The sequence below is a fragment of the Pyxicephalus adspersus genome, chromosome 3, assembly GCF_032062135.1.
Source record: "Pyxicephalus adspersus chromosome 3, UCB_Pads_2.0, whole genome shotgun sequence".
In the NCBI taxonomy this organism is placed as follows: domain Eukaryota; kingdom Metazoa; phylum Chordata; class Amphibia; order Anura; family Pyxicephalidae; genus Pyxicephalus; species Pyxicephalus adspersus.
The window spans coordinates 90,311,926-90,377,146 of NC_092860.1; the positions used below are offsets into that span (position 1 = coordinate 90,311,926).

At 38.2% G+C, this 65,221-nt stretch overlaps 5 protein-coding genes and 1 long non-coding RNA gene across 7 annotated transcripts in view; 2 read left to right on the forward strand and 4 right to left on the reverse strand.

Annotated features, from left to right (window-relative positions):
• UBE2D3 (ubiquitin conjugating enzyme E2 D3) overlaps positions 1-371 on the reverse strand; it is a 19,671-nt gene extending 19,300 nt beyond the window's left edge. The window contains exon 1 of the mRNA XM_072405644.1: positions 1-371. This exon is cut by the window's left edge and continues 116 nt beyond it. The gene's annotated coding sequence lies outside the window, so the exon portion shown is untranslated.
• Positions 1-2,399, forward strand: part of LOC140326763 (uncharacterized) — a 3,005-nt gene extending 606 nt beyond the window's left edge. Inside the window, exon 2 of the long non-coding RNA XR_011919924.1 lies at positions 2,091-2,399. This is a non-coding gene — a long non-coding RNA (uncharacterized lncRNA). The remainder of the gene's footprint in view (positions 1-2,090) is intronic.
• A 10,453-nt stretch (positions 2,400-12,852) lies between these two features.
• On the forward strand, positions 12,853-23,045 carry CISD2 (CDGSH iron sulfur domain 2). Its single transcript, XM_072405647.1, has 3 exons — positions 12,853-13,028; positions 17,870-18,084; positions 20,460-23,045. Exons 1-3 carry the CDS (start codon positions 12,926-12,928, stop codon positions 20,547-20,549), a joined length of 408 nt encoding a protein of 135 aa, XP_072261748.1. The 5' UTR covers positions 12,853-12,925; the 3' UTR covers positions 20,550-23,045.
• A 1,235-nt stretch (positions 23,046-24,280) lies between these two features.
• SLC9B2 (solute carrier family 9 member B2) lies at positions 24,281-42,436 on the reverse strand. Of its 2 annotated transcripts, XM_072405645.1 has the most exons (13): positions 42,289-42,436; positions 40,591-40,650; positions 36,024-36,128; positions 35,237-35,414; positions 34,976-35,146; positions 33,219-33,361; positions 32,485-32,612; positions 31,478-31,653; positions 29,876-29,982; positions 28,463-28,612; positions 27,268-27,376; positions 26,291-26,427; positions 24,281-24,691 (listed from the first exon to the last, which is right to left on the reverse strand). In XM_072405645.1, the coding sequence occupies exons 3-13, from the start codon at positions 36,117-36,119 to the stop codon at positions 24,452-24,454; spliced, it is 1,635 nt and encodes a 544-aa protein (XP_072261746.1). In that variant the 5' UTR covers positions 36,120-36,128; positions 40,591-40,650; positions 42,289-42,436; the 3' UTR covers positions 24,281-24,451. The 2 variants fall into 2 exon arrangements, with proteins under 2 accessions (XP_072261746.1, XP_072261747.1); XM_072405646.1 differs by lacking the exon at positions 40,591-40,650.
• A 3,843-nt stretch (positions 42,437-46,279) lies between these two features.
• On the reverse strand, positions 46,280-58,621 carry BDH2 (3-hydroxybutyrate dehydrogenase 2). Its single transcript, XM_072405648.1, has 10 exons — positions 58,547-58,621; positions 57,603-57,679; positions 53,784-53,862; positions 53,001-53,097; positions 51,009-51,117; positions 50,309-50,369; positions 49,223-49,336; positions 47,578-47,636; positions 47,406-47,498; positions 46,280-46,583 (listed from the first exon to the last, which is right to left on the reverse strand). The coding sequence occupies exons 2-10, from the start codon at positions 57,672-57,674 to the stop codon at positions 46,530-46,532; spliced, it is 738 nt and encodes a 245-aa protein (XP_072261749.1). The 5' UTR covers positions 57,675-57,679; positions 58,547-58,621; the 3' UTR covers positions 46,280-46,529.
• A 4,766-nt stretch (positions 58,622-63,387) lies between these two features.
• The window catches only part of CENPE (centromere protein E), a gene marked incomplete in the record, with an annotated part of 37,070 nt that continues 35,236 nt past the window's right edge, over positions 63,388-65,221 (reverse strand). The window contains 4 exon segments of the mRNA XM_072406816.1: positions 63,388-63,412; positions 63,699-63,852; positions 63,965-64,067; positions 64,212-64,313. Of these exon segments, the coding sequence (XP_072262917.1) occupies positions 63,388-63,412; positions 63,699-63,852; positions 63,965-64,067; positions 64,212-64,313 (384 nt within the window).

The window sequence follows — 65,221 nt, forward strand, 5'->3', positions numbered from 1 at the left end:
GTGGTAATCCCCCCTCCTCTCTACAATATCCGGGACACGCTACAAACAGGAGCCGCCCACACACGTCGCGGCGGGAGGTGACTTAAGGCGGGTGTTGTGACAGTAACTCAGTGACCCGCCGGGTATCTAGCACCGCTCGCTCCTCCCTTCTCTATCGGGTTTTATCTGTACTTCCCAAAGGATGCCGGTGGGCTTAGACCCTGTCACGCGCCACCTTACGTCACCCGCTCGATAAGCCGCGGTTCTATGGAGAGTGCGTATCGCTCGCTCTAGCCTCTTCCTTTTTACGTAAGCCCTGCCTATCATGTCCTCACGTGGTCTGCGCAGACGCACGGCGTGCGCTGAGGGAAAGATAGCGAACGTGCTGGTGCCCGAGGTCTATCGGGGATGACAGCTAATTCTGTGCAGTGGGTAGAACAAAACATGGCGATGTATGTAGGGTGATGTCACTTGTTGGGTGTACGAGCGGAAGCGGCGGTTCCTCACACCTTTTTTTCCCCCCCATTAATGGCGGTGACCGGTTATGCAATTAGGTGCGGCAGTGCGTCACCATGTGTGGTGAGGGCATGACGGCTCACTAGATACTCAGAGTGACACATCACTACACGAAGTGCCGCCTTCGTATCAGATACCTAAGTTCTGTTTCAGCACTGACACCGGTGTTACTTTAGTGTGGGCAGGGCCAGTGTGCGGCGTTTTTCCCGCGCGCTCCCGGGTATATATACAGGCAGTGCGCGTGACGTCACAAGGCAGCAGAAAGAAAGCGCGAGGGGACAGAAACGTCCAGAAGTGCGCGGGCACGGCGTGGGCTTGGAAGGGTGACAGTGACGTCTCCATTCTGCTTGCACTGGTTGATATGGAGACAGGGCCTTCAGTTGGAGTGGCGGGAGTCCAAATAGGTCGGCACCTGCTCTATTTTACGTCGTTTGTACTTCTGCGCGGAGGAGTTACGTAGTAAGGGCGTATATAGGAGATTCATGAATAAAAGAAGGGCGGCCCCTTATATTTCTATACAAACACAACAATACCAGATCCATAGCACACTACAGGAAATACAACACAGGCATCGCCTTGTATGAATGAATGAATGTGAGGTAAAAGTAGACATATGGTTTAATTCATGGCTTTTTATTCTTCCTAAACTTTACACCTTTACTGCAACATTTACCAATGCTGTAAAGTTCCATTTGTACCCGTGTGGTGCTTCTGTCCAGTCATCACATAGGCCTGTGGATTGCACAAGTATCGTGTTGTCACTGCCAGGAAGCCCAGCCGTACATAGAGGCAGGAAGTGGCTGGAACACAGCACCACTGACATGCAAAACAATGAAAATAAGCCCATGGGAAATGGCAAATGTCTCTGTGCTAGTGTCCACCCTATAGACTGGCTGTTGTATGATAGAGTGCTGACATAATATGAGGGGCTTTACACAGTCCTGTCAGTACCTCCTCAAAATATAATATCCATAAAATTATTATTATTACACACAATTTATATAGCGCCAACATACAACAAGTCCATAGTCATGTCAGTAGCTGTCTCAAAGGAGCTCACAGTCTAATGTCCCTACCATAGTCATATGTCAATAACACAGTCTAAGGCCAAGTTTGGGAAAATTAAAGCGAACTAAACCCATTTTTCCAAAAACATGCAATCAGGAAAGCCTTTTATTGAAGAAAGGACATGCGATATCCATTCTGTAATAAAATAACTTTACCTCCCTGATGGCAATTTTTTAAAGTACACTCACCTGTTCCCATTTTGTTGCAGGTGGTGCCAGCTTCTTTTTTCTCATGGTTTTATTCTTAGGGTCAATTTGATTTGCAGGGCTGGGATGATGCTCAGGTGTTTGGGAGTTCATGCAGACCCAGCAGCCTCAGGACAAGCGCAGGGCATCCATCATCCTACACCAGGCTACATATGTGCAGCTCAGCAATCAGGCAGGTACATTTATTTTATTGCAGAAGGGACATTGCCTGTCCTTTTATGCAATAAATAGCTGCCAGATTACAAATTTGCACAATGGAACTTTAGCTCTGCTTTATTATGTTAGTATCACTTTAATATGTTTTTTTTTTGATGAAATCAGAGTGACATGAAGAAATAAACTTGCAAACACGGGAAACATACAAACTCCATGCAGACAACATTGTGGCCCACATTCAAAGCTGGGATCCTAGTGCTACAAAGGAAGGAGTGCTAGCCAATGACCCACCATATGATGTGATAAAGTGGAACTATAATATAAAATAGGATGTCTCTTCCACATTATTACATACCTGTATTTTTACTGTGTTGTTAGTCCCATTATGTGTAAGAAGTTTATTGTATTTCTGTTTTTTGTATGTTAGGTTATGTTGTATTTTTCTTTCACAATAAATAAAACAAAAAAAAACAACATTGTATTGTCTTGATATGTTTGTTTAATAATGGTGTATAACAATATGTGGTGAAATAATGATTTTACAATTGTGCTTTGTCAGCTCTGCCCTGTTTAGGAGAACGATGGTCAGGGGATTCACAGCTGCTTAGACAAATAACATCCCAGGTCTGTGCACCCCCTGCCATTGTGTCAATTAGGTCCAATTATTGCCCTCCCCTTCCAAATACTAGTTTTGAGATGGTTGTCAGACATTGTTAGGTAGAGTGTAGAAGATTCTAAGCCTGCTTCATGAGTTTATTGCCGTACATGTCAAGTTTTTTAGCCAGAATAGATCTACTTATAGGCACAGGCTCATGTGCCTGACAGATGTTCTAACCCTACCCGGTTCTGCTGGGCATTATTGGGAGGGGGTTTTCGTGAGACAATAATTAGGAACCTTCACCAATGTGACTTAAAAAAAAAACTACACAAAAGGGGTTTACATACGGCATACACAAATCGCACTCTTCCATGTAGTTCATTGACAGCTTGCATCATTTTGAATGTTAGCTTGCTTCTCCAGATTGCCAACGCCTTGACTCTTGTTGTCAGATACTTTTGATTCAAATGTTTCTCTCTATCCAGAGAAAGTAGTAAGATGCCAATTGCCCTCAAATACTTATCTCTGTGGCCCTGAAGAAGGTAATGACCATTTGCAATGTTTTGGAGAAGCTTCTCTCTGCTGTTGCCTAAAGGGGACATATAAACCTGTCATACACTAAAACTTAAATACTTCTGATGCATTTTAGCTATTGACATACCTAGTTGGGTGGGTATCCCGTAGATCTATAAATTGATGTTTCTAAGATGCATTGTTGGGATATTAGCCTAAAGGGAATATCGATTTAGTATCTTAAGTACCATGTATCATGTCTTCATTTGCCCTGTTGTATGTTTTCTGCTAGAGTATAGGCTCTTTTAATTGTTTTTACACCAGAAGGATGGATATGCATTGCAGATGGATATTTTTCTTTTGTTTGGATGTTGGAATTTGTATTTGAATAAAGAAGTTTGGCAACAGGAAGGGTCTACAGTAACTGTAAGGGATTGTGGAAATTACCCGGATGTCCAGTATTTACATTTCCTTCCTAAACTGCAGAAAAGGCTTTAACCTGGGTCCTTACTTGTGGTTTATTCATGGTTTCTGAGGCTAAAAAGGCTTTTACCTCTTTTATAGAGACAAATCTATAAAGGTATGCATTTTTGAAGATACTAGTAAATAGATGTTGGCTAAAAACATGTCTGTCTTTTTTGATATTTCTATTTGCATTATGGTCCTCATAGCATACTGAATTACATTACTGTTGGTTTACCAATTTCTCTGCTATTTTCATTGAGTATGTGCTTCAGTATATGCACAATGCTAGAATGTACTAACATGTCCTTCCTATGGAAGATAACTTTTAGTCTGTTTTTCATGTTTCATGTTTTTCATGCATAGATGGATCAACTTTTTCCAGCCAAATGAAATTCCCTAATTTTTACATGATCAAAAAAAAAGTTGTTTGTTTTCAAGAAGAAGGTAATATTTGTGTGTTTTTCTTTAATGAGTTTCCCTCCATAAACAAGGCACATTAATCATTAAATTATGTTTAAATATTTTTAAAAATCTATGCATTTATTACTACATAGGCCATATTTCTTAGCAAACTTATTTAAAAAACACATGGGCAGAAAAGGAATGTGTGAGAAGATGGAGGCAGATCTGTGGGTGGAGTTCTCTTCTTCTGAAAGATGTTGTAGTTTGCTAAACAGTAGCTTGAAAGTAAACTGCAGATAACAGCTAAATACATAAATACATATGTGCAAGATTCTTCACCTACCATGGGATTTGTTTTGTAGTTCATGTAGTCATGAGATCTACACAGCTTTGCCAGGATAGAGAACCCAGTCTTCACCCAAAGTTTGAAGCTGAAGGGTGCTTTAAAGGGTAGAAGGACGCTTTTTGGAAGCTTGGCAAATGTTTTATAAAAAACTTGCTGTACACACTGCTCATATATATGCTGAAATCTGTATGTACAAGGTCTTATGACTTTGTACTCATGGGAGTCAGGTTAGGTAAGTGTTGTATGTACACTTGTTCTACCAGCCTATTTTAAGCAGTTTCAGGTTATGCAGGAGAAGGCTCTTACCTGTAATAGTGGAAGGGATGATTATAATAATAATTTTATAATATTAATCATTTTAATCATCATAATTATATATAATCATTTTAACAATTTTCTTGGACAGAATTAGAAGTCTATACTGTAGTGTGAGGAGAATCCCATTCCTCCAAGATATTATCTGCAATTGTCACCATCTTTAGAAAGGTGGGACCAAAGTTCTTACAAAGATGTGGATTTATAAGGAATGTCTACTAGAAACTTTTTGCTTTGAGGTAAAATTGTATTTGTAACTCAGGCTACACCCCAGCTAGATGACCTTTTCTATATAATAAACAATTGCCATTTCTTTACATAAACCTTTTCTTAGATTGTAGGCTCTTCTGGGCAGGGTCCTCTATCTCCTCCTGTGTCACTGTCTGTCATTTGCAACCCCTATTTAATGTACAGCGCTGTGTAATATGTTGTTGTTATATAAATACTGTTTAACATTATATTAATAATAATAATAACAATATGCCTTTTTCAGATGTGTACTGTTTTAGTTGTAACACGTTTGCAGTACAATATGCTTCAAACAATAGGAAAAGTTACTAGTAAACAGCTTATCAGAACATTATAATAAATATTAGCAAGATCCTAGCCCTTTTTTCTAGTCCTGACCAAGAGTCAAGCTTTTATATAATGGCCTTGCATTATGAACAAGTTTTTCATGTCATGTCTAACTAGTTGTTTCACTTTCAGGTGCACAAACCTATATTTACTTTTTGCTTTAAGAATTTCAAGAACCCAAGATTCTTGTTTCATACTTTTTACAATCTCTTCATTCTTTTGGATGGACACTGTTCACCTAACCTTGACTTGAAAGGTACTCCATAGCCCATTTCAGCCAGCACTGCCCTTCCACTCTAGATGAATGTATTTTGACCAGTTGACACACCTCATGTAATCACTCTTCTCAGTCTTCCATTGTTGTTATGCCTTGCAGTTGGAAAGTTGAGTGCGAAAATACTTTGGATTTGTGTGTACATCCCGGGTTTTTACAAAGTTTGTATGCAGTCTCTGTCTTTTTGTGACTATGAGGAATTTCAAATGTGTTCGATTTAGTTTATTCAGCATTTTTTCTTACAACAGTTCAGGAATTTAAGAAGATATTAACATCCAGCAGTTGTCCTTGGTACACCCACTGGAGCAGATATCTTGGTCTTGTCTTGCTGACCAACATTGGGTCTTTCATCTGTGAGAGAAGCATATATGTTACGGGTCAAGCACTTATTTTCTATGTAGACATAGCCGGATAGGGATCAAAATAGAGTGTCTTGAGTTTTATGGTGGCCCTTTTTTCCTTATGTGTTTCCTCATGTTATGTCTCTGAGGGGCCTCTCTTAGTAAAGTTCTTTCATTCAGGACAAGTCTCTCTGGGATAGGAAAATAAGGTGTTCACTAGTACCCCTTGGTTCCTAATGATACAATTTTGGTAGTTGAGCATTACTCTTTGCTGGATCGTTGGGACTCCATTTTTTTTCAGATAAAACTCATGAACCATCTTTATACTTATGGTGTTTTCCTTCTGACTGAGTAACTTGTTTTGTCTTTTTTGTTATTTACCTCACTTGGAAAGTAGTTGCTCTACTCCAAAGAAAAAAATCACAGTGGCCATTTCGTTTGTTCATTGATATGTCAGAGCAAATTGATGAGTGACATCAGAAAACCACTGTACACATGCTAGATTTTTGCTTGAGACAAGTACTACTGTTCATTTCAGGCAACAGGCATCTTTTGTGTGTACGTAATGTAGCTGAAAGCTGCAGCTTAATAATTCGGAGTCTGTATACAAAAAAATGCACAGCGCCTTAGAATCTCACAATGCAGATAAACTGTCGTCAGCATCCCTACACACCCTAATATATCTGGAAGTAAAATGCTATTTTCTTTTTAAAGAATTCATGCAAAGGGTAGATTTTTCAAAATATGGTTTGGGGACAATTATAATTCATGAATGTTACCTAGAACACAGATTTTCACTTTTTGAACTCGAGTCCACTATTATGAAGCTGCAGATTTAAAAAGTGATGACTTTTGAAATTACATGTTAAAATTCCATATGATTTTTGTGAGTGAGCTTTCATTTCAAACATTTTTGATTTGGGGTGCCTATGGTCTGGATGGAGCTTTGCAACCACAGCCAATGTCTGCTATTTTTGCTCCACTAACTTTGAGGGGGTATAACTTGAAAAACAAAAATGAGTCATGCCCCTCGTGGTCCTGGTATTTCTGTGTCAACCCCACCAACTTTAGAGCATGTCTTCATTTCTGATGACACTAAAGCTAGGTACACACTTCCAATAATTATCGTTAGAAAACGAACGATTACGGCTGATGAACGATTATGCGTGATGATATTTGAAGGATCGTATTGTGCACAATCCTCTACATGCTGTAACGATATGATCGTTCAAATTTAATCCACCAATAGTGTACACACGCTAGATACAATCGTTTGAACGATGCAGGAAGTGACATGTAAAGGAGAAAATGTATTGAAGAAAAATGCACGATCACTGAACGACCGTACACACAATAGATAGCGAACGATCGTCGGCCAATCAGATCCGCCGTGACGGTCGTTCATTTCCAAACGACAATCCTTGGCATGTGCAGAAGGGGCATTTTCCATCACTAAGGTGAAAGAGACGCTCAGGCATGCACAGAAAGAGCGCCAAAGAGCCTCCCAGGATGCCTGACGTAGGTATCCCAGGAGGCATTGTGCTCCCATTCATTCTCAACCGCCTGGGCAGCCGAGAATTAGGGGGCGGTGCTGCACCCTTTTTTTTTTTTTTTAAAAAAAGGGTGTTTCACCTAAAAAAAAAAATTAATTTTTACCTTACATAAAAGGGTTGTCTACCCTTTTATGTAAAGTGAAAATTCTGAGTTTAGGTATGCTTTAATGTTTTATCGATAATTGCAAATTTGCCAAAAAAGCCTCTGTTTCTCTCTACTTTCTCCCTAAACATTACATTGAAGGTAAAGATAGCCTACTGAAAAGACTACATGAAAATATCTTGCCACCTTGTGTCTTTGAACCCAATACATTGCAAAGTTCATTTCCTGGAGGGGTTCCTATTCAGTCATGTGAAATAACACAGGCAGAAGCGTCCTACCAGTTCTCATACAACTCATGGACAGTTTGGTATCTATCCGGTGTTATCTGAAGAAATCATGAGCAGTGAAGTTAGCAGCTTCCCTCTGAAGGGTGAAGAACCTGTGGCTAGTGAGGAATAAGTTGTTCCAAAGGAGGCTTGTGGACCCGCCATGTTTGCTGAATTTGGCTTATAGAGACTGATGCCAGTATGTTTGTGTTTGGCTTCTTGTGCTAGACATACAGTTAGGTCCATAAATTGGACTTTTTTCTAATTTTGGTTCTGTACATTACCACAATTAATAATAAACGAAACAACTCAGATGCAGTTGAACTGCAGACTTTCAGCTTTATTTCAGTTGGTTGATCAAAAAGATTGCAAAAATGTGAGGAACTAAAGCCTTTTTTTATACATTCACTTCATTTCAGGGGCTCAAAAGTAATTGGACAAATTAAAAAGCTGAAAATAATGTGTGTAAAATGTTAATTTCTAATACTTGGTTGAAAACCCTTTGCTGCAATGACAGCCTGTAGTCTTGAACCCATGGACATCACCAGGTGCTGGGTTTCCTCCTTTTTAATGCTCTGCCAGGCCTTTACTGCATCGGCTGTTTTCTTTGTGGGCATTTCTGTCCGAAGTTTAGTCTTCAACAAGTGAAATGCATGCTCAATTGGGTTCAGATCAGGGGACTGATTTGGCCATTCAAGAATATTCCACTTCTTTGCTTTAATAAACTCCTGTGTTGCTTTGGCTGTATGTTTTGGGTCATTGTCCATCTGTGTTATGAAATGCCTCCCAATCAATGTGACTGCATTTAGCTGGATTTGAGCAGACAGCATGTCTCTGAACACCTCAGAGTTCATTCGGCTGCTTCTGTCCTGTGTCACATTATGGATAAACACTAGTGTCTCAGTGCCACTGGCAGCCATGCATGCCCAAGCCATCACACTGCCTCCGCCATGTTTTACAGATGATGTTCTATGCTTTGGACCATGAGCTGTTCCACGCCTTCTCCATACTTTTTTCTTGCCATCATTCTTGTAAAGGTTGATCTTGGTTTCTTCTGTCCAAAGAATGTTTTTCCAGAACTGTGCTGGCTTTTTTAGATGTTTTTGAGCAAAGTCCAATCTAGCCTTTCTATTCTTGAGGCTTATGAGTGGCTTGAACCTTGCAGTGCACCCTCTGTATTTACTTTCATGCAGTCTTCTCTTTATGGTAGACTTGGATATCGATACGCCTACTTCCTGGAGAGTGTTGTTCACTTGGTTGGCTGTTGTGAAGGGGTTTCTCTTCACCATGGAAATGTTTCTGCGATCATCCACCACTGTTGTCTTCCGTAGAGGTCCAGGTCTTTTGACGTTCACCAGTGCTTTGTTTCTTTCTCATAATGTACCAAACTGTATATTTTGCTACTCATAATATTGTAAAATTTCTCGGATGGGTTTTTCTGTTTTTGCTGCTTAAGGATGGCTTGTGTCTCGTGCATGGAAAGCTCCTTTGACTGCATGTTGTCTGTTCACAGCAAAATCTTCCTCATAGAAGCACCCCCCCCCCTCAAATCAACTCTAGGCCTTTGATCTGCTAAATTGATAATGACATAACAAAGGAATTGCCCACACCAGCCCATAAATTGTCCAAATACTTTTGAGCCCCTGAAATGAAGTGATTGTGTAAAAAAAAGGCTTTAGTTCCTTACATCTTTATGCAATCTTTTTGTTCAACCGACTGAATTAAAGCTGAAAGTCTGCAGTTCAACTGCATCTGAGTTGTTTCATTTACAATTATTTGTGGTAATGTACAGAACAAAAATTAGAAAAAAGTTGTCTCTGTCCAAATATTTATGGACCTAACTGTGTATGTTAAATCAGATCACATTTGTGGAATAGTACAGTATATCACAACCTGCAATACTTCAAATTACCACCAGAGGGGCATTCTCCCAAAATGTATCTTGGTGCGTTGTCTGTTTATTTAAGGCTGTAGCTTCTTGCTGAATAATCTCTGTTAGACCTACAACTTCCTGTGACCTACATCCTGTATCCGGATGACCAATGTTGCTTTACCTAAGCCTTGGTTGCCAACTTTCCTTTTACGCCCCATCCTTTGGTACCTTGTTGGATCTGACATACCATTGCTTTATCTTTTACTTGCTTCACTGACTTTTGTCTTATCCTTTGGTACAGAAGGTATATAATGACTTTTTGTTGCAAACTTCATAATTACCTAGAGGAAAAAGTTCATGTTATGGTTATCTCTTTTCTTTTAGGAAACTCTCAGTTGAGGCCCTATAATTTCTTTAATCAGAAGTCCTCTAGATTCCTACTTTACTTTATCCTACAGCTCCTAGAAAAAGAGACTGAAGTGACAGCTATTCTGGACTCCAGCACTACTGTTTTGTTTTGCAAAGTCCTATTCAGTTCCTATAATTACCAAGTCCAGCCCACCTGTTGGGATTTCATTCTCTGGCAGGTGACATGAGATCACCTGAGGTGATGAGTCTTAGTGACACCTGGTCTTCACCACAGCAAACCACAAGGGATTATGGGCCAACAATCCTTGTGGCTGCCAGGCTGCTTTCCTAAAAGTAAAGCCATGATGAGGTTGGGGCAGGCAGTAAATAAAGTCAGAGACAAGCCAAGGTCAGGCAGCAGAAGGGAGTCATGGTCAATGCAGGCCGATGTCAGGACAGACAGCAGACAATAGACATGATTAGATAATAAACTGAGGCCAGGACACAGATATTCAGAAAATTAATGCCGGGCAAACCTATGAGTGATACATGCTGTGGATCCAGCAGTGGCTGCCATGTAGTGTTGATATTTGTCTGTAACAAAGCTGCATATAAGATGAGCTCCTGTCATTCAGGGTGTGTTTCTGGAAGTGGTCAGTGTAGAGGACTATTTGTGTGAAGGACAACAGCCTGTGGATGTGGTGTGCTGTAGAATAACTGATCTGTGATTTAAAGAACCACACCGCACCTAAGTTCTACACTAGAAGTACCGGTGTTAACTGGAACGTATATGACAGAACCCTGCATGTAAGAAGTTAGAGTTATTTTGTGAATTGCTGTTCCTGTGTTTTGTAACCTGCAGGCCTGAAGATAAAGATCAAGTCTTGTGGAATTCCTTCTGGTTGCATTTTCTTTTCCAAGCATTTGGCAGGTGGTTTAAATAATACATACAGATTACTATCATATCCTCATATATATTCAACAAAATGAAACAAAGAAAGCAAAGCTTTTTTGACAACAGAAGAATTATATTTTGCCCAATGCATATTGTACATTAAAGGTCTTATGTTAATAGGTATTACAAAAACACCATCTCATTGTAACATTACCATAGTGTATCACATTCATCCATTAATAGTATGGGTGGAGGTGTCTGGACTAAACAAAGTTTGTGGGTAGACAGAGGTGGGAAACTATATTAGTGAAATTGAAAATTAAAGTAATCTTATTTCCTGACGTGTTTCACCATTTGGGCTTCCTCAGGGGTGGTTGAGACACAGAATGATTAATGATCAATGGCATTAGTTGGTGGACAGAGCCAGGAAGATATATCATGTTGACCTATAGAACTGAAGGAGAGAGTAAGTGCTACCTCTTTGGCCCTTCCAATATAGTCTGTATGGTGTGGAGAGGGGAGGCTGTGTATGTCATGCATTGGAGCTAGTCATTGCTTTCTGCCCCTCATATATATTCTGCAACCATTGTCTTCTAAAACTTGGCACACACAATACCTCCAACTTACACATTCTGGAATGGGCGCATATTTGCTAATGTTTTTATAGGGAACAAGACAAAATGTAAGAATTGTAGAACCCCCAGTAGCTTTGTAAAGAAAAAGAAGTATGGACACTGGAAAATCAAAAGGGAAAAATGTTTGACATGAGTTCATTGTAAAGCACAGCTATCGCTACAAAACAAAGGGTCATCTTCTCTGGTTACCTGTCTGGGATCATTCCTTTCTCAAATTGACTTTCACTAAGTAAGTAAAAAAATGATACTTCTTATACCTCACCCTATCTGTATTCTCAGCAATACAAAGCAAGCAGAATTCCTTAGGAAGACACCAGGTCCATTGAGCGAGTCTTCCCAGAAGATGGAGACATTGTTACCTATGGGTGGAGGACAGGGGTAAGGGGACGGGGGTAAGGGAACATTGTTATCTATGGATGGAGGACGGGGGTAAGGGAACATTGTTATCTATGGATGGAGGACGGGGGTAAGGGAACATCATTGTTACCTATGGGTGGAGGACGGGGGTAAGGGAACATCATTGTTACCTATGGGTGGAGGACGGGGGTAAGGGAACATTGTTACCTATGGGTGGAGGTCGGAGGTAAGGGAACATTGTTACCTATGGGTGGAGGACAGGGGTAAGGGAACATTGTTACCTATGGGTGGAGGACCGGGGTAAGGGAACATCATTGTTACCTATGGGTGGAGGACCCGGGTAAGGGAACATCATTGTTACCTATGGGTGGAGGACGGGGGTAAGGGAACATTGTTACCTATGGGTGGAGGACGGGGGTAAGAGAAATATAAATACAATGGGAGTACACACAGCACCTGAAAGGAATATAATTTTGCTGAGTTTTGAATTTAGGTTGTTTTTGTGTTTTTGCTATATTTTGATGATAATTGAGTTGTGTCGAAACCAGTTATATCCTCCTTATCAGTAGGTCAATATTTGCTCCATCCTTACCTTAAATCTTCTTACCTTGAAACATCTTGCTCAGCGAAGTTGTTAATTAAGTTTCTTGTTACTGACTACTAAGTGTCTTCCACCTGGTTGTCTGACTATATAAACTGTGATGTGAAAATAAAGATTTGAGACAGTATATAACTATATATGCTTAAGTTGCGTGTTGTGTTAATCACTGCTCCCAACGCGTTGAAAACTGAGGTCACAATAGAGAGGGAAATATGGTCTGGGATCAATAAGAAATCGCCTTAACAGCACCATTTTACATTTCACATCTTACAGTACAATGATACATTAGTATGAACATATAATCAGGCAGCACAAGGTGCAAACCATCATTTTCAGGGCAATAGGTTCTGATTGAACCCAAGCAATGCCCCTATGGAGAAGTTGTAGGTGTCAGCCATGACACAAGTTATTCTATATGGCATCCCTGTGTGGTGAGGGAGGAGGAGGAAGGGGTGTGAGGAGGCGGAACAGAGGAGTCACACAAGTCTCTCTTCCTGGAGGACAGAGCTGCCTTGTAGCTGCTTTCACCCGGGAACAAGATGGTCCTGGAGATCCTGGCCCGAGTCATTAAGGTGCAGCTTCCCGCCTATCTGAAGAGACTGCCGGTGCCTGACAGTATCGCCGGCTTCATCAGGCTGACAGGTAACTGGGGCCGCCCAGTCAGGCCCGCCGCTCGCCGAGTTATTCGCTGTCATGTTACTCGCTCCCCTGACAGGAGGAGAAGTTTTGTAGCTGCGGCCATCCTCTATTGAATCCTCATTTACAGTCTGCAGACATATGGATGGTGTTTGGGGTCCCCTGCCATGAGAACACACGTGTGTAATCCTGCGCCCCCAGCATTTACCTGCCTTGGCAGCCCCTGACCTCTGTATACAGCCCCAGATACATTTATACTTGCAGGGTCTGCTGCAGCCCTAACCTTGGTCCTAACAAGTTGGGAACCATCTTTTTCATGCTGCTGGGTTCCCAAAATAGACAAATTTCTTGTGGCCATGTGACCCCAGCCAGGTGTAAATCTGGTTACTTGCAATGTGGTGTGTGGCCCCTGTATGCTCAGCAACCTTCATCTTTTCCCTCCACTGGTTTGTGAGGGCCCTCAGGCCTCCTACTCACCAGACAACTGCATGGGAAGCCGCTTCCAGGTACATGGCACTCGGCTGCTTCATTCCTGGAAGTGGCAAACTCCAGCTAACGCCATGCTGTGCCATTGTGTGTATAATATATGCGTACCAGTGTGGTGCACGGCCAGAAGCAACAGGACTCCTTCCTCCAGGGACCACAACCACATACACAATATGGTACCCAATCACACCTATATAGGTAAATGAGGGCATGGCCAAGAGTGCAGTGCAATGCTGCTGCTGAAATGGGCCTTGCACATTAATGCAGTAATGTTACCTCAATGCACTGTATGTCTGGTACTGGCTTCATTACCTCCATACTGCCCTGACTCCTCTGATGTTCCTGTGACTTAGCTTAGCTATTTAAATAGGCAGCCTTAAAATTTACAAAATAAAGGATCAGGCAGGTGGCTATTGCAGGAAGGTCTCTTCTCCAATAACCAGACTTACCTGCCTGATCACACCTGGAATGTGCATGGATTGGGGATAAATGAATTCCCACAGCCTGGGCAGAAGAAAAAAGGAAGTTGGTGGCTTCATTTACATATCTGCAATTCTCTGACTTATTGCAGATAGGTAAGTTTTGAGGCTTTAGTTCTGCTTTATTGTAATGCATGTTAACAAACCAAAACAGACCGGTATAAATGAGCTCAGGGAATGGTAAGTTGTAAAATGTTGGGGAAATTTTTAGGTGTGTACTCAGCAGCAAATGTTTAAAATGCGTTTTTTACCCTTTTATGTGAAGTGAGGAAGAAATTGGGATGCACAGAGCTACCCCTGCCATGTGTGTCAATAGATAATTGATAAAGTCAATAGATGCCGATAAAGTTTATTTACAGCCGAAACTGTAAATTTTTTTCTTTTTTTTGTTTTTGTTTTTTACTGCTATCAGTGAACAATTCTAAGCAATATGCCAAGATGATGAGGTTACATTTTACATTTTCTGTTTTTTATTTTTGTGTGACTCCAGAGGGGATGTTTTTCCATTTACTGGGAACCCCACTCAAGCAATTGGGGTGTAGATAGGGAGGCATATCCCCCGTTCCACTTTGTCATTGTTGGAAAGATTTCCTATCACTTTCTGTCTTGAACAACATACCACAGCACAAATATGACAGAGATTCCATTTCTTACCCATCCTATCTAAAACTAAATAAACAGGTTTGGCAGGACTTTCATGGTTTTCCCAACAGTAAAATTAGGAGGACGACAACAATCAATAGTAGTGGAAAATGATAGTTATTTGGTAATAATACACATAACTTCTTTATCTCTTTTAACACAAAGCAACCTTTAGGGCCACATTTATGTTTACATTTGTGCGCTACATTAACACAGCTCAAATTTTGTTTGGATGGACTAGCATCTGAATGCATAAAAAATGCGCTTTCAGAGTGTTTCAGAGTACACATGATTCACAGTTAACTTCTCATCCCTAGCAGAAATGGTCCTAACTCACTTTTTAAGAGGTAGTCTTGCTCTGTTGCTTGTTTGCAAAATATACAGAACAGCGTGCAAGAAAATATAAAAACTGTGATTCTTGCTTGCATGTGAATGGATGGGTAATTTCAGCAAATCTGCAGCTCATTCACCAAGCTAACAATTCCTTGCATGGAAGTAATTCACTTTGCTTGGTGAACATTCAATTTTTATTATGAACTCCCCTGTGAGGGAGGACTGGGTTATTCACCTATATCTATCTACTTTGGGTTTGACTATTTATCCTTGTTATTTATTTGTATTTGATGGGCTATTTGTGTTTGCTGCTTCAATACAGGGGTGTGAAATATTAATTACTACTGGAGAAAATTGTAGACAAAACATTTAAAAAGATAAACCTTTAAATCTTCATTGAAACAATGCCTACAACTAAAAACTGATATATTTGTATCATATTGTAATGTATAGCAAACAAAACAACATGGTGTATTTTTTTTTCTATTTAAGTTAGTGACAACGTGCATTTATCACATGAAAAACTAACTAGATCCCTGCATTTACCACCACTCTGCACCCATACAATTAGAACAAGGCTTTCCAATAATTAGGACATTCGTAAGGAGTATGCAAGTGGAGTATGTTGATTTAAATCCCAGATATTAAACTCTTCGCTTTTCCATTGACCTGTGTTCTGTCATCATGACAAGACTGAAAGCGCTCTCTAGGGCTTTCTAGGAAGGTTGTGACAAGGCATTTAAAAGGACTTTCAAATAATTTAAAAGCATTCATTTCATTATAACAAATATAATGTAGGCATAGATTTTAAATTGCCTCTAATTTGTCCAGGACTGGCTAATTAAGCAAAAATTACCAAGAGGAGTATTTAGGAAGCACAAAAATTCCACTGTGGAATCCCCAGATAACTCACAACAGTTGGAGTCAAAGTGCATCTACAATAGTAGATAAAACCTATTTAAATTGCATGGAATGTATGCCAGGACACATTTTAGCAAGGCTACAGTTTGCCAATCAACATAGGCAAAGACAGGCCTTCTAGATAATATGCTGTGGACTGACAAATCCAAGATAAAGTCGCTTGGCCACAGCATATGTGGAGCTATTTGCTGCACTGAAGATAGCATTGTAGTAGAAGGACCTCCTCCAATGTGTAATGCTTAGTGATGGGAATGTGAAAATGTGGGGCTGCTGGTTTGCGTCAGAGCATGGCCAGCTTGACTTCTTCAAGTCTACAAGGAATTCCACACCATTTCAATGTGTGTTTGATAAGAATGTGAATCTGTCTGAAAATTAAAGTTTGATCTTCGAGCTATTGCCTGGACTATTTAAAGATCAAATTTAAATCCCATTGTGAAGTTGTTTGGGGGGTGGGGGGGGCATGTTCATGTAAAGAAACACAAACATCTGAATAAATGTAATGTAGTCTCAATCATGTGGTTAGAATAGCACAAGGCTGTTTAAATATGTGTATCATGGGGCAGAGATTTGAGGTGACCTGGGAAAAGTTTATTTGGGGTAAAGAATAGCAGGACTGTGAATGGTGCCATAGTGTGGTGTTATGCCTGTTGATGCAACCTCAGTCCTGTGGGGCTTGCACGTTGAGCCTGGAATACTAGAATAATAATATTAAAATGCATGGAATTGTGTTCCCAAATATAAAAGACCCCAGCATATAGATGGAATAAATAGAAAGGTATTCTTTAAACGGCACAGAAATTGATGCAAACCCGAAGCCATGTGCTGGTAGCCCATGTTATCCTGAATGACATTCAGAACTTAGGTATGCCTTGAAGTATGCCTTGTAATGAATCGTGATTGGCAACTTGGGATCCATCTGTATTTTAAAGACCCCAATTACAGGAACTGTTATTTATGGTGAGAGAGAGCTGGAGCCAAGGGTGCGGAAATTGTCAAAAAGCAGAAGAAAAGCAAATTCAGCTCTAAAAGACAGATATAGTTATGATAAGGTAATTCAGCTGTGTGACTATGTTTAAGAATTCTTTACATTTCTGAGTAAAGCTACATACACACTTCCAATTATTATCGTTGGAAAACGAACGACGAACGTTCATGCACGATATATATGAACGATCGTATACAATTATATATATATATATTATATAAGGATTTCTTTGTATTGGACTCAATACAGCTTTTTTGCATTGAGTTCAATGCAAAGGATTTAGAATTTTCCGCCCGCACCGACGCATGCAGCGATGTCACCGGGAAACCCCGGTGATTGTCACTGCACTCGTCGGATTAAGAAAGAAGAGAGAAGACATGTCCGGAAGAGCTGCGGGGAGGTGAGTATTGTTTTATAGCGATCGACGCTGGACAGAATGGATCATCACAGCGAGGACCAGGTAAGTAATGGGATTTACACAGTGAGAAAAGTTTAAACTAAGTTTATTTATTCTTTTTCTCATGAACCTAACCTAATCGCTCTTTACAGATGCATGCATACTTTGATACAACAGACACAGTTCCATGTTTAGTTTGTACCTGACAATGCAAGCCTTCACTGTCCTGCCTGTGGATTCACATTAGTGCCACATAGATTTCTAAAGGGCAGTGTTTCAAGGCTGGAGACAGTCCAATAAAAGTCTTTGGGGTTGTAATGCAATGGTACAGCAAGTGGTGTTGGATGTTGGACCAAGGTAAGTATGCAGCAAGATGGGGCTGGTGGATTAGGCCAGGGAAAGTTCACTTATCCTTTAACAAGAAGCTGCTGACACTTTTATGGTTATGTTGTACAGATCCTGTTGGCAGTACTTTTACTGCAACAGAAACTTTGTACTGCCAACAAGAATAAAAACAAACATGTCATCTTAAACAATTGTAACAACAGTGTTTGTTAAATGATAAATATCTTCTATTTGTAATCAAACCTAAACTCCTGTTCAGTTTCAGAATGGTTACGACTACTGCCATTTTTGGGTGTACTTGCCTTGCTGGGATACCTTGCAATCCGACCATTCCTACCGAAGAAGAAGAAACAGAAAGACAGTTTGATTAATCTTAAAATCCAAAAGGAGAACCCCAAAGTTGTGAATGAAATAGACATAGAAGACCTGCATGTCGCCAAAGTTGCCTACTGTCGTTGCTGGCGTTCTAAAACGGTAAGTGTTATCTGTGAAGAGAATGCATTGAACATCATAATCATAAACACAGACATGTATCAAAAAAGTGATCCACATCAGTTCTTCACCCTGCTGTCAGTAACTTGCAGGACATTAATGTCAAACATGAGTGATTTAAAGTCTAAACCAGGGGTGCCCACAATTGTTTGGCTTGCAAGCTACTTTTTAAATGACCAAGTCAAAATGATCTACCAACAATAAAAATGCTCAACATTTTAGACACAAAAGTGACTGGAGCTAATGAGACCTTGAATGGCAGAACATTGCAGACATTGCACTATAAGTGGTGGATATATGGTGACAGGAAAGCTACAGATCACCTGTCATAGGAGAATGATGTGCTGCACAAGAAAAAGAACTGCTAACCAGCACTGCTCACCTCAGACTGCCCTCCTTGCCTCCCTCCCCACTGTTACATAGAAAGACATCCCCAGCATCCCTATAGACATAGCAGCCCGGCTGCTAGGATACAGCAGGGAGGGGTAAGGCATGGCTCTGCGATCCACTTGGGTTGCGTTTGCGATCGACTGGTAGATTGCGATTGGACACTGCATGTAGAACTATGGGCAGTATGCAGAACAAGGTGTTTTCTGTGCTGCCTATGCAACTAGTGGTTTGCCTCTTTTATTTAAAAAAACAAAAACAGAAAAAAAAACTTGGTGATCTTGCCAGCAGAACTGTTGTTGAAGCACCTCCTATAAAAGAGTTACAACACAACTCATGTGGAAAACACTTCCCCACTGCATTAGAAATACAGTGGTAAATAATGATAAAAATACCGGACATGGCAGAGGGTTTTGTCACTACTGACCTCTAATCAAATAGTTCCAGCATGAATTTTTATGACCTACAAAGGATTTGAATCTGAAATGGCATAAATACCAGAGAGCAAGACCACACTTGTTCTTATGTACTGTACAATTAGTGTGCCATGGAACATACAAACTGTGGATACTTCACAAATAACTAGTTGTTTGATAAATCTGTCCACATATAATCTAAGAATGACTGGCCTTTCTCATGTAGTGAACGACGGCTGTCATTTAGAAAGATCTAATTTAGGCCTTAACTTCCTGTACCAACAAGCTGAAGTTAGAAAGACAAATTTATTTTTGCAGTGTCATGACCACATGCTCCTGTCCTTTTGTGGCCATTAACCCAACCAGCATTCCTTTTGCTATAGATAGAAAAATGGCGATATTTTATTACATAGTTCTTTATAATTTAAAAGAAAAATGCAATGATGCATTATATTCTATTGTAAGCAGTAGTAGTATTGTAAGTAGTAAATAGTTTAATAATAACAATAATAATATATATATTTTTTTTTTCTTTTAACAAAGGGACATAATAAGAAAATACCCAGTTACAGTCCCTGTGTACAAAGTGTACCAGCCTAATACTGGGACTTTTTACTTTAAATATGACAACAATCTTTTCTAGAGCTCTACAGACCTGATTATCCATTTCCAGGCTAGATTAACCTAAAAGTATGTGGGTTTTTGTAGAGCCCCTGAATACCAAAACTTACCTGTAGTGGCTGAGATAGTAAAAATAGATTGGACCTCTGGGATCATGCACTAGGAATATGAGTGGCATAATGTTCCTCATGGACTTTCCCAGACATCAATTTTGTCCTGTCACAACATCTATAATTTTTAATTTTTTTTTTCAAATACCACTAACCCTTACCTTTTAAATACAATTTTATAAACATTTGAAAATGTGCTTGCCTAATTGTCTGACCACATTATTCAGCCATTGACATTCCTTAGATTTCATAGTGGTTCACAAATGTTTGCAGCAACTATCATCTTAGTGCCTCTGAAATTAAGGTGTCCATGAGCAAAACGCATACCAAACGTACAGAATCCGCCATCCTTATCTTAGACCAGGCTATTTAAAAATGAATCCTTAATCCAGACTTCAGACCAGTTTATATATATATATATATATATATATATATATATATATATATATATATATACACACACACACATACATAATAACTTCCCAATGCAGGTTTGATGCCCCGTCCAAAAGCGAGACTAGGACCATATATTGTACATCCAGATCTCTGACCAGTTTATATACATACAGATCCCTCAATCCAGACTTCTCATATGGACAGGTCCCCACAACCCAGGCTTCAGACCGCTGTGGCGTTGACTAGTATCTGCATGCAGCTGCTTCTGTCACATTGCTCCCACATCCACCAACAAGTTATTGCTATAGCAAACGTATGATGATTGAAACATGTAACCTTTTGCACACCAATACTTGTGTAACAGATTGAGTTTTTATTTTTGTCATATGGAGTATTTTTCCAATGACCTGTTTTCTCTTGTTTCCAGTTTCCTGTTTGTGACGGCTCCCATAACAAACACAATGAACTAACTGGAGACAACGTGGGTCCACTCATCTTGAAAAAGAAAGAAGTTTAACTGTAAAATTATTTTGGAACATTTTTGTCTGTTGTGTCTTAGAGATGTAGGAGAACTTTAAGGCCTTGTTATTTTAAATGAAGTGTTTTTGAGCCCAGCTCTGAAGTGGATCACGTTTATACCTTGCAAATGGACATGTTCTAATTGCTAATACAGTAGTTAGGGTTTTGTCATGTTAAACCACAATGCCTTGGTTACAAAGGCTCCAAAGTCAAATTTTTAAGCCACCTAAATTTCAAGCACGCCAGTAACTAAAGAAGGATGCACAAATATACACAAACTGTGTAGTAAATATGGTCATTTTGTTTGTCATCCCTCTTTTCTAAAAGTTGCCCGAATGCAATGTTCACACCTACCGCTCGATTGATCATTTGTTCAAAACGAACCAACGTCTGGTCATGTGACAGCTGACATCAGTGAATTGTACTAGTACCGCTCACTGGAGCCCCCATTTATTCCCTGTGTGAGCAACTTCACTGCCGGTGTGACTTGGTCCTAAGTGACTTACATATAAGAAATGTTATATTTATGTCACCCAACCTGGGCACTTGTAATGCAAGATCATAAATTACGGCCAGGAAAAGGACTGGCTCTGCACTTGCCATTATTTCCTCCATGTGATGGGCAGCACCAACATCTACGGGATTTACAGGACAGCCCTGTGAAAATTTACTTTGTGTCCGCCTTGAACTGTGACTTTGTGGTTCAATTTTTGTGCAAAACATTTGCCAATCAGGCTTGGTCAAGAGGTCCAAACTGAACGCAGGTAAAACTTTTTGGAACATTGCTGGAACTTTATATGCTGGGCTTGTAGACTTGACAGCAGCTTCGGTATTAAACAGTGTCTTTAGGTTCTTAAAATAAGGAGTGGACCATATGTTAGGTAAAAGCTTCACCAAGACACCCATTGTAATATTTCCCACACTTAGGTACTCTAGTATCAGCTTAAAAGATATGTATATAAGGTAGTACATCTATTTTGTTGAAAATATTGTTTAAAAAAAAAAAAGCTCTCTCTGAAAATGAATTGTACATTAAGATCCTAATGAAGGTGTATTTTATTAGAAGATGGCTTTCTTTGGGCATTTGTTTTACAAATGTGATTTTCCAATTTTTTAATAAAACAACTTCATGAAAACCACTACATACAAAGTTGACATACGTGTGTTTTCAGCCAAATAGATTTGTATTTCTGTTCAGTTTTTTTGTTTCTCACAGATTATGTTCATAGCAAGGTAAATATCAACTCTGCTTATCGGTTCACTATTGCAGCTAGCATTGTCACCTCTTCAACCCTGCCATTTGGATAGTAAATAATCATTATCGCCTCTGTTCATGGATGAGGCAAGTGACCTAGGAAGCTGTAATGCTAACAAAGAGATAGTAAAGGGATCTATAAGTTATACAGTGTGGCACATATGTGTAATTCTGCTCATCCAGGCTTGTCAGTCAGGTACTTTGGTAGGTTGAATGGTTTACATACACACATGAAAAACATATACTTTGTATACATATACTGGGCCTAGCAGTTTCCCTGTTTTCTTTTTTTTTAATGTTTACCTTATCATTTGCTGTGGTAATATTTAAACATAGGTGTAAAGCATCACAAATCTGACCTGGAATATTGCAGGTAAACTTTGGTGGAAAAGTGGCCTTAGTGTTAACAGTAACAGGTTATATATTCCATTTAGGGCAACATGAGTATTATTTGTAACAATATGAAGGAATCTCTGTGATTCTGTAATGAGATCTGGAAAATACACTATAATTCTGGTTATGCACTTGGTACCTAAAAACTTTTGTTAGCGCTTGTTTATAGCTGCTATCAAAAATTGAAAGTTTTCAAATAATTGTGATTGATATTGCCTTTAAACTGACACTGCAGTGGTTTTAATTGTTTCCAACTTCAATTTAAATTGGTTGTTCCAAACTGAGGAACAAATTAAACTATGGGAGCAGATTACAATAGTTGAAAGATTTGCCTAAAACATCTGGCTAGATCAATCGGATAGAGAATTTGTCATCTATTTTTATCAATACTATTAAGATTAAGCTATTAAAGACTGTATACACATGCTCTTGAAACACACACACACTCTCTCTCTCTCTCTTCAGTGTCGCCGCCACATATGGCAGTACATGAGTGGATGTCTGTGTTTAGTAGCTTTTTTCATATTATTTATATCTTTTCTGACTGTATTATTCAAAATAGAAACAACCTTGGTATGGCTGGAGATGTCTTATATAAACCGTGATATTGCTAATGCCCTAACACATTGTTAGCCTAAATATTTGGGGATAATTTACTAGCAAATGACATGAACTCTTGACAATAATGTTGTTTTTTCACTCATCATTTTCAACATCTGTATTTATTTATTATTAGGCCTTATGCTTGAATTTTTTTTGTTCTTTTACAGTTCTTAACTTTTATTTGTATTTTAATGGTTGTTTTAAGTATATAGTAGGCCTTAATAAAAGGTTTGGGTTTTTTGAGCTTGGTGTGTAAATTTTTGTTTCCAAAACATTACTAACAGAGTTCATAAAGCTATTTCAGAAGAAATTTGCAAAATAAAAGTTCATGTAAAATATTTGCCTACAGTGTGGCCACACTTCTCACAAGAGGGGTGAGAAACAGCTAAGCATTATGATTTACCTTTTTATATGACACAATGGGCCAAGACTGGAGATTTGTACGATCACCCAGGTCTTGGAGAACTTTAATAAATCAGGCCCATTATCGCAGTCACCATCCTTTCTGTCTCATCCCTCCTATCAGCCTAATACATTTTACAACATATACAGTAAATGGTATTTTGTGTGTCCCCCACCTCTTGGATTGTAAGCTTCTTTGGGCAGGGTTCCTCCTCTTCTCTTGTGTAATAGTTTGTATCTGTCTGTCATTTGCAACCCTTATTTATTGTACAGTGCTGTGTAATATGTTGGCGCTATATAAATACTGATTAATAACAATACTCCACCTTGAACACACAGCCATGCCACATTCAGCATACTGCTGTGTCATCCTAAATAGTCTGAGGATTCGTGACAGATATAGTTGGTATGCAGGGAAGGTTATTTAGGTGCTTGGGACCAATAGGTCAGAGGCAAGCAGAGGCATTGCTTCAACAATTGACCACTCCACACAGAGCAGTAGATAAGTTTTGCCCCTTTTTTTGGAAGACGTGTACTTTGCCTCTTTTGCGGGGAAATAAAAGTTACAAGTTCTGGAACAATTATGGATGTGTTCTGTGTTCTCAGGGCAGATCTTTTGTTTACTGCAGCTTCTTTGTTCTTCCTTTTTTGTATACTGGTAAATGCTTATTTTGAACCCCTGTACACTTTTTCCCCAGGTACTATAGGTCTGTAAAAAGTCATAATTAAACTGACAATCACTTACTACAAATCACACAGCATTCATAAAAGGAATACACATATTGTCTACTAAATTGCAATCTGATAACCAACTCAAAAACTTTCTGCAAATATAATATATTCATATAAATCATACTCTCCCTCTTCCAGCATTTGTTCAAGGTAAAATCATTAAACAAAACCAAAAATATACTTATTAAAAAAGGAGCATACCTGTATTTCGATTGACATTCTTTACATACTCTTCTGACCTAAAGTCTGTGCTTCCAATGGAAAGTAAAGTATTGCAATGACAATTTAATAGTGGAGTAAATTGTCAAATGAGCAAGTTCTCAAATGATGACGAGGCCCTCCAATTTACCTGCATTGGTAAAATGTGTAATATTTATTTGAACTGTACACAATGTGATCTTTTTAAGGGATATCTACAATTTTATACAGATAAAAACTTGCTGCTCTATGAGAGGAATTATCAGAGAAAAAAAAAACTGTATACATCTAAAATATTCTGTGATAAGAATTCAGCATCAAAGTGGGCTAGACAATTCTACCCGGATTTCAGGCTCTGCCGCTTCTTCTTGTTTTGTACTTGTATCTTCTGATCTGACCAACAGTCTGGGTCCTGTTAGTCCAATGATTAATGCTCCGATGGGTGCCGTGATCAGAATTGCTAGAAAAGCTACAGTTAGCACATCCATGCCATATTCTTCCAATTGTTTGTCCCCGATGCTTCTTGCCATATCCAAAGCCACAGAGCCAATAGCAGCCTAAATAAAGGAAATTAAAAATATCAGTACAGGCCGATACATGAAGGAGTCAGAAGTAAGCCGTTTAGAAAAAGAAAAGAAACATCAGAAACTAGAGTGGTAAATATTTTATCCCCATTGTTACTTAAGAACAAGTCTGCTCTGGAAATGCTTCGTCAGGCTCATTTAAAATGTCTTATTGTCGTAGCCCGTAGCAAACAATCTTCAGTTTATTCTAGTCAGAGCAATGTGGCCTTAAACTGCATAACTATATTGCACTTGTAACAGCCTTAGGGCAAAATACCTTTCTGAAACAGTCCGGTAGAAGCTGCTTCCATACACAGCCCCAAACATAAAATGTTACCTGCTGCTGGAAGCTGTGCGTTTGTATGGCTGCAGTGTTGTCGGTGGTCAGACCTTGGATTTCCAATCTAACTATTGTGGTCATGTTTGTGATATCATCTCTGCTCACAATTAAGATATCTTGTATGCTATGGTGACCAACTTTCAAGAGCTGATCCAGATATGCCCAAACCACTGCATAAACAAATTACTACTTGAGTTATCTTTTGTTTTACAATAGGTAATAAATCTCCAAGCATGAGCATCCACATCCATATTACTCGCTTAATAACAATATAAAAGTTCATATCTACATAAGGCGCCACACAAATATTTTACACAGATTGGCGTTACATGTGTTTTATAGTAAAAATATATTTGTAGAAAGCTCATCCACTGCACCTTTCTATGCTGGTGTAAAGTGCTTTCTGGGTACAGTGGAGAACGTGACCTCTCTGCTTGGATCTAGCAGACAATCGCTTCCCTTGAACAGTGTCATATCACAAAGCGTCTTTTAACACTCAGGGCTCCTATTTATGAATGATTCCCCCAGTCAGTTCCTCTGAAATTCCCTGATGGTGAATTTTATGGTTGTATTTTTCTGCAGGTCTAATAAAACAATGACTCATTCTGCCTCCTAGTGGTCAATCATCAAAAGTGCACAGCTGTCACGATAGGAAATGAACGGGAAAGAAATTATATATATATGATCAAATATTTATTAATCAAGCCCTTAGTTTTCAACCAATCAATACTAGTTTTAGTGGTGGTGTCCTATTATATTGTGCTACCCTGGATGGTGGGTGTGTGTAATGACATATTCGATAGCACAATTTGATAGCTTTAGCTGCTAGTCATATATTGTTGCCTAAAAACTCCCTGTACTTAAACCCTTGTATCTTATATATCTGAAACAGTTGTAAATTTAAGCTCACAGCATTAGGGAGTTTCGTGATTACTAATAGAATGAAGTGAACAGAATGACCCTAAATCTGCCCTTTTTGAAAAAAAAAAAAAGCCAGAGGAAAAAAATCAATGTTTCTTATCTGACCAAGCATTTTTTTTCCCCAAATACAGATAATAGTGCATTCATATATAATACCTTTTCCTGCTCTGAAAAGGCTTGAGATATCCAAAGTAGAAAGCAGTAAAGGCATTCTTTTAAAGGCACCATGGAAATGTACCACTACTACTCTATAGTGTGTCTAGGAGCTTCAATGCTGGTTATACCATGGGGTGACAATGGATAATAATTTGTGGAGTGTATTGTGACTATACCTGAACAGTTGCTTTGGGCATCCATGCTAAAGAAACAAATATCTTTTCCTTCATCTGAAATCCTGCCCAGGAAACCATCAAGAATGTAAAGCATATCCGCACTATTAATGCAATTCCAACAGTGGCAACACACAACGCTAAAACAAAAAAAAGGCAAACAGTCAGTAAAAAGTTCTCAAGGGAAAGAAAAAGCATACATACTTGATACATTAATAGAAGTGATTTTTACATTTTTCATAGCTTGAGGGCGGTTGTAAGGGTAAATCAATTCTAAAAATTTTAACGATGACATGCAGGGAAAAATCTATCCCCAAAACTTTGAAGTCTTCATTATAGTCCTGTCTGAAAGTGGAGAACATGTGGTGACAAGTTCCAGCCTCTTAGAGAGGGTAAATTTGGTCAGATTACTTCCAAAAGTAAGTATTATAAGCATTCCCAGCTCAGAAAAAGTTGCCTGTTGCAGCGTAAAGCTTGGCTGACCTGCTGCTGGTTTTACCATTGCTGCCCGCTTCTTGACCCTGTGATTGTATGCTGTCTCGACCAATCTATACCTGTAAATCCAACTAGGTTTTGTCTTTTCCTTTGAATACCTTTTTTGGTGAACCAATTACCTGTGTATAACCTCTCGGTTTACTAGACTTTCCTGTACTGTGTTATCTGTTGGTCCCTAATCCTCTGTCAGTCCTTCTTTAGTTGCCATCCTTTGCATACCTGGTGGCAACCATGCACTGGGATGGTGTAAGTAGCCTTCTGTGGCTAAGCAGGGGCTCGGCATAGGTGAAGACTGCAGAGTTACATTGAGTAGCTATTCTGGTGAGCACTGGCAACCAGGACCTTACAGTAAGTGTGCTTGTCACAAGCCACCTACATGATCCTGTTCTTGCCCAAGGATTCCAAATGAAGGGAGGATTGAGTATATATATGACCTTTCTCTACAAATCGTATATGTAACATACATTTCTTAGTTCTACACTTACCAACAGTCTGAGGTTTTAAAGAGGAAATAGAGATTTCTGATCCAATTAAGCTAAATAGCAGTGGTTGAAAGATATCCCATCCAACAGCTACAATGTCTTCAATCACAGCCTATATGACAATAAAAGAAAGAAAACTAGATGTCCACACATTACAATAACATTAAAATACCTTAAAAAATGCTACACGGACAAACCAACGGACAATCATAAAGATAATTTTAACTATGTTGATGCTATAAAAAACAGTTAAAGTGGAGGTAAAGAATATTTCTTGCTGGTTTCTAAATAATTATGGGCAAATATTAAATGGTAAGTAAAATACTATATAGCAGTTGTTATGCTTTAGTTAAACTGTGTCGAGTTACTAAAGTTTCAGGATTGTACTAAATCTGGTTTTCACATTCATATACATTTTATTTCTTAATGTTCTGTCAGTGCTTTCTATGCATTCTCTGTGCATTGTAGAAAACACTTATCTGATTAATAATCCCTGGTCAGCACATAAAGGGGTCTATCTACCAAAAAGACAGATTGTTGTACCATAATTTCCTAAACTAATGTTCAGATAGTTCACTTAAAGGCTGCTAATCACTACTTTTTCCAGACTTTAAAAATGGGTAAAGGCGCCAACAGAATTGTATTTGTGGCTGCTGATTGACTGAAATATTAATTAATGATTAAAAATCATTACTACAAGAGCATTTACCCACAAAATTAGGGAAAAAGGACATCTCAAATTTTACCTGTGCTGATGTACCATAAAACTTTTTAACTTATTATTAACCACATCTAGGTTGCAACATTATTTTTTAGTCTGTGGCTATGTCACACACAGTTTCCATCAGGACACACTTTAGGCACCCTTGTGAGGATAGACTTAATGGGGACAGGTGAGTGTATTTATAGAATTGCAATAAGGACCTGCCTATTTGGAGTGTTAAGGGAAAGGGTTTGGTTTCACTTTAAAGCTTTCAAGATGCTCTCCTGACCACTGACCACTGTTGTACCCTCCAACATTCCTCTCTCTATCTACATAGTTTTAGTGTCTAGCTTCACTAGGAGTTTGAACACATTTCTTTTCTACTGCTTATCAACACTTTTGTTGAGCATCGGTTATATATCTCACCTTGCTCATTTTGAAAGTGGCATGTGTTTGCTATTGACAGATGTTTTGTTATGAGTTCTGTTTTTTTACCTTTTCTCCAGACCATCCTATGCCAGCTAGAAAAGCCATCACCAGTGTACACAATCCACCTGACCCAGGAAAACCAAAGAACAGGCTTGCAAACACTGCAAATATGGAAAGTGCCAGAAGGAGGTAGGATCTCTTCCATTTTAAATTCTCCTGTGGGAAATGAAAACACATCCAGTTTTTAAGGAGCATTATCACATTAGATGATAACAGTAGATGTCAAGGTTACACATCCTAAACTGCAAAAACCACCAAATTAATACATTGAGACCTAATTCTTGAGACTTGGAAGAGGGCTGCTTCCAGTTTTAGACTTGAAAAAATGTTCAAGCTTTGCAAAAGGAAATTTTGTACCATTCTTTAAAGAGAAGAGACTTAAGGGTTGGAGGGAATAGAAACAAAGCTTTTGTATGGTCAGGAATTTGTTCCATAGCATAGGTTGGTTGTAATAGGTCTGGCATCTCCTCTAGTGCAAACAAATGTCTAAAGGGCTTAGCCTTCTTCCCCATCTTGTTACTGATCCCCATATTTCCCCCCTTCTGTTCAGTTTTCTGAGGAGGATATCTATACCACATTCTTTTTGATGGCCACAAGGGAAGTAATGATAGAGTGAGGAATTGGGTGCACTGGAATTCCAGGAGGAAAGTCGACATGACTTAATTATCATGGAATGTACAGCGCTGCGTAATATGTTGGCGCTATATAAATCCTGTTTAATAATAATAATAATAATAATAATGGAATGCCTTATATCCTTAATTATTAGGTCTTTGCAGACAGTAAATGCATACATTAGTAATATAGGCTTGGTATAGGATGCTGACAAATATATGTTGTTGTTCCCAATACACTCCCCTCCCCAACACACTCAAACAAAAGCCTCTGCCAAGAAACACATGCCCACTAGATTTGCTTTTGGTTGCAGACCTGGAGGCAGGCTTGTTCACTCTACCCATAGATAGTTGCTTCACAGCCTTGGGAGATATTCATCACCATTAGGAACTCCACACCCTCCTGCACTTCAGTTAAATGGATCAGGCAGAAGTGCACCATTACTTTGCTTTCAGTGTGGTCTCCACACTGAGGGATAGGAAAGATTGGGGGTTGATGTCAGGGGCTTCAGAACCAAGCCTAAGGAACCTGGAAGAAACGGAAAACCACCAGGTCTTGGCAGTAAGAACTAACAAATCTGTACCAGGAGAGGGACATCAGGCCCAATTGCCATTCAGTCAGGAAAAAAAAGTCCAATCAAAATCCAATCTAAACTGAGGAACAAGCCAGGTGGGGTTTCTAACAATTTACAGTTGAGTTTGCTGTAGAAGGCGGACAATCATCTCCTGCAGGAGGATTGAAAAAATGTTTGGCTTCACACAAAGGTAAGAAATGCAAATGGAAAAATGCAACTAAAGTTGTTACCTGGTCTTTACTTGGAAAATAATGAAGAAAAAAACCCAAGAGAAGTCCAGCTATTATTCCAACCACAACTTCTAACACTCCTCTGATTATGTTGTTAAGAGTAGAGCCTATAAAAACAAAAGTATTTAAAAATTTGTTATTAGCAGTGTTCTCCCCAATTTTTTTGAGCCTGGTCGTGGGAAACTGTATCCGGGTGGTAAAACAGGGCAGTGCGTTTGCCATAGTAATTAAATTTTAGTGTGGGGGGTTATCGAAAGGTGCCCCCCAACTGCACGTACATTTTCGGCTTTGTACACCCCACCATTCTAGGGAAATTGGGGTTCAAAGAAGAGAAGCAGACAGGGTAACATAGTATGACAGTTTGTGATTTGTAAGAGATAAGTATTCATTTAGGGGCCCTTCCCCAAAAGCTGCTTTCTATGTAAATGGCCCCGGGGGTCCCCAATTTGCATTTTTATTTAAAGACTCCAAGGCCCACTTGCTTTTAATACTGCAACCTCAATGTTGTATTTTCACAATATTTTACAACTCTGATCCCCATATCATGAAATTTGTAAAAGCTGGGGTGCTGAAATTGTGAATGATGCTAACTATAAGTGTTTCCTGTGAACCTTGAAATCATTATGACATACAGTTTAGGGGATATGAAGGTTTATACACAGAGAGCTGTAAGGCTGAGAAATGTGACATGCAGCATTTACACACACACTGCTCAGATGATGTCATTACACACGCCCACTGGGCAGAGACATTGTTTACATGATGTATTTGTTTTTTGTTTTCAAAAGACTCTGTGCTCCCCCCACTCCGCCTGGCTCTAATCAGCAATCAGCTCTTATCAGCGGAGAACGGAGCGAGCAGAGCAGCCTCTCCATTGTCCGTTCAGAGCTGCTAAAAATGTGCCAGGCGGATTAATCACGGAAGGTGGGCGGGTCGCCCCCCATAAACGGGCTAAGGAGAACTATGATTAGTCTGCTGTAACCACTTTTTTTTTTTAAAAAAAGAGGGATTTATGCAGGTTTTTTTCAGACATTTAGTTTTGGTAAACAATATATTTCCAGTTAAGTATTTTAGGATATTGGGTTAAATGTTCAAACATCATTTCCTTGCACAAGAATGTTCTATGCATTGTTGGTCTGGTGTAATAAATTTAACTAGAAATAATCTATTCATGGGATTGGCTCATGCTGTTCTCACCAGTTCTTCATGATTTTTAACATAAAAGCAACTTTGAGTTAAGTTTTAGTTATTCATGTCAAAGAAAAAGCAGGAACTGTGGAACTTGGAACTTGTCAAAACAGCTGCTACCTATCATGCTAAAGTTCCCTTTTATTGTTGAATGCTGCCACTGCCCAACACACAATAATGTTAGTTCCTTTATTTTAGTGTGTTGTCCCAGAACATCCCTTAGGATGAAAAATGTAAATTACTTCCTTTTGAAGGTAACTGTTTAAAACTAAAAGCCAAAATAATAATTAATAATATAACATATCACATAGTCTACAGTCATGCCACTCCCTCAGAGGAGCTCACAATTTAAATGCATAGGCAATGTTATAACTTTATCCTTTGGCACCAATAGAGGCAGGTACAAAATTTTACCTGATGAAAACGCCATTCCAAAACATGTATTGAAGCCGGTTATAGCTAAGATGTCATCAAAGCTTCCAGCAGCCATCAAAAGTGTTGGGATACCCTTATCTACTCCATAGCCTTCTTTCTGAAGAAGCAGCATCGAGGGAACTACAACAGCAGGAGACACAGCACCAAGAACAAAGCTAGCCGTAAAAAAAGATTAGAAAGATTATGTTTAGTCATTGATGTTGATGAGGAATATTGAAAAATCCAGATATAGCATCTAACAAGAAGATTCAGGAGAGTACCCTGAATAAATAGCATTTAGTTTGTTAAAGTACTGTGCATTATAAACATACACTTCATAAACTTAAGATTAAGAAACTTCTTAAGATGGGTAAACTACCTGCCATCATCAAAACATAATTTTTGAAACAGTACCTATACTAATAAGATTCCGAAATACATCTTCTAAATATATCAGCACATAAAAGTGATGGATATTGGCAACACATGCACTGTTTTCCTTACTTGCAGAAAAGCTGCAGTGTAAGAATCTTCCCAGGTTGGTTTTATTCATTCTGAGAATCTGTGCTTTCTAAACTTCTCTTGCAGTTTCCTAAATGTTCTTCCACCGGGCAACAGATCTGACATAAGGAAACAAAGCTCTGCACCTTTACCAAGATGGTTGTTTCCACAAAGACAATAAAGGCCAGCGGTCAGCTACATCTACGGGCAATTCTGGTGGACAAACCCTACAATTCATGTACTATTTAACATCTTGCAGTATTCTAGCATACCCTAGGATTCATATAAATATTTTATTTTCAGGTCATAGAATAGGAGTCTTGACTTGCAGGCAAGTACTCAAATTTATTTGTTAGCCTTTGTAAATAATTGTTCCTAAACCTAATGTATAACATTTTATTTAGAAAAAACTGTTGCATAGTTCTGTCTTGTAAAAGGGGACAAATATATATAATACATATATATAATGCATATATATAATACATATAAGAAAAAAATTGTATTACCCCAGCATAAATCCCCATGTGAGTGGTAGTCCCATCAGAAAGTGGGCTAAAACAGCAGCACAACAAGTTTCGATGGAACAGGGACCAAGAGAAAGCCGTAAACACACTGCCTTGAGTTTTCTTAAAGCCTAAATGCAAATATTATTTTAATATAGATTCTGAAGGTAAAAAACAAGTACACAATCTGATTCCAGTTTGTAAAGCTAATCACCAAACATTCACATTCTGGGAAAGCATGAGTTATTGGCTTATCTATGTGTTCCTCTTCCTTTATTATCCAATCACCAAACTGCAAGTGGGGAGGGGGACACTGTTAATTTACCTGCAAATTTGTAACTAAGAACATTTTTTTGGTTTGAATAGTATATAGGTTTCAGAACCCCTGTCAGGGTTTTTGCTTTTTATGTCCCTTATGGGAAGATTTAACACCTCTTCATGTCCTGGGAGACTATTGTTACGGAGACAGAAAGAAAAAAAAGGACACAGACAGCAGAAAAAAAAAGATGGATTTTAACCCTTTCCTACTTAACTGAAAAGAAGCATTTTGGCTACACATATTCTAACAAAAAACATGGCTGGACAGTATTAAAACCCTTTCACAGATAAGAAATTTTATATATGCCTAGCTTTATACTGCATTTTGTCTGTCAGTGTTTTAAAGAAGTTAAATATAAAAACAAATCCTTCCTTATGAAACACAAGTTTGTAATGATCACCAATAACAACAAGGTTACCTTTGGATCTAGTCCAAGTCCAGCCCGAGTCAATATGATGGCTAAAGCAATGTTCCTTAAAGCCGCTGACCATTTATGATTTATTTTGACTTGATCGGTGACAACAGGAATATTTCTTATAAGAAAACCAGCTAGCAACATTCCTGTAAAAGAATCATACACCTGAAAACAAAAAAATCAGCAGGTTGTGGAGCATTGCCTAATACTTGATGCTTTCCACAAAAATGACAGTAATTCAGGTGTTGTATTTTGATCCTTATCTATTCTATGGACAATACATAGACTGCCCTACAACTAAAAAAAAAAAAAGCAGAGGGCAAAGACTATATTGATGGCATTTATCATGTCTGTCACACAGCAGGATAATGCAGAAGTAGTGAGACAAGGTTACAGCTTGAGTGACACACTTTTTCCAAGTTTATAGGTACTGTACTGCAAATGCACTGTAAACCTGTCATATATGTTGCTGAAGAAAGAGAGAGTGAATTGCAAAAAAAAAAAAAAAAATGAAATGGCTTGGCCTCATGTAGACTAGGGTCCACTTTTTCTGTGACTTTACACAGACACAAAAACACACAAGCAAATCCACTTCTGCTTCTCAAAGTACACACTTATTCCACTGGAATAAAATGCATTGGGGGCCAGATATGGACATCAACCTTTATTAGAATTACTTCAAATGAGATAAGAGGCAGAATGGCAACTGGGGAATAAAGGAAACAGAGGGCAGTGACTGATGAAAAGAAGCAGGGATCCAATTGTGGATGACAGAGGATAGATGAGGCAGAGTGTGATTTTATCACAGATCACTGGAAGATTAGGTGAAGTTGGTTTAGATGTGGTTTTAGCTTTTCTTTCCTTTACTCCTGCATTGAGGTGAGCCCTAGCTCTCCTCATGTATAATGCAGGACTGCTGGTCCTGTATTTGGCCAGCAAAGATGATCTGCTTCGTGGGATCAGTTGTTTGGCAAGAAGCAGCCTGCAAGTGTGAGGAGTAAGGGGAGTATTCCTTTCATCTTCTGCCCAGCGACAAACTTCTGCCATATTGATTGGTTGAGTGGGGTGACTCCTGCGTGCCTGTGTCCCCCCATAAGGCACACACAAGGGAAGCCGGCATTGCCAGGTTTCCTGACAACCAAAGCTGACGCTGCAAATGCACAGCTCAGCCTTTTCACCTATTCCCAGTGGGATCGGGCACATAAGACATGTTATTGTGAAAGGGACATTGCGTGTACCTTTATGCAATAACCAGCTGCCCAATTCTTTATTTTGTAAAGTGGAATTTTAGTTCAACTTTAACTATGGAATGCAGGGACTGTGATAAACTGCATAAACTTTTGAGTGTTGTTTATAACTTTGGTTAGTAACATTACATGTAACACTTGGTGACATTAAATATTTACACATGGGGCATCTAGTGTTGACAGTTTTATTGTATATCGCATCCATTTTTATTGCAATCATTAAAAGTTTAGACTGAATTGGAAACTTTCCTGTGTGATAGGGCCTCCACGCTATGGGAAATCACCAGACAGCCCTATTATCTCCAAAGTTTTCAAAGCAGGAGCACTGCTGATAGTATAGAAATTTGTCAGATATATGAAGTTGTAGTTCAACTAAGAAAAAAGTTCACCTTAAAGCTAGCTGCTTTCTAGCTGCTTTTGCATTTTCATACACTTGTATGGGGAGAAAACACTTCTACACTAAGCTATACAGAAACACTCTTAGTCCAGATATGACATTTTCCATTCACATACCCAGTAATGGAGGTAACCGAGGTAGATTGGATATCCTGATGAGCCCGACAAGTTTGCCACCGATTACAGCGCATAAGAGCAGAGCAAAAATGCCAAAAAGATTTCCTCCAGGCAAGCTCTCAGGTCCTGTTATAGACCAGACGACTCCCCAAATTAGTGCCACCATGATAACTGCGGAATTAGAATAAATAAACAGAGTTACTAGTAATATCAAACAATTTTATTGAGCTGTCTAATAGGAACAAGAAGCGTTTAAGTTACCATTTGTAACTGCAACAGCAAGTAATCCTTGGGGGGGACATGAGCAAAACTTCTTTATTTTTGTGCAGATATTCTGTCTGACTTCAGTCTCCAGCTGATGATGGCTGTCACTGTTTAACAATTCATTTTCATCATTTGGGAATTTTTCATGTATTGTTTTAGGCACATCCAAGGGCTCCTTGGAAAAAAAGCAAAAAAAAGGAAAAAAAGAACTTTTTACCAGTACCTTGCTGGTTTACACGTTAAGTTCATTCACATAAATTCCAATTCATTATCTAACATTTCTGCCAAAGGTGTACAAACATATACATTTTTTAGTGCAAGCCAATTTACTTGGAAGAACTTTTTTTTGGTTGTAGATTTGTCATACTTTTAAAATGGATTGCAAAAAACTGAAATCCTGCACACTGATGAGAGCATTGGAAGGGAGGTGTGCTTACTAGTCAAGAACTGACTGAAAGAATAAGCGCTCCTTTGTGTGGAAATCAAACAAACCATTATACAGTGTTGTTGCCAATCTACTTAAACATACATCACTGAAGTTACATTCACACCCCAACTGGCTCCGAGACATTGCAAACATTTATAACAGCAAGCCTATCCCATTACAATAGTATAATCAATATTGGAACTAAATGTCCTACTGGCTATTTACAGCTTTTTGTGACTCCTGCAGCAACTTATATACCCCAAGGTTTGTTTTGTCTGTCTCTGATCTTTGGGCAAGAGATTTCCATTAAAATAAATTAAATTAATACATACATTTCCACCCAGTTTCAAGGATTACCTTGGCTATGTGGTTTAAGACTCTGGATTCCATATTGGCTACTGGAACACTTACAAGTGTGTCATCTTGTTCTGTGCATGTTTTTTTCTCCTCCATTTGTAAAACCTAAAGGAAAACAAGCATAAAGGGTAAAAAGTAACTGTTCCTTCTTTACTTCAAACCTTTTATTAAATGTTTAAAAATCAAAAGCTTTAGCTATGTGAACTTATCTGCCTCCCACGCCTTCCTTTTTCCCTCCCTCTCTTACACAGTAGGCCTATTAGAATTGTATGTATCATATTACAGTCATTCTTAGATGGTACTACATAGATATATAGGAAAAGACTATTTCAGCTGTTGATTTACTGCCCATACATAATCCTACAAAATATAACCAGGTTATATTTATTTATAAAGGTGATTTGGACCTTTCCCACACTGCTAAAGCAGAAAGTTCGAGGAAAGCTTCATAACATAAATTAATATTAGAGCTGGCTCTCAGGATGGCTTAGATCCCCTTCTTCAGGTTCTAAAGAATTCTGAAATGGTTGTGAAACCGATTTACATATTTACACACATTGAGCAGTGACATATAAATAATAAAACAACTTTTGTTCTTGACACAGGCTATTGTTAAAGTTTTGACTCTATTCTACTCATATGGAAGGCACAATGTGGATCTCCTATGTCAACTGAGCTTATGTGTGGCAAAGGACCACAGTGCAAGCTTGTCTCTGTTAATCTGTTACAGCAAAGTACTTCACAATGCAAGTTTTCTCAGTTCTCTACATTAGGATTGTGTTTTGTTAATGATAGTGAAGTTACAGAACAAATAGGTGTATTTATTGAAATGGAAGGTGTGTTGATAAAAGCAGCAGAACTAGTGATATAAGGCCCTTTGTTATAGGAGAAGTACAATCAGACACTGTAGGGTTCATGTAGATGGACTTTGCTTTTCTACATCTGACTTATAATTCTGAAAGCAGATGGCCCACAGCATTAATTCATGTAAATGGCAATAGGTTGTCAAAACTATATCATTATTAAAAATACACCTATATTTAGTTTAGTTTCTCCAAATCCTCAATAAAATATTTGAGGAGACCAAACTGAGAAAACAGATACCAAAGATGTCAAGAAATTGTGTACACAAATTAAATGGCAACAAAGTACAATTCCTAAATTTTTACAAACTCTCCAGGTGAGAGTTTATATTTGTGAGGGAAGGGGAGGGTGGGGGACTTAAAACACTTTTGTTTTTTTTTTCTTTACATTTTGTTCACCTAACTTAACTACTATTTTAAGAATGCTGACAGGAGCTGAGCTAAATGTTCCTGGATTTGTGCTTCAAAGGAGATGAAGAAATGGAGGTAACTTGTCTCCTCTTTGTTCTCTGTACTGTATAGTTCAGTGTACGTCCCAGAACCTGGGAGACGAGTGGGTGTGGATTGCACTGTACTATATGTAGAAGTTGTCAGGTAAGGCCACCCAAATCCTGTTACAGCCTGAACACCTTAAGCCAGCTTTTCAAAAAAGAATAATTCTATTTCACATTCTGATACTACAAAGCTGTATGGTGGTGACTTTAAAATATGTAAACCACTCTTAAAGAAACAGGATTCTGTAGAACATGAGGGTTCCTTAAAGTGGACCTTTTATTGAGTGATTTTGTAAGTGGCCGTTGCTGACCTGGGTACACAAAATCTAATTTCCATGTCTGGTGTTCTGATACTATTTCTTTCATTTTTTTTGAATCAATGACCCAGAATGAGTATATAGCTTCAGTATACTTCAGTTATCACACATTTATCTGCTGACTTGTTTCAGGTTTGTGACAAACATCAAAAATATCAACTTTACATCCAAGAAATTATTATTCTTTACAAGGAGTTCAGTGGCAGCTTCCAAAATCTCTTAGTGGTTGGTTTGCTTTAAAGATTTTTTAAGAGGTGAATTGAGCAGAAGTTGAGAAAATTTTGGTGGCCCACAGAAAAATTTGGACACTCTGCGAAAAGCCAAAAATCCATAAACTTTTTTCAAATAGGCAAAAAAAATATCACACTAAAAATGTGTAATACTTAAATAGGCTTAAATTAATTTGTAATATTTTAACTAACTTTAATAATTTTGGTACAATTAAACAAGCTTGGAAGATTTTGTTATTATAACATAAGCATTTAAAATGTTGTTATATTTAATAGGTGCATTTCATATTAATAAAATGGAAGTTCTTTAATCATTGTTTTATAAAAATTGATTTATCTGTTTTAAAAAAAAATTGAATTTAGTGGTCCATGAGGTCTAAAAGGTTGGCGACCACTGCCTTGGGCAACTTATAAAACAAACAATCTTTTCAGCTGCCTGTAAGGACTCTATGGTTAAATTGAGTTTTATTTCATGACTGAAATGACATGTGTTTAACAGGGAGAGTTTGACTTTGTTTTTCTCTTAGTGTCATATTTGCCAAGTACAGCTCACTGATTGCACTAATATTCCAAGATATATTATGTCTAGCAGTGATTTATTGAGACATGGAAATTATCACAAGGGTTTATCTGTAATAAAATGGAAAAGAAGGCCGATCTCAATTAATACTTAACTACTTTAAACCCAACCCCCCCTTTCCCAGGCATCCTAAACAAAACTGCACTTTGATCAGTTTTCTTTGCATGCAGTTTAACAATCATTGGTAGAAATGTAGTCAAGATTTTTACAACTGAACTGAAACTAGGAGGTAAAAAATCAAAATACATCAGTGTTTAACCTAGAAATGGTTTTAAAGCTGGGTGGCAAGAAACTGTAGGTGGGTGGCAGCCCCTGTATTGTGACCTAACTCATCAGTCCCCAACTAAAAACAGCCAGGTGCTTACTGAAAAGTGCCGGGTGGTGCGTCTAGCTAAAAGGGGCTGGGGAGAACAGTGCACATGTACCAAGTGCAGGAATTAGCTCTTTTTTAATGAACATGCTTCCTGTGGCCCCATAGGCAGCCATTATTCACCATCTACATGTATGTGGCAGGGTAAGCAGAAATCAGGTATAGCCCAGACTTTAGCAGAGCGTATGTCAAAATGAACATCTCTTAACATTTGGTCAGTACAGCAGCTTGTGCATCACAAGACAAGAACTTTATGTTCTGAAATATGGGAGGACCTAGAGGGAGCCCATGTAATTCATCCCTTAAAGCTAACCTGTTTTTTTCCATTTCCTTATGCCTTTAATATTCCATTCAGCATGGAGAGCTGAATAAAATACCCAGTACTTCCAGCAATGGAGGAGTGTTTGACTAATGCCAAGTAACAGGGAGTCCACTGCTCTAATAAACTACTACGAACACTTACACAGGACTGTCCTTGGCTCTTGAAAACTAAAAGGAGCAGTGACAAAAGCAAGGTATTTTCTCTTAGGCAGAACTAAATTAGAGTGAAGTTCTTTTTTAACCTAGAACAGTGTTTGTCAACTAGGGTCTGTGTAACCCTATGGTTCCTCCACAGGTTGCTAGAGGAATATTTGAGCAATTTGTGTCAAGTCAAGTCAGCTACCATTGAAACCAATGACCTTTTTGGCTATCTGTAGGGGTGACATTCTTCCCACTGACCACAATGTACATGTACTGTGAGATGTGGATATATTAATTATACAAGGGGTTCCATAAGACCTGAAAAGTACAGTGGTGATTGAATGTTTTTATGAATGTGTCCTAAATAATCATCTGATTTCCAATGAATTCTGAATTATACCAGATAATTTTAAATGACACTTTAAATGAAACTCGGTCTGTAAGCTGAAGAGACACCAGGTCATGCAGCAAGTTAACAATTCTAAAAACACAAGCCGTTCTACCAAATGGTAAAGGAGAATAAAATTATTATTTTGGAAAAACCAAGTCAAAGTCCTGACCTTAATCCAATTGAAATGTTGTGCAGAGACCTAAACTGAGAACATCATAAAAAAACAAACAAACAAAAAAGAAAACAACAACATCTAAGAGCTGAAGCTGTTCTGTTCGGAGGAATGAGTTAAAATTCCAAGTCAATGTGCAGGATCAACAGTTATGGCAAACAATTAGTTGCAGTCATTGCTGCACATGGGGATCACACTAAATACTGAGTGCACAATTCACTTAGTTTTGCCACACTCAGACGTGTTATTGGATCATTTTTTTTATTTAATCAATATGTGACCAAATTGAATAATGGTGGCAACTTTCTAAATGGTGGATTGTGACTGGCTAATTTGTAGGAATGGGTATTTGTAGTCTCCGTTAGATGCCTATGTGACAGGGTGACAATGCAGGAACACAATGGGGAATCACAGACAGAAAACTATCAAACTACATGACAGGACTAGCACCGGTATTGTTTAAAAAAAATATGCAGATTTAAAAAAAAGGAATGCTAAAAATACGTGAACATGTTAAGTCCTATTGAACATTTTAGTAATTGGGTTTACAGAATTTTAAATCATGGTTAAGATTTTTTTTTTGAATAAATCACATTAAAAACCCAAAACTGCATACAAGAGTTAGGTTTGGGTAGTTTTTAAAGTCATTTTCAATATTATTCAATCTGCAGCTGTTAGTAAATAATACCTGCTGGACCTGCCATCAAATTCCTTATTCTAGTAGTTTCTGTTTTAGTCTGCCAATGTTCTGTAATAACAAACAGAAAAAAATTGTAAAGATTGTACTATCACAAGATAAAACTTTTAAATTTTTCAACAACTCCAAATTTCCCATTATACTAATCCAAGAACCATTGTCCCAGACAAGCACATAAACTGTGCTCTGAGCTATGGGTTATTTTTATGGATTTTGAGGATTCATTATTAACATTTTAGGGTAAATGTATTTAAAAGGATTATCTTGAAGACATTTTTGATACTCTGTTGTCACCATATCATGTTGGGTTCTCAGGGAAACTGTCACACATGTTATGTGGGTATTGGTCCTCTGTTGTCGCCATCTAAAACCCACCAGACAAAACACCATGCTGGAGCACATACAGGCAAAAAGTTGCTGCATAGAAGCTACAGGGGATCAGTGGTAGGGACAAGCAATATAGGACAACAAAAATGTGAAATATACATCTGATTTAAAACTTGGTAACAGTGTATATTACACGGTGCCTTAGTAAACAATGTCACTCAGTATTCTCCTGCTCCTCCCCCGAGAGGTTTACCCCCCCCCCCCTTTAAGTGCCCACTGATCTGTACATACATAATGTGCAAAGAAGACGATCAGCTTATCAACAAAGGCTCACTGTGTCCCCAAATTGTTTCTGAGGGGTAATTCCATTTTATATTAAAGCTTTACATAGATAGAGAAAATATGTTTAACAGTATCACTCAAGTCCTCAGGTGCTGACCAATTCTTCTGGGGCAGTCCCCTGTACATAAGATCTTGGAAAATTGTATATTATTATATACAGACTTTTAAAGAAATTAGGATTAAAATCTGATGGGATACTCATTCTAATAGAAACATCACTTTGAGTCTAGGCACTGCCTATTTTGAAGTTATTATTTTTCCAATTACTTCACCATCTGGATAATCCACGCCATTACCTACTCCTTGATCAGCACTCACTGGTCATTCTACTACCAATTCTGGTCTCCAAAATCCCCTGAGGAATCCCACTAACGAAACGCGTCGGGTGCTGAGACTAATTCCCCGCGACCCCATACACCACTAGAATTCTGTGTGAAATTGTAAATACGACTCTAATGTGAGATATTAATAGCACAGGATCTCTATGTATAGCTGAGGAAACAGCGTAGTAGATCTCTGTTGTACACAGGTGAAAATGTTGAAACTTAATATAATGAATGTCTATAAAAGCCGGTCGTTTCTTCTCCTTCTCTTCTATATACACATTGCCACTTTCAGGCTAGGCAGCTGTATTCCTGATACAATGATAACAGATCTCTTGGATATACAAATTCTATATCGCTTTATGTATGGATATATGTATAAAGATTTGTACTGGGTAATGTATGAAAAGGTGTCCCCACTCCTGCCCCACTAGGGGGATTTACCCCTTTATTTGCCCCAGTGTCACACAGACACCCAACATTGTGTGCTGCAGGGAGTAATCCCTATGGGAAGGGGTAATGGCCCCTGTGACACTGGGCTTCCTAATATCAGAGGAGTGAGCCTGAATGTCCGCCCAGCTATCACCCCCTGCACAGGCTCTATATACTATACGGTGACAGGTTCCTGTTACTTGTTTCCACATTTCATAGCAATGTATACAACATAAGCGAATAAAGCAGATTGGGTGAATATTACCACAGGACGTCCTGTCAGATATTCCCCCGCCAGTCACCGTACAGATAGACTGGGAATCCCGCCGGCTGTGTCACAGCTGTCCCCGGGCATCCGCTCTCCATCATGAGGGATGGAGACTCACAGATACCATGTACTTAGCAGGATATGAGGGGCGGGGCCTCATCATTTCCACCTATCAGTGCACAGCGAACACCACCACACTGACAGTCCATCTCTATATAGAAAGGGAGGAGCTTCATTATATCCACCTATCAGCACGCAGATATATCCTCCTCAGTGTCAGTCTGTCCCTGCATGGAAGCTTTGTACGGACCTGTAATGAGCTGGAGGGGGAGGGGGAGGTCAGGCTGCATGCTGGGCACAAGGAATGTTTCTATCTTTACCGTCCCTGGTTTTTGTCTTTTTTAAATGATTGTCTTTTATTCCAGGAGCTGTTCTTGTGCTGACACACAGCTAAATGAAACATGCTCAGATATATGAATGTTATGCTTCCCCTCCTATTGGGCCTGATTTAATAAAGCTCTCCAAGGCTGGTGAGGATACACTTATCAGTGAAGCTGGGTGATCCAGCAAACATGGAATTGATTTCTTCAAAGTCATTTGCTAGCAAATGTTTTGAATACTGCACCAAATCCATTCCAGGTTTGCTGGATCACTCAGCTTCACTAATGAAAGTGTATCCTCGCCAGTCTTGGAGAGCTTTAACCTCCCTAGCGGTCTAATTCCATGCAAAAAGCAGTGCGAGAAATGTATTTTTCATTGTAGGCTATAATTCTTAGGTATAACTCACTGATATTTAATACATTTATTAAATATATATATATATATATATATAATTATATATATTTTATGAATATTTCTTTGTATTGGACTCAATACAGCTATTTTGTATCGAATCCAATACAAAATTATTTGAATTTCCCACTGATCCGCCCGCCAGCATCGACGCATGCGCCGACACTGCATTCGCCGGCTGGAGATCGAGGAGAAAGAACGTGTCCCCAGGACCTGTGGGGACCAGCAGGACGAAGGAGGACGCCGGTGGAACAAGGTAAGTGGGTTTTATTTTTTCTTAGTTCAAATCTACTGCGAGTGTGACTCAGGAACACCACTATTTGCAGGTAAAATCTACCCCCAGTCACACTCAGGAAAACCATTAGGGGGTAATAAATCAGGCCTATTGTGTGTTAATTCCCCCATCTCCTAGATTGTAAGCTCTTCAGGGCAGGGTCCTTTCCTCCTGTGTCACTGTCTGTGTTTGTCTGTCATTTGCAGACCCTAATTAATGTACAGCACTGCACAATATTTTGGGGCTATATAAATAGTGTTTACTAATATTATTAGTAATAATGACAATAATGCTTCAGAGTCCCTTCCCAGCAGGCCTATCAAGAGGGTGCAAAAAAACACATGTCTCATCAGGTGGTCATGGCACCTATGCATAAGGGCTGCCTATATTTATACCACAATGCACTATAAATTGTGCAACATTCTCAGCAGCATGATCCAATCCATGGAAATGTGTTACCATGCATTAAACTGCACTGCAGGAGTACTGAGAGTGTACATATGGGTGCCATTCAGAATGAAGAACTCCGAAGTGCACCAATGTACATAATGCGATATATTCCATACATTGTGATTATACATCTTTTTTGGAGACTATGGGAAGAGTTGGAACTTCTACTAATATTATTTGTGGTAAAGCAAGGTGGTGGTGGGTGACCCTTAGTTTATGTAGTAAAGTAGGGAAGAGTCAGTCCTGGTTGGCTTATATATTCTCCTGCTTTAGACTGTAGTCCCTACTAAATTGAAACAGAAAAAAAGGATCACAGATTCTTTTTTGCAGTACATTTTTGGCAATCAGTGGTCACTATTTTGTTAATTTTCTTACAGGGCCCCAGAGTCTGAGATAGGGGGAAGGATGTTTTTTTTTATACATTTTCTTTTTTAGTTTGAAGGGGAGGATGAAGAGGGAGAATGAAGTAAAATCAGAGCCTTCTGGGATACATACATCATGTTAGGCAGGAGGCTTTGAGCTGTTCCTTCTGTGGAGTTTAGAAGGGGCTTTTTCCACAATGTAAAAAAAAATTACATTTTCAGGAGCAAACATCACCCAATCTTGTGCCTGTGCTGTGCGAGGTTGGGTGACATTAGGAGTATCAGAAGTAGTGGAGTAAGTTTTAATAATGAATTTACTAGATATTTCAGAGATACAGTTATTTCTACTGTGTCCAGATAATTAAACAGTATAGTTTTGCAATGATCATATCAAAAACAATAGCACCAGACCAGAAAACACATGGGCACCTTTATTAGCAAAATATGGGCTGTGTGCTAAATGGTAATTTTTCTAATCACGTAATTGCTGGGCTAAGGTCATATTAAAATATACAATACTGTGCAAAACGTTTAAGGCAGGTGTGAAAAATAATGTAAAGTAAAAATGTTTTCACAAATATAAATTCTAATTGTTTATTCTTTTCATTTTACAAAATGCAAAGTGATCTAACAAAACAAAAATCTAAATCAAATTATTATTTGGTGTGTCTACCCTTTGCCAGCATTAAATCTTTACATGGACATTGGCACAAAGTTAGGCATTTTGTAGGATTATATTTGGGTGTATGATTAACCAATACCAAACAAATGATAATGATCATCGTTTTCATATGTAGGTTATAAAAACAGCGTAGTGTAGGAGCATTAAAACTGGGTGAGGAACAGCCAAACTCCGCTACCATGGTGGGGTTGTCACAGGTCATACACCATGCAAGCTCTTTTGAAGAAGCACAAAGAAACGGGCAATGCTGAGAACCGTAGACACAGTGGTCAGCCAAGGAAACTTAGTGTGCTAGATGAGAGACACCATGCTTACTTCCCTTTGAAATTTAGATGTAAAAAAGCCATGGGCTAAGAGCTGTAAAGTGTGTAACTACACTTATCTCCAACAGTTCTGATCTGTTAAACCCTGGCACTGGAGACAAGTTCAGTTATTACTGGTTAATTCTTCACACAGGTAAGACCCAAATATAACCTGAGATTTTTTTTTTTTTTAGCTGTGTTCTGAGGGAAAAAAAAAAAACTTTGTTTATACTCGAGTATTGCTTGTGGGCAGAACCCACAGGACATCTTATGGAGGATTGTTTCATCTATCCCAGGCAGACTTGAACTCTTCTTGGCTTCTGCTCCTTTCCTTTGTGTACCTGCTTTGACGCTTGGAAAGTGATACTAGAATTTGATTTTATGCTGTATCATATTTACTAGTCTCATTAGGCTTCATCCTGAAGAAGAGGTGTTACACCACGAAACGCATCGATGATACACTGGCACTTCTTGTGAGACTTGCTATAATGTTTCAACTATGTATTTATGTTGATACGTTTATGAAGAAGTGGATGTATGTCTGTATATTGTAATATAGGGACACAGTGGTTCCCATTCTAGAGCACTGTAAAAATGAATGTCTCCTACTTTACTTTTTATTATGATGTACCACTAAAATGTTTTAGGAGTTTTATATATGCTGTTAAAGTCCCGTTTCTCTGCACATATCATATTAGTCTACATTTGGGATGTGGCATGAGGGCATTTAATGCAATATATTGAATGTTCCCCAACCAGTGAACCCTTTATATGTACTATACTGGAGTATATAGCTGTTGAAAACTCATTTCTATTGTTTAATAAATGAACATGACTAAACTGGTGTAAGTTAAAGTGTATTCTTTTTTAGATGGAAATGATTTCAGCCCGTCAAGTTTTTATTGTTGTCTCCGCCAGAAATAGTTACCAAAGAGATACAGAACAAAAGCTGAGAAGTAAATCTTGAAACCTGTATCCCTATTGACAATTGATTGAGTTGGGTATTTTTGTCAACATTTTAGAGATTACTTTTTATTTCCCTCTGCATCTCTGGAATAAAAATTAAATCTCCACAATGAGACACAGAAAGGTCTCCTCATCCCTTCATCCAAAATAAAATCTAAAGTTTGGCTTTGCAAACAATTTAAGTTACTTTAATCACAAACATTAAACCCATTACACGTTTTGAATGAAAGCTTATATATTTGTAATATTCTGTACCAAGAAGAAGTAAATAAAATTTGTTTTATAGCATGTGAAAATGATCTTTTAACAGAAAATAGATTTAGTGTAGTAATTTAGGTTACAAAACATTAGAGAAATCGTATTATCTTCTTTTTTGTGGTTGTATGGCTGTAGATATGGGAGGTCCACAGTTAGAGACTCCAGCCACCATCAATAATATGGGCATTACCAGTCACATAGGCAGCCTAAAAAAGAATGAAGAGCAACTAATTAACAGTAGCATTTAAAACATCAAATAAAATTAATGTTGGACATTTTAAATTTACATTTACGTTTAGTCATGTATTGCTTCACCTTATACTGCAGTTATTTAGAAAATCTTATTTGTAGCAGAGATTTAGTAGTTTGTGCAGATTGTACTTCAACATAATTATTCTACTAAATTGTTTCAGTGAAGATTTATTCTAGGCCAGCTTGAAGCGACACCTAACAGAATAACAGCCAGCCTTTAAGCGGCTAGTCATACTATTGTGTTACAGTAAACCATACATTAAAAGCGATTCTGGTCATGCAGTGGCATAGTACCCCAACATACCGTGTGGATAGGCAAACATTGCAGCAGTGGCGCATTAGGCAGCCAGTCAAATATTTATTATTGCAATGCATGTTAATATGTATGACATAATGTGTATCTATGCAACAGTGTGAATTGGCTGTAACAAAAGAATTTATATATTTTGGGTGGAGAGTGCATTCTTTACAGTTTTGCAGGGCTCTGTTAGCCTCAGCTATCTGATACTTTCAGGTGTTTAAAATAACCTCTCCCGACACACAACAAAGCAGAAATAACCGGTCACAAAGGAAAAAAAATGTCCAAAATCATTTATTCCTTTGCAGCATTTCCATAACAAGTCATGAGTGTTGCTTACTTCTCTGTCTGAAACTTTTAAGAGGAAGAAAATTTTCCTAATAGGAATCAAACCTAAAGCACCTTGTTTTATTATTTGGAAATGTTCAAGTGGTCTTTACAAATTCAAAATGATTACAGTCATAACTACAGGACTTACTTCATCAGATGCCAAATACACACAAAGGTGTGCAACTTCTTCAGCAGTGCACATTCTGCCAGTCTTCTGTCTTGCCAGAAAATCCTTTAATGCCTATTCCAAACAGACAAAAAAAATGTAAGCACCAATATATTTATATTTCATATTGTGAATATGACACAAGCTTTCTTACCTGCTCAGGATCTGGCCTGGCTTGGATACGTTCTCTTAAAGATGGGGTGTCCACAGTTCCTAAACAGACAAAAACATGATAACATGACACAACACAACCACAGCTGTTTTTTTTTTTAGAAACAGCTCACAATTTGGGTATCTACAGAAGTACAAAAGTGGGAAATGATAAATGGAACCTTTGTATATTACCAAGGCTCTATCAGATCTATGGAGCTGTGGTTTGCAGACTCACACAGCTGAAATGGTTTAGCCAGTCTCCAATGTCTCTCACATCTGGATGAATTCTTTAAACCAACTCATATGATAAAGTAATTGCCTTTTTTTTTTACAAGCCATTAGCCCACATTTGGCAATTATATGCATTATAATATAGTGCCAACATATTATGCAGCGCTGTACATTAAAAAGGGGTTGCAAATGACAGACAGATGCAGACAGGGACACAGGAAGAAGAGAAGACCCTGCCCCAAAGAGCTTACAATCTAGAAGGTAATAGAAGTATCACACAATAGGGAGAGAAACCCGACTGTGCACAGGAAATTCATCATCTCAAGAGAGTTACCCCCCAATATCAGAACAGCTCATGTTAATGAGTTAGTTTTTAAAAAATAACTAAAATGAACAGTCTGGCAGTCTTAGGTCAGAAAGCAGAAACCATAAGGTCAGTGAAAGTTATTAAAAACTGCATTGATATAATAAGCAATAAATAGTTTGAAATAACATGCAAGCATAACACAGATTGAAGCATTACTTACATATTCTGGTGTCTAGCTCCCCCTTGCATTTGTTTTATGTGGGCCTGGGTAAAGCTGCATTCTTAGGATGAAGTAGGTAGGAATGCCGGAGTCAGGCTGGCTCCTAGAGAATAATGGCCAGACAAGCACAGACTCCCCAACATTTTCCTTTGGATATATGCATACACTGCACCCAGCCTATTAGCACAAAGGATCTATTTTTCCTCTGCATAAAACTACTCACATACATTTGTACTATAGCAGCATTTCAGCTGCCTATTTTACCCAAACTATGCTTTCTAATTCTGATTAGAAACATTTCATAAACGTCTTCACTAGAGTTTAGTAAAGGAGCAACACAAATGATCCAGGCTTTGGGGATATAGATCACAATAATACTATCTACTAGTGGCAACCCAAGCTGGTTGGAATTTTTCTCTGCATACTTCCTAATTTCTGGCTGTAATCTGGTATGATATGTACTATAATGTGATATTATCAGGACTAATTTAGGTTAATCAACTTTCCTTCAAAAAATTGTCTTAACCCTGTAATGACATATGACTATGGTAGGGACATTAGATTGTGAACCCCTTTAAGGGACGGTTAGTAACATGACTATAAATACTGTGTAATAATAATTTTGTATTTTTGTTCTCTTTGTTACCCAGTATCTTTCAATATTTTGGGTTGTAGGGTCTCCATCTGACTGTAGGTTTACCTAGCAGTCTCTGTCTTCTAGGCCTTTTGTCACTGATATTATGTTCCCTCTCCACATGGTGCTATAAAAAGCACAGCTTTTATGTCAGACATAAACCAGTATTTCTTTCTTGGGGCTAAGATGCAAGGCCAGTGTGTCCCTTAACTGGTGAAACAATTTTTTTTCCAGTATACTAGAAATGTACATACCTGGGCATATACAGTTACATCTAATGCCTTGCTCAAGGAAATCTGCAGCAACTGATTTAGTTAGACCAATTACAGCAGCCTTTGATGTGCTATATACACATCTGTTTACCACTCCTAAAAAGAAAAGAAATTATGTTTAGACTGCAAACTGGTCTGCAAAAAAAAACATTGTTCCAAGAGTTTACATTTGGTAAGTTGTATTATGCAAAGGCAAATTCCAATGTGCTTTGTTTTTTTTTCCAATGTATAGTAATAAATCAGTTAAATTATTGATCAATACAGTATCTATAGGACAGATCTCCATACAAAATACAGCCATAGGTTTCATTGCACTGGTAAACAGAAAGTTCAAATTAAAGGACACTACAAGTGCGGACACATTTCTTTTAATGCTGCGCCTTTACTTATGAATGGATGCTGCAGCAATTCCTATTTCACTTGATGTGGTTCCTCCTGCTGGCTTGCATGTCTTGTACCAATATAGGAGTTAGCAGGTAGAACTATAAAAACCAAAGAAAGAGGAAGTTTTACCATCAGTCAGGGGTCTGACTGGGAAATACTTGCAGCAGAGGAACATAAGTGAAGAAGCAGCAATGGTTCACTAGAAAGGTAAGTGTATGAATTATTTTAGCAATCATTACTATATACTTACTCTACATTTACTAAAGAGGTCAAGCAGATCTTAAAACAATTTCTAAAATGTCATATAAGATTTAGAAAGTTCAAGCAGATTGAAACTCTGACTGGTGGCCAGTGTTTTGCTATAATATGCAAGTTTGCACAGCATATTTGGATATTATGACAAAAATATCTGACAAAGCACTATTCTCCCGCAATATGACAGCTGCAGTGTCTGCTGCCGAAACCTGTCTGGTTTTCTGGGTTCAATGCCTTGAGCCACCTGCATTGCCTGGTTCATAATGACAAAAGTCCTGTGCATGCACACAGGAGCTACGTTAACCTGGCATGGAGTCCTGCCGAGATTCTATACCAAGCTATACATCAGTGTGTATTACACTCCTGCTGGTTTAACTGCTCACTGAAACAAACACCTGAAACAACAATATACAACTATGCCCTAATTACCTTTAATGCTGGAAGCAACAGAGGACATGTTAATAATGTTTCCGGACCTTTGTGCAAGCATCTAAAAAAAACATAAAATCACTGTCAACCTGCATCTGTCATGTAAAAACTTATCATATCAGATACATTCTGATGTTAACTAAGCCCATTGAAGAGAGGATATGACCCAGTGAAGAGAGGATAAAAATGCAATGACAGCAATGTTCTGACCACATTTTCAGAACATTGCGACTCACAATGTCAAATAAAGTCTAGGCAAAGTTAATATGCTTTTTTTTTTAGATTGCATATTGTGAGGGTTCACAGAATTAAAAGTCTGTAGAAATTCTGCTGATCTACTTACCTAATACACAAATATAGCTATTGTCATTTATTATCTAGTACCCTAACCATAAAAAGTTTTTTTTACATCATTGCACAATTAAGCACATACAAAAATGTGCTGCTTTACCTCCTTCCTTTTTACATTTTTCAGTAGAAGTACAGCCCTCAAATACAGATACATCCCCATTCTGCCCCAGGTCAGATCATGTGCTACAGTCTTCTCTAAAAACCAGCTAAGCCTGGTCATGAAAAACAATGGACAATGTAAAGAGAGAGGAGACAAAGAAAATATGCAACAGGTCAAAAGAAAAAGCATAATATTTCTTGTACTATATGCACATTGGTAAAACAGACATATAAAAACAATGAAACTAACTTTTGGCAGGAATGTTTTGATCATAAAATACATGCTCCGCACATTAAGATTCATTGTAAAGTCCCAATCTGCTTCTTCACAATCTAGGATGGTTCCATGGTGGACAAAGCTGCACAAATCACAAAAACAAGCTCCGTCAAAGAATGAATGCATTACCATGGACATGTTCTGATAAAAGTTGGCCCCACAGCTCCAGTCTAAAGTGACACACTCAAAAACTTTAGAGAAACTGACCATCTCTTTCTTAAGTGGCAGTGGCAACAACCATGGTAAACCATATATTTGTACATCCAAAAATAACCTTTAACATGTTCATGTAATTTTTCAAGTCATATTTACTATAACTAATCCATTGCTGAAACACTCTTTTCAAATTTGGGACTCAGGCGAATGGGAAACTGGAAATGAGTCATGCCCCTATTGTCGGCAATCCATTATTCCTAGGGTTTTGAACACCCTCTGAGTTTTCAGTGGTGGATAGAACACAATCTGTATAAAACATATCAATTTATTAGCCCAAGAGGTGACTTTAACTTACATGAGTTTCGAAACAAACATCAGGACCCAGTCTATTGAGTACTTTCATTAGATGCAAATTGCTCACTTCATGAGCACTAAATTAAGACAATCTGCCCTGGTGGGCTCCCTATCGCCCTTCAAACGCATTTGTGCCCTGAATCCATTGGCGAAATTAGTGGTTTCACGTCTCTATGACACATTAGTGAAGGCCTACACCTCAGCAACCCTATCCTATGTGACGCGGTGCGAGACAGACCTGGCTGCGCCCCTGGGGAGTGGGAACAAATATGGGACACCACGGCTCATTGTAGTATCAATGCATTGGCTTTAGAAGTGAAGTGAACTTTAAGTTGCTGTTGCGTTGGTACATGGTTCCGGTGAGACTGGCCAAAATGAAACCTGACCCGAGTTCTATGTGTTTTGGAGGCTGCGACTCGCCAGGTACCTTGTACCATATTTGGTGGGAGTGCTCCAAGCTACATAGATTCTGAACGCAGGTATACCAATTAGCAATTTAGGCAAGTTCCTTTAGAGTGGCCACATTCTGTCTGCCAACTAGTTTGCTCTACTTTGCGGTTATTCTATCACAGACACTTGTGACAGAGACAGCAAGTGTGCCAACATACATTGCACAGGAATGATCTACTGTGGTCACCATTACTGAGCCAGTCCAGAGCATGATGAGCAGCTTAATGGAAGAAGTAGACAGTATGCATATAGACAGGAAGTGTCTCAAGAGAAGCTGAGCTACTCAGATACCAAAATATATATATAAAAAGGTATAAAACAGTATTAAAAAAAAGAAATAGCAATTGTTCATGCTATACAGTGCTTTAGCAAATTACATGACATTTAGATATGCATTATATCCAATGCTGCTTTAAAAAGACAGATATGTATCTTCTGAGAGATTAATGAATTAATGCACCTCTTAAACAATATGCTATTAAAAATACTAAAAGCTAAATAAATAATATCTCAGGATTGAAAATAAATAAGTACTAAAAATTGTAAAGTCTGTGTGCATTAGTAAAGGCCTGAACAGATACTAAATAACTGTTAAACAAAACGATTGTTAGTTGTCAGTTTGGGTGACAGTTTTAGAAACAATCACTATACAGACACCCTGTTCTACTACTGTTGCACATTTTGTTCAAAAGATAGGGGTGACGGAAGGATGGACGCATGGTGCCCTGCTGCATGGGCTATAATAGAAGACCATAGCGATTAGTTATTTAATAGACCAGCATGGTGGATCACTATACGCTGTCATGGGACATCTGTACTGATGCTAGATTTCACAGGTGACAAAAATTTGAAGACCTTATCTTCAGACACATAAACAACATATAAAGGTATCAGAGACAGCTGTTTGTTTATTTCTGGCTGGGTCACAGGACAGAGGGCAGTAACCATAATGTTGTCTTACCATAAAGGTTTATCTAAAATAATGGAAGATTAATTGTTACTTACCCAGCTACATTAAAAAGAACATCAATTCTATCGATTTCCTGGTACAGTTTTTCAATTTGATCCTTTTTAGTCACATCCAGGACTCGAGTCTGTATTCCTAAGGAGAACAATCATATGAAGCCTTTCTATGCGCCGTGCTTTTCATTTAATTCTTGGCACAGATTCAGCAGATCTGAGTCTAAATAAGATGTGGTTTATGTCCTCACACATTGCTGATATGAGCAGTGTTATCAGGCAGTAGACAGAGGTTTTCACTCTTCCCCACACTATCTGAAACTAAACAAAAAGTTTTGGCTATAGATATACTTTGAGTAGTTTCAGGGCTCATTGATACAGCTGGTGATCATACGGATTGCCAAAAATCTTTCTGTTAACTTTGTTCCATTTATAAAAGCACCGAACAACTGACCTGACTATCACTTTTATGAATGACTGTTACTCATCAATAAACTGGTAATTACTATTTTTTACCAGTGGTAGAACTAGTACTGCTGCATTGAAAAGATGGTATTCCAGATAGTATTCCCATAGACCTCAATGGTGATTATTGGTGTTTGTGTCAAATGCACTGATCACTCCTTTTGCAAGTGTAATGAATAAGCAGCATCTGTCAGCATAGCCTAAATATATCCTTTGTGTGTCCCTGCTATTATCTAAAATAACTATAAGCAGCTGGCAGATGAATATGTGAATGGGCCCAGAGATGCCCCTCGGCATTACAGTAACTTTGTGACAATGTTTTGTAGCTTTCAGTTATTTCTTAAACCCTAAACAGAAAGTCACCTTGGTATGACTCCAGCTCCTTCAACTTCTCTCCATTAATATCAGTTGCAATAACCTGTGCTCCTTCTTTAGCAAATGCCTAAAGGTTAAAAAAAAGAAAGACATTTTAATAAATGAAGTCAAATAATTTTGGATCCCATATTTTCTAAATAAAACTTCATCTATAAGATTACAATTACTATTATTATCCATGCACTGTAGTTTCTATTTACCATCAGTCATACTCAAATAACCAAATATGTAATAAATCAGGCATAATTGATATGAGAGTTGAGGAAAATCCCTGGTATGTCACTCATACTATGTGCATTTTATGACAAAGTAGCCAGAAAAGAGAAACCCCAATCAGCAGGGTTTTTTAAAAGCAACTCTTTAAACAGGGTCCTCCCCTCCATCTGTGTCTTTGTTTGTATCTGTCTGTCATTTGAAATCCCTATAAAACGTACAGCGGTGTATAATATGTTAAATAAAGTAACACATTTCATAAAAAAAGTTTAATCACTTTAACAACTATGGGCTTAATAATATTATCATATATCATAGGTAAGGCCGATTTTAGTGTAGGACAAACTGGGCCAGTGCCCAGGGGCCCAACTTACCGAATGATAGGGTTGCAGGGAGCTGAAATGCTGTGAATTTGGGACCCCACCTTGTATTTGCTGATGGCATCAGTTTTTTGGCTGCTCCCGATTATGGCTGGAGTAACTAGAATTAAATGTTCAGTGCTAATGGCTGGATGTGGCCTCATATGGTGCGTGCACACCTCGGTGTGCACTCAAGCTGGTGCAGAGCACACACCACTGAAGAAATATTGCGGTAAAACAAACTAATTCAATTGCAAACATTTTCCCAACACTATACTAATAGTGTTTCACAAAACCCACACAAATTTAGGATTCCTGTATACAGAATAAACAGCACAAAATAATTTAGTAAAAATATTTGGAATACTATTGATTTTATTTAACCTCCTGGGCGTTACACTGATGTCTAGATTTCTGTACCAAAAGCGGTACACTGAAACACACAATCATGTAAAAAAAAAAAATTACTTTTAATAAAATTAAATAAAATACACAAAAATCAGCTTAAACAAGAATACATAAATAAATGACAAATACTGAAAATGCGATAATTCGGTATACTGTATAATAATATATTTTTCTAAAACACCTCCCTAGTGTCCAACAGTCCAACGTCACATACCTATAGACAAAACCACATAAATATATTTTGTATTATTTTGGATTGGATTGGGGACTTTGTATTGAATCCAATACAAAATATTTGAATTTCTCACTACGACCCTCATCGATGGGCGCATGCACAGACATCATCAGGAATCACAGAGGGACGCGTACGCGAATGCCGGGTATTTTAATTGTTTCCAAACTTCCGTACTTCCATGCAAAAAGTGTTAAATTTTTTGCATGGAAATTTATTTTAGATTGTAGGCTATAATTCACCGAATTACTCAATAATTACTTATAAATCACCGAATTACCGCATAACACACCAAAATATGTCCAAAATTTTATACCTTTTATAATAATTTTTTTTTATAAAACATAAAAAAAATCTTTAAAAAAAAAAAAATAGTGTATAATGTAATGTACAGTAGCTTATAATATATATATATATAAAACAATTATATATATAAGGATTTATTTGTATTGGACTCAATACAGCTTTTTTGTATTGAGTTCAATACAAAAAGCGATTTGAATCTCCCGCCGCGCCTCCCGCACCGACGTCACCGGGAAACCCCGGTGATCGTCACTGCACTCGCTGGATGAAGACAGATGACGTGTCCGGAGGAGGTGCGGGGAGAAGGTGAGTATTTTTTTTTAGAGATCGACGCTGGAACAGAACGGATCATCACAGCGGGGCCCAGGTAAGTGATGGGATTTAACCACCCGACAAAGTTCGGGTTTATCGATTTTTGCAAAATCTTTAAACCCGAACCAAGGTCGGGGTTAACGGTCGGGGGGGTTAAAGTGGAACTAAGAATCCACTTTTAGGAATCCATGATCAGGAAGGTTTTATTGCAGAAAGGGGCAGGCGATGTCCCTTCTGCAATACACTCTCTTACCTGCTCCAGGTATTTGCCAAGAAAGCTGAGCCGCGCATGCGCATTTTAGCTTTTGCTGACAGGATGCCCGGCAATTCCATCTTCTCTGTATGTGCTGGGAATAAATGGAGAAGAAAAAGGATGGAAATGGGACTGGTGAATATCTTAGGTTTATTTACACTTTAAAACAAACAAAAAAAAAACTTGAACGTGAAAAGCCAGGTCCCTCACCGTCCTGTCTTCCTTCTTTGTCCTGGCATGGGTTGAACAATGAGATGCCGCGTGCGCATGTGTGAAATCGGAACTTTTTTTTTTTTTTTGAGGAAAGCCCCCTTCTCCAGAGCCTCCTGGAATACGTAGCAGATGTGTCCCATGAAGCTGCGGGCTTCCCATTCAGTCGCAAGAAGCAAGTGCTAAAAAATATGTGGTAGTTTCTTATTTGCTATATTGGACTGCATGTAAATAGTATGTACACCCTGACAATGTATACACAGCATAAAAGAAAATAAAAGTTCAGTTTGGGATGTACAGGTTGACAATCGAAAATCCGGCCATCGATAATCTGTTTACTTCAGTTTCCCAACATGGATTTCAGATCGTATATTCAACACAGGGACTGCAGTACACTGGCTACTAATGTTTTGGAGCTGTTCGTGCGTGGAGGTAAGTATATATATAAAAAAAAAACTGGGATTTTCTAAAATCCGACGCTCCTCAGGTCCCAAAGTTGCCTGATTTTTGATAGTCAACCTGTATTTATATATTTTTCACCCATCAATGTCCAATCACAGCCATGTGAATCCCAATGCATTACTCATTTCAATGCATATTAAACCAAGACTCATTCTGCCACCTACAGACCAATTATCGAATGTAAATGCTATATATTCTAACAAATATACTACCGAATCTAGGGCAAACTGACAGGGGACTTTTGGTAATAAATATACCCCTATGTGTGCCTCACAAAATGGAACGAATTTATAACAAGACTGGAGAAGATAGAGCCTGGGTGACCCAGCAAACCTGGTATGGAATATGTTCGTTCTTATCATAAGTAATGAAGTGGGGTGCGCATACGTTGCTGTCATTTTTTTTTCACTGCCCAATTCATTGTATTGAACAGGGTCAGAGCCACAATAGTCAGCAATGAAGGTGACTGTGCATTATGATATAACATTTGTTATATTGTAATCAAGCCTTAATCTTCTAAAAATACAGCTGAAAGTACTTTGTTTTATCTATGCAATAATTGCTAGTTGAAAGCTGAAAACATGCTGTACTCCCTGCCTGTGCATAAAGATGGGATATAAGAAGTGCACTGTGGTCTTTGTATTCCATCAAAAATAAGGCAGGACTGACACCATGTGATTAGGAATTCAAAGCTGCATTGGTATGTCAAAGGTAGGGGAACACTATAATTCTAGGGCATAACGATTATTTTTCTGTACTTGCAGGATGTTTAAAGGGATAAAACATGGAGAATAAGCTTGCATTAACGGTATGTACAAAATATATTTTTTCATTTTACATGATGTGTTTTAGACCCCAGCATTGAGCACCTACCCCTCAATCTCCATAGCTTCTTGTTCACCTTGTCAGAACTTGTGCCTCCCTATCAGCTGTACCCTGAAAACCTGTGGAATTATTTTTCATACAGCTAATACAAACAATGACATGTATACTTAAGAAATTCTAACAGATTAACCAGCAAAGCTGGTTAAATACATTATAACCTTTAGACTTACAATGGCAGCAGCTCGACCAATGCCCTGTGCTGCTGCTGACAACACAACGACTTTTCCATCTAAACGCCCCATTATACCTGAAAAAAAAAACAGGAAAGTTAGCCAGCCAACTACATATTTCTTGCACTTATAGAGAGATATTGGTGGGTATACTCAGTGTTCTGATACAGAGACTATGTGACAACAATTATAACTGTACACTGCAATATTATTAAAGCAGACATTCCACTTGGATAACAGGTTCTCTTACACGGATTGAACCCTTTTCAAAGCACCTGCTATATATTACCCCAATCCTCTGCATCTAAATGAGTAGGGTGGTCATAGGTAAATTTGCAGCATACCCTCCTTAGTAATTAGGGGCCCACTGCTGGCTACGTCTGCTACTGTAGGTGAGGACAAATCCACTGTCCTTCCAGGTGGAATGCTTTTGTAATGGACTGGAGGATATTCTTGATGGATTTTGCACTCCACAGAGCTCATCCTGGAACGGAATTGCCGTCACACCCGGTGATGGTGAAAATTGGGGTAAGCTAGGACTAAATCCAACATTACTTTTTACAGGGCTGATATGAGCAGAGGAGCTGGGGAAGTATTGATGGAAGATTCACTTTAAACACTATTGCCCAGGACATGGAAGATCATGTAATGACAGATTAGGAATCACTGCATCATACTACATAATAATACATTATATGATTATTACTAGAATTTACATAGCACCAACATAGTATGCAGCGCTGTACATTAGATATAATAATACCTCATTATTTACACAAGTGCAGATTCTGATATAGACATGTGTATCTTCTTATTCAAATCCCCCTCTTTTTATCTTTGTTACCACTAATACCTAATGAACAGAATGACTTCATTTAAGAACACATTGCTCGTACAATATCAAATTAGCATCACATGCTGTTCTATGAAATCACAACACATACCTGCCAGATTGCACCCGACACGATCAATGGATCCGACCCCTGCACTGACAACAGTCACGTGACACAGAGGAAGTAAGCGCGCACACAGCATGCTAGGGACAGGCAGGCTATAGAGGGGTCAGAGTTTGCAGCCATCTAGTGGTTATCATGGGAATAGCAATTTTCTTTCCCACCCTGACTTGATCAAAATTATCTTTGAAGGGGAGGCGAATTGTATAGTAGAACAGCAGAACTTTCAGATCGCCAGGAACCATTCTATATTTACGCTTTCAACGGCTCAAAGTACATTAGCACGGTGATCACTAGGAAGAATGCCTCTTACATTGCTGGCCAGTGGGAAGAATGTCACTCTGATCCAGGGGGCAAGAATGAATCATTACTCAGTGCAACCTCCTAGGGTTCCACAAAACCCTGGCTAAAAAACCTGTAAAATATGGTTTTTAACCTGGCATTACCCCCAATATACACACATTAACAAAAGAAATGTTTCTAAAAGAAGTAATATTTCAGTTCTTTATGTTTTTGTGCATCCTGTAAAAAAAACAAAAGTTAGGTGATGGAAGGTATAAAGTATTGGTGCCTATAGGTTTATATCTATTTACCTGGAGCAGGACTAAAGACATGATAACAATAAAAAAAAAAAAATAGCCATATTGGTAATAGGGGGAATTGTACCAGGCAGCAAAACTCCAAAGCGGGGGTGTCAAACTCAAATACACAGAGGGACAAAAAACTTGGACAAAGTTTCGGGCCAACCTTGAAATTTATTACAAAAATTGAGGATTTTTTCCTTCTCACTAGATATAAACCCTTTTCATATGGAAACAAGGTTTTGCTTCACATTCAATCTGTAACAAGCCTATAACAGAGAAAGAATAAGAATTTTTTTTGAATTTTAGTTAAGAAAAAATCTTATGCCTCTTTCTCAGTTTGTAGCTTTCTGAGGTAAATTTCAACGGTAACCATTTTGCACAGGCTAACAACAATACCAATTTTCCTCTATAAAAATCCAACCATTCAAGTCCATGCCTTAAAGTAGCAAGGAAAAGTACAGCTGAAGGGGAGTTCTGGAAATGGCAGACGCGGCCAATACGGGGCTAAATCTTGGCCGAGCACTGAAACTCCTTCATTGAAAAAGCACCGCTACTCAAATTCCCGGCATTACTTGCGTCTTTAAAACAGTCGAATGCGGGGCCACGGATAGGCACAGAGCCCGCTAGTCTATGGACGCGAGTGATGCCGGGAATTGTAGTAGCAGTGCTATTTCAATGCAGCAGCGGGCCAGCTGCAGGTCATGTTTCGGACTCCTTTGGGGGCCAAAAAAAAAAGGATGTTGCGGGCCAGAGTTTGACACCCCTACTCTAAAGGTATTGGATTCCTTTGACCTTCAATGGATAATAAAGATACCATTTCTTAACTCTAATATACTGTTCAGAAGTTCAGAAAACATATTTTGCATATTCACTAAACATGACACATGGTGGCCTAGTAGGTTTTTATATACAAGATTCACATTTACAACTTTCACCTGTAATCTAGACATTCTTCAACAGAATCACATTGGAAAATGTATGAATTGTGGATGAACACATTTATAAAGGGAACCCAAACTTTAAGCAATTTGCATTGATTTCTACAATTTTTTGACTGTTTATAACAATTACATTTTTTCAAGACAATGAAACTGTAATGTTAACTTTTGATGCCTACAACACAGGGAAAAAATTAAAAGTGCTGCAGATTGGGTCATATCATTGTCACCATGCAGAATGTTTATTTATTAAGTATAGAACTGTGGTTTTGCTACCCCAAGCATCCCTATACAATTAACACATGCAACATTTAGTTTTTCAGTATTGATGCATCATTGTATTTATTTCACAAATTGTTGATTGTATATTATACTAAATTCCCAAGGGTTGGTGCTTCACAACCATGTCTGTTTGGGACCCCCCAAACTTTATACTTTAATCCTCTTTTCCATACTAAAAACTTTAAATCTTCAATTTAAAGATACAGTAAAAATGGCATTGTTCATGATTGGATGAAGATAGGAAGGACTTGTGTGTTCTCCTTTACTTATCTGGTTTTGGCCAGTATTAGGCTTATACAGTACAGGTTAATTCACACCGGGCAAGGCTTAGTAAAGTTTTTCTTCTGGTAAGTTTCTATCCTTGCAGTGTTCTGGAACTCGGGTCGATTCTTTTATATTTTTTAAACATGCTCAGAAAATGAGCTCTTAGCAAGAGGTATTTTAATTTGTTTTACATCTTGCATCAATTCCACTTTCTCTTTACCACGTATGTTACCTGGAATTGGCTGAATCACTGCAGGGATTTTTGCACAAAGAACACTAAGCCCCCTTCTACTTTTGTGCATGGAAGCTGATTGTCCTACATTGGAAGAATCTTGCTTTGCCTACTCTGGTGGCCTGGAAGGTGCCGATTAATGCCCCTTTACCTCTCGCTATTCTATTTAAGGTATTTGTAAGCGTGTTGCATGATCCCTTATTTTTTTTCTTCTGTTATATATTTCATTTCTTTTGGCAGGGGTTAGTTTAGTCTAATTGCGTTCAGTTCAGCCAGTTCTTTTTAACATAGGGGAACCTTCAGGTCTTGGGAACCCCTGCTATATAATAATATTTCCCCAGCTCACAGTACATAAGCATGTTGCTCAGTGGGAAGAATGCCTCTTACATGGCCGGCCAGTGGGAATCATGTCACTATTACATAAAGTTAGAAAGATCATTGGTGTCACCTAAACTGAACTGAGAGGTCCAAGTCGCTCAAGGAATCCCTAATATCCTCCGGAGGAACACTGGGCTTGCAAAGAGCCTTGGTTAAGAAACACTGGTTGAGTTACTGTATTGTTACTTACTGAAAATCTTTCTGAAAAAAGACACTGTAAAGAAGGCATGCAGGTAAAATATTGTTTCTATTTTTGATGTTAAAGCATTTTTCATGAGAAAATGCTTTTTATACCTTTATATAATGAAATTGACCTAGCAAGAATGATAAACCACCTCCAACCACCAACCCCTTTTAGCAATCTCTTATGAATTTAAGTGGAAAAAGCCCTCCCATACTTTTGCAGGTGTGCTGCCCATCAGCCTCTGTTGGATCTTCATTAGCTGTGGTGCTGAACTCATGGACAGCTGTTTCGGAGCTGAAAGATTTGTTGAGAGTTTCCAAGAGCACACCAGAAACAATGCCTGACCGGTATTACCAGAGGCATGCCAGAAACATACCCTATACTGCAGAGTATCTGTTAAGCAGAATGTTCAGCAAAAATAAGTGGGCTGAGGCTTCCCTTCTACAGCCCCACCCGCTTGTGCTGAAATGTAAATTAGCAACATTTCTAATACTGGCTTTGGCAACAAGACCAATACAGGCTACCTTAGCTGCCAAGGCAACACAACTCATATGGAAACATACAAATCCGGGTCCAAACATGCTGCTTCTAAAATATGCTAAAACTTTCCCCATGGTGGAACCAAACTCGGAACCGATTTCCTTCCATCAAAGCATTATATTTAATGGTTTGTACATGTCCTTTATTTATTACACAAACAGATCTTCGCAAAATGGCAAGATATATTGCACTTTATTAAGAAAAGGGTGACAAGTATAGCAGAACAGACAAAGGACAATAAATATAAAAACAAACACAAAAATACATTTAAAAGCAATGTGACATATTTAAAAATGCTAATAGAACATATTCATCTATCCTCACACCAGACTATAACCAAGTGTTCAGAATTTATAAAAATATTAAGATAAGCGCTCTGGATTAAGTTAGTAGTTCTTCTGAACAATAATCTATGGATTTCAAGGGCCAACCTTTTGTGACTATTCCTGTAGAGATAACACTGGTGTGATCACTGTGCTATTATCATGTGCAGTGACAGTTGTGCAATGCAATTTAAGATGTTGTGCATTCATTGGCATTCTTATTTTTGTCTGATCGCTCCCACCAGTTGTTAACTTCACTCGATTCAGTAGTAATCCCACTGTAGATATCTGTTTCTAGAAAGAGAGAGAAAGACTGTTCAGTAAGGTTGTATGGCAGTTTTCAAGTAATAAACACCCCCTTACAATAAAATTAGAGGACCTTTATTTGCAGAAAATAGGATATTACATACTGCATTATATAGAAACATAGGTGAGCCATTTTCTTTTTAGATAGATGATGTGGGTTTATAATAAATTCAAGATCATAACTGGAAATCCTCTGTTTGGATGACAGCCAATACCAATAGGTTACCAAGCAATGATTATGTGATTGAACATGACCCCCTAGATTTCACTACTTCATTATGCCATGACATGTAAATATCAAGACAGGAACATGAAACCTGGCGCTGTAGGACCTGGGATCCACCCCCAATAAATTATATTGGGAATCTACATCAACATTCGGTACTATAACTTCGTATTCAGTCATTAACTCAAATGTTAGTCAAATATTCATCCACACAATAAAATGATCCAAGGAAAAAAAAGGAGTCAGTTTAGGTGTCACAAAGCCTAATACACACAAGTTGCCTCAAATTATCCTGATGATGCTTGAGCACTAGAGGTGAATGGAGAGCCTTGTCCTCATTTAACCCCTAGTGCCCGGGGGATCCCTCACGGTCAGGAGGAGTCCCATATCTGTGCTCATGTCATGAATGCAGCCATGGTAATTATCCTGTCATTTAGATGAAAAAAAAAAAAAAAAGTTTAGTTACACAAACACACATTTAATAATATAATTTTTTTATACATATTTTAACCCTTTCAGGGAATGAGTAGCTTTAAAACGCTTGTAAAAGTGCATAAAAACAATTATATGCATTTTTAAAACCGTTCAAGTAGACCCAGTCTAAAAAAAGAAAAAAAAGTGCTAATCATATTACAAGAAACCACTACACAATAAACGTAGAAAAAAAAAAATAAACCTTAACACAATCACAAACCTTAACACAACAGCAGATTTACATCTACATTTACATTACTAATATTGACTAATTAAATACCACTTATGCAGTAGGAGTAAGAATAAAGCTGTAAAACGCATTCCTCCACAAGAGCTTCCACTCCTGTCAGCAGGTAATACATAAAAACAGGATATTTATTCATCGGAATTGTCTCAATAAAGTCAAGTTTACCTTAACTGAAGGCATCTTTTTTTGTAGTGTGTCATTTCCCTTTTCAAAGCAGCATTTTCTGATTGAAGCATAAGGATTGCTGTACTCTGGACAATGCCACTACCACCGCCACAGGTCAAAGGATATGATGGGGCTCCATCTTTGTCAGAACAAACTGTGGAAAAAAAAAAGATATAAGGATATGAAGGTCTAAACAGATAGATTTCTGTTAAGACAACACTAGCAAAGCAGGATCACCCCCCCAAACCCAAAATATTGTTACTTACTTGTAGTATCTGTATCCTTTTGTGATCGTCTGAGTTGTTCCTTCAGCTTCCTCAAGCATTCTTCCTTGTATTCAATACAAGACTTTAAAGAAGCTATTCTGTGTTAAGAAAGATCATTGTTAGGAGCTGAAGAAAAATGCATATGTACTCTTTATTATTTCATGATTATCCTTACTGATAATTCTGTTAAGTAGAGATGGGTGATACATGCATAGGTCAAATTAGGTCAATAAGCTGTGAACATAACCAGCTTCTCTTGTAAAAGTGATGCTTTTGCCTCCTTTTGTTTTGCATCGGCTTTGGCTGATGTGATCTCATTTTCTAGCTGCTGGTTTCTGGACTGCATTTTCTACACAAATAAAGCAGAATTTGGTAAACAGCAAAGAACTATTAACTTTTACAAAAAACATTAACATAAACCTGTGATGGAAGCAAACAATAAAAGATGGGATATGGGATCAAGAAGTACAATCTGTTGGCAAGATTTCAGGGTACTCAACACTTACATTGAATTTCTTACATCCCTCTAAAACACAAAGCGCCCAAATAAACACTCAAAATAATTTATGGAGTGATTAACCAGCAAATGATGCTTATATCACCCTAGGTTAGGGGACATCCGGAGAACCTCAACAAGATTAACACAAAACGCAAGAAGATACCACCTGGAATCTCAACTCATCCAGGCATTTCTTGTTTACTCACAAGACAGGTTCATGTTCAATTTTATATTGGTTGCGATCAATGGTAAATCTTTGTTTTTGTTTGGCACCACATCGCTCTGCAGCAAGATTGATACAGTAAATAACTGATGCAAATGGCAACGAACAACACAACCTGCTCGAGTAGCCAGATCTACAGCAGATTGCAGGTACACAATAATTGGTAAACGCTAATACAAATATACTATATTTTTACATTTAGCCAGCAGGTGGCGTACACCACAATTCCCAGGTTTTCCTGGTTCTTACGGTTTTCTTTGTGACAAAAGGCTTATTTGCATAGCTTCATAGCAAAGTTTAAAATTTAGAGACAAAAAATGTCATGATGGTGACTAATCACCATCAATGTAGTTTTTTGTAAACTGTCCCAAATTGCAAACAAATACAGAAAGACAAACTGCCTTCCCATAGCAATCTGAAGATCCCTTCTTGAATGCGTCATTAAAAGGTTTATTTTCAAAACAGAAAAACTAAAGGGTATATTTATAAATAATTCCCCTGTAAATTCTACATAAATCTGTCCATAAATGTGTTC

Bases quoted from the DNA above. Each gene is read 5' to 3' on its own strand.
- BDH2 (XM_072405648.1), bottom strand. From the start codon at position 57,674: ATGGGGCGTTTAGATGGAAAAGTCGTTGTGTTGTCAGCAGCAGCACAG. The intron at 53,098-53,783 runs GTGACTTTCTGT...TGTTCTCCTTAG, and splicing joins GGAGCTGGAGTCATACCAAG to GAATACAGACTCGAGTCCTG. The intron at 46,584-47,405 runs GTAAGTCCTGTA...ATTCTTTTTTAG, and splicing joins TGTATTTGGCATCTGATGAA to GCTGCCTATGTGACTGGTAA.
- CISD2 (XM_072405647.1), top strand. From the start codon at position 12,926: ATGGTCCTGGAGATCCTGGCCCGAGTCATTAAGGTGCAGCTTCCCGCC. The intron at 13,029-17,869 runs GTAACTGGGGCC...ACTCCTGTTCAG, and splicing joins CGGCTTCATCAGGCTGACAG to TTTCAGAATGGTTACGACTA. The intron at 18,085-20,459 runs GTAAGTGTTATC...TCTTGTTTCCAG, and splicing joins GTTGCTGGCGTTCTAAAACG to TTTCCTGTTTGTGACGGCTC.
- SLC9B2 (XM_072405646.1), bottom strand. From the start codon at position 36,119: ATGGAGGAGAAAAAAACATGCACAGAACAAGATGACACACTTGTAAGT. The intron at 35,147-35,236 runs GTAACTTAAACG...CTAATTCCGCAG, and splicing joins TGCTGTTGCAGTTACAAATG to TTATCATGGTGGCACTAATT. The intron at 24,692-26,290 runs GTATAGTCACAA...TCCTTTATTTAG, and splicing joins TGCCCAAAGCAACTGTTCAG to GCTGCTATTGGCTCTGTGGC.